At 44.3% G+C, this 72,089-nt stretch overlaps 1 protein-coding gene across 1 annotated transcript; it reads left to right on the top strand.

Moving 5' to 3' along the window:
• Window positions 1-22,226: 22,226 nt before the first annotated feature.
• Window positions 22,227-26,055, top strand: SRY (sex determining region Y). Its single transcript, XM_054697643.1, has 3 exons — window positions 22,227-22,385; window positions 23,626-23,658; window positions 24,280-26,055. Exons 1-3 carry the CDS (start codon window positions 22,371-22,373, stop codon window positions 24,727-24,729), a joined length of 498 nt encoding a protein of 165 aa, XP_054553618.1. The 5' UTR covers window positions 22,227-22,370; the 3' UTR covers window positions 24,730-26,055.
• The last annotated feature ends 46,034 nt before the right edge of the window (window positions 26,056-72,089 follow it).

The following is a 72,089-nucleotide window of genomic DNA, read 5'->3' as shown; positions in this document are numbered from 1 at the left end:
GGCCAGGGAGCAGCCAGGGATCGAACTGGCGTCGCATAGGCCGCGGGCAGCTTTGCAACCCAGCGCTCAACCACTGCGCCACCTCGGAGGCCCTGGGTTAATCTTTTTGACTGTACTCTCAAGGAGGTCTCCAGACAGAGTGGAGTTGGTTTTCAGCTTTTCACCACTGAGAATAATATTGGCTGCAGGCTTGTCATATATGGCCTTTATGATGTTGAGGTATGTTCTTTGTATCCCGAGAATTTCAAGGGCCTTTATCATAAATGGGTGTTGGACTTTGTCAAATGCTTTCTCAGCATCTATTGATATTATCATATTTTTTTGTTTGTTTCATTTTGCTTATGTGTTGGATTACATTGATTGCTTTTTGGATGTTGAACCATCCTTGTGTCCCTGGAATAAATCCTACTTGGTCATGGTGAATTATCTTTTGGACGCATTGTTGGATTCTGTTGGCATTGTTGGATTCTGTTGGATTTTTGCATCAGTGTTCATTAAGGAGATTGGTCTATAATTATCTTTCTCTGTGCTGTCTTTGTTTGGTTTTGGTATTAGTGCAATGTTAGCTTCGTAGAACATATTTGGTAGTATTCCTTCTTTTTCAATTTCTTGAAAGAGTTTGTGTAGGATGGGCACTAATTCACTGCTGAACGTTTGGTAGAATTCATTTGTGAAGCTGTCTGGGCCTGGGCTTTTGTTTTTGGGAAGTGCTTTGATTACTGCTTCAATTTTGCTGCTTGTAATTGGTCTGATTAGGTGTTCTGTTTCTTCTTTGTCCAGCTTTGGATGATTATATCATTCCAGGAATTTGTCCATCTCTTCTAGGCTGTTAAATTTATTTGCATATAAGTGTTCATAGCAATCCCTGATTATTCCTTTGATTTCTACTGAGTCTGCTGTGAGTTCTTCTCTTTCATTTGTAGTCCTATTTATACGTGTTTTCTCCTGTTTTTTTTTTCTTTGTGAGCCTTGCTAGAGGTTTGTTTATTTTGTTTATTTTTTCAAAGATCCAACCTTTGGTTTCATTGATCTTTTGGATTGTTTTTTAAATTTCCAATTCATTTATTTCTGCTTTGATTTTTATTATTTCCTTTCTTCTACTGCCTTTAGGTTTTTTTGTTGTTCTTTTTCTTGTTCTTTGAGAAGTGAGATTAGGAGTTTCTTTGAATTCTTTCTTGTTTGTTGATGTGAGCCTTTATTGCTATATATTTTCCACTTATTACTGCTTTTGCTGCATCCCATGCATTCTGGAAAGTGGTGTCTTCCTTGTTGTTCAACTCAAAGTATTTTTTAATTTCTTCTTTGATCTCCTCTTTAGTTCAGTGGTCTTCCAGTAGTGTGGATTTCAGTCTGCATGAAGTGGGAGGGTTCTTTGTTTTCATGATTTATTTCTAGTTTGATGCCTTTATGATTGGAGAAGAGAGTTGGAATGATTTTGATTTTCATGTATCCGTTGATGTTTGTCCTGTGGCCCAGTATATGATCGAGTCTTGTAATCAGGGAAATGCAAATCAAAACTACAAAGAGATAGCATCTCACACCAATAAGAATGGCACATATTAAAGAAACTAGCAACAACAAATGTTGGCGAGGGTGTGAAGAAAGAGGAACTCTCCTGCACTGCTGGTGGGAGTGCAGAGTGGTCCAACCGCTATGGAGAGCTGTGCAGAGATTCCTTGAACTACTAAACCTAGAGCTTCCATATGATCCAGCAATTCCACTCCTAGGTATTTAACCAAAGAACACAGAAACATTAATTCCAAAGGGCACCTGCACCCCTATGTTTATAACAGCTCTATTTACAATAGCTAAGCTTTGGAAAAAACCCAGATGTCCAAAAAATAGATGACTGGATCAAGAAGATGTGGGATATGTACACAATGGAATATTACTCAGCAATCAAGAAAGATAAACACATGCAATTTGCAGCAACATGGATGGCGCTGGAAGGGATCATGCTCAGCGAAATAAGCCAGAAAGAAAAAGAAAAATACCGGATGGTCTCACTCCTAGCAGGAATCTAGAAAACCTAAATTAGGGACCAGGAAAAAGAATAACTATAAGGAAGAAAATATCAAAATAAACAAACAACTATAAACCAGAGATACACTATGGGGGGCGGGCGGGGAAAGGAGGGATTGGGTCAAAATAAGGGGGGTGCAACTGTACGGGGAATATAAAAATTAAAAAAGACACACAACAGAGTGGAGGTGGCATTGGATTCCTAATGCCCAGGAGATCCTCAGAGTTATTGATGTAATGGAGGGTCCACTGTTACTCTGAAGACGTGCACAGATTCCAGATACATTTACCGCCTCACTAACCTTTGTCCAACAAGGGAAGGCTGCTTCTTGGTGGGTTGAGGTATCTACCCAAATAAAAGGAATAGTTTCCCTGGGGTTTTGATACGTGTTGAAATCTAATTGCCAGTCTTTCCCCAGTTGTCACCCCATCCTTTGGGATGGAATGCTAGTCTCCTATTTATGGGTGTAGTTCTCTGACATTCCTCACAGGAATGAATAATATGTTCAGTAGTCTCAGCTAAGTGTGGACCTCTGAAACGTATTTTAGTCATATGCAAAGTGTTGTCCTGTGCCAAGTGGAAGGTCTGGTGTAAGGTCTTTAAGATTTTCCACTGAGGACCTCCCAGGTGGCCAATGGGTTAAGACACAGCCTATGACGCTGTCCGCAGCCACTGCAGCACGAGTTCTATCCCTGCCCAGGGAACTCTCACGTGGCACAGCACATCGCTCCCACTGCTTCCCGCAGCAGTGTGTTTCAGTCAGTCTGCCTGTTATGGTCCCCACTGTCTCTGGTGAATTCTCTCACCCACTGCACCTCTGGCCTGTGCCCCAGTTCTTGTATACATAAATAAATAAATGTTGGGGGAAAAAAAAGGATTTCCAGTGAGCCTAGAAAGGCATAAAGATCTATTCAGTGGGGGGCCTGAAGCTACCCTGAGTCATGGTGGATGAAACCCTGGGCCTGAGCCGCTTGGGTTTCTTCTAGACTGCAGGGTGGCTTAAAGGGAGTCATAAATTAATAGGCAGCCCGTATTTTGGGAGCGTCCTGCCTTTCAGGGGCCTGCCTTTCAAGCTGCTGCCTTGGCCAGCAAGTCAGCCAATCTACTGCCTGTGCAATGTTATCTGACCCAGACTGATGTCATTGGCACTACACCACTGCCACCTCCTGAGGTTGGAGTACAGCCCGTGGTATTTAATGGGAGAGTTTTTTGCTGTGGAGAGTGTCTTCTTTCCAAATCTGGGCATGTGCATGGTGGGCCCAGTATGCATTTCTGGAGTGCATATATTCCATGACTATATTTAAGGTCAGGCCACCAACTCTGCCAGCTGAGCACTGGTTGCAGGCTAGAGAGCCTCAACTTCCTACCATTGGATTTTCACAGCTTAACCCACCTTTTGGACTCAGTTTTCAAGGAGTGAACTGCCATCTGTAAAAGAACCCAATCTGCATTTTGTAAAGGAGTTTCCTGGAGATCCTCCTATGAGGAATAGGTTTGGAGGATAACCTGCTCACATTATGGCGTTCGGGCTCTTCCAGGAGAATGACAACTTTAAGAAATATGGAGGAGCACTCAAGGAGTAAAGACTGGTATTTAAACAAGCAATATTCAGAGTGCCAAAAATCCTCCCTTCGAGTTTCAAAGGGCTGCCAGGTCATATGAAGTGTGTACTATTGAGATTGCAACCCCGGTTGGGTCGGTGGCTTCTGGCATGAGTATAGCTTCTGCTGTATGCGTGGGCAGACAGACCATCCTTGTGCCACCACATCTAGCTCTTGGCTAAGCTCTCCGATAGCTCATCGTGCTAGTCCCTTTTCTTGTGTCAGGACTCCCAAGGCCATTCCTTCCTCTCTGTTACATAGAAGTTGTATTGCTTTCCCATAGGAAGGCTAAGGGCCAGGGCTCCTAACAGGGCACTTTTTAAAGCTTTGAAGGCTTTTACTGCCTCTGGTTTCCAAATGAGGGTAGTGGCTCTTGCCTTCTGTGTCTCCAATAAGGTTATATAGGGGCTGGCTAATTTCCCTAAAGACTGGGATCCACACTCAGCAGCATCTGCAATTCTTAAAAGTTCCCTAAGTTGCTGCACAGTGTGCACAAGGGGATATGCTGCAAATGGCCCTATCCTAAAGTCCTGGTTCCATTGGAAATTACTAGACCCAGACACTTTCCCGCTCCAGAAGGCAGAGTGGGCCTTGGACTTGGATACCAGGTATGCTTTCTGGACCAGGAAGTTAAGTAGGACATTTGTGGCTAGCCGCTGCTTCTCTGGAGGGAGACCACAGGATCAAGGTACCTACGTACTGTAGAATTTCCCTCATGTAGGGTCTGATGGCCAGATGCTTGGCCAGAAGCAGACCTAAGAGATGAAGGGAGTCCCTGAATCGCTGTGGGAGCACTGCTCCAATGAGCTGGCCCACCGAGGAAGGGCTTCCTTTAGGTGAAGGACAGAAAACAAAGCCGAGGCCTCAGGGATCGGGCCAGCAGGGTATAGGGACTGGGGACTGTGGTGGGGGCATAGGAGAACTATGGCCTAGTTGACCATGCAAAAGTCCTGGACTAGCTTCCAGGACCCATCCGGCATCTGGATCCTTGATGATTAGAGTATTGCAGGAGCTGTTTCAAGGAATTAGAAGCCCGTTCCTTAAGGCTTTGTATGACTGGCTGTAAGTCTGATTTGGCCTCAGAGTGCAGCAGATATTGGCGCTGATGTGGATAAGAAGAGTGATCTCCGAGGTGAATGTGTATGGGTGCTGGTGAGTGGTCATGGACTTGGATTTACTATATGGTATGCATGGCCCTGTCAGCCTTCTAGACCACATCTGTGGGTCTACTGGCAGGAAGGGTAGACAGGGAATCAGGTGGCATGGAGAGGTAAGGATGGCAGTTTGGTAGCAACAGAGTAAGTCACAGCCTAATAAGGGGTGTGTGCTCTTGGGGATTATTAAAAGGAATGGGGAAAACGGTGTGTGTCCCATCGTTAGGAGAGGAGACTGGACAAAAGTCATGACACAGCCTGCTTGATACACCCACTACCACAAGGTCAAAGGTGACAGGTGTGCCCCTGTTTCTAGGAGAACTGAAAAGGCCACCCTTGTCCTAAGAGAAAGGAGATAGTCTTGCCCTCGACCTCTGTAACTACCCGGGGTTATTTTTTTTATTTTTTTAAAGATTTATTTTATTTATACGAGAATCTGAGTACAGGCCAGATGCGCGGGAGGGTGAGAGGGTTCACTGGAGACAGAGTGGGGAGCAGAACAAGCAGATCTACTGAAATACACTGCTGAGGGCAGCAACGGGCGAGACAGGAGAGGTCTGATATGCCATGTGGTTTTCTCTCTGGCTGGCCAGGGATTGAACTCGTGCTGCAGAGGGTGTGGACTGCCTCATAGTGTGATGCTCAACCCCTTGCGCCACCAGGAAGGCTCTACCCAGGGTTCTTTTGGGGCCAGGTGGATGCTAGCCATGGCAGTCAAGGGACTCCCCTGGCCCCCCTCATTCCTGTTGCAGTATTTGGGGCTTGCGTGGCAGAGCCCTTACAGGAGGGAGCCTGTGGGGGCTTCTAAAGGCCCTCATGGCAGAGTAGGCATGGCCTTGGGGGTGGACATTTTCTACCTGGGCAGTAACATCGATAATGGGCAAACTGACTGCATCCATAACACCTTAGGCCAGATTCCTTACTGTTCTCTGGAACAGCATGTTGCAAAGCTGCCACAAAGGTGACTGCTCTAGCCTGAACTCTCTTCTCTCTTTTCCTGTTGTTCCACCTGTCTGATTATATTGTGAAAGACCAGGGTAGCATCCTGCAACAGGTTGTCTGGCGAGCTGTCCAGTGAATGCTGACTTTCATGGGAGATGTCTGGGGCAGATTGGGTGATGAACTTCCCTTTTAGCGTTCATTGGCCCTTTACAGAGTCCAAATTGAGGTTAGTGTGTTGAACTAGAGTTTTCCAGAGCCTCTCATGAAAGGCAGTGGGATTTTCAGCGAGTCCCTGTTGGATTGTACAGTTTGGCATAGTTAAAAGAATTTTGGAGCAAGAACACCTAAGGCCCTCAAGGAGGCCTAGTGAAAAGGAGCCTAGTGTTGGTCTAACTGCACAGGATCCCATGTTGGGTCTGTCCACTGACAGGGCTTGTCCTCCGGGAGAGTGGTCACTGCCTGCTAAGTGGAGTTCCTTACCAAAACCATGGGCTCAGTCCAAGACTGCATCCCTGACAGATCCAGCAGGGTCTGATCTAAAAGGAGCATAAGGTCTTTGCAATTTAGATGAAAACCCCACCCACAGAATCAATACATTGATCAGGGTTGGCAACAAAGCTATTGAGGTCTGTTTTAAATCCTTAAAATAGAAGGGATTCAGAGACTGTGGACCCCTCCGTCTTGGGTGGCTGCTTCCAGAAAGGGGAGAAATGCCTGGGGAGCTTCCTGAGCGGGCCTGCAAAGTGCAGGAGGCTCAGGAGGGGATTTCATGGTAGGAGGGCTGGAGGGCTGTCAGCTTTAGGAGGCAGATTGCGCATGGAAGGCAGTCTGATTAAAGCTGCCACAGTGGTAGTATCGAGAGAACACAGTTGGACCAAGTTAGGTGACTCGCAGAGAGCAAAGGAAAGTTGGATATATGCCAGTTCAGTCCATTCTCTCTGTGCTTCCTGCAAAGGAGATCCAGCAGGAGTATTGTCTCATTGTTGACACTGCTGTGTGTGGCCACCATTCACTATTTTCAAGGTTATATTGGGGCTACATATTTTTGCAGAAGATGATGAGTCTCTTTTTTTAACATTTTTGGGAACAGGGCCTCCCTGGGGGCACGAGGGGTTAAGTCTCAGCACTATGAAGCTATCCACAGTCACTGCAGCAGGAGTTGGATCCCCAGCCAGGGAGCTACCCACATGGCACAGCGGACCTCTCCTGTCTCACCCGCTGCTCCCCTCAGCAGGGTACTTCGTCGGTCTGCCTGTTCTGTTCCCCGGTCTGGCTCTGGTGAAATCTCTCACCCTCCCGCGCTTCTGACTGTACCCAGTGTTTGTGTAAATAAATAAATAAATCTTTAAAAAAAAAAGAAAGGTAAACCTGTCAAGAAACAGGGGAAAGGCAAATTTGTTAATGCCTATCTGAAAGACAGGTCATTTGTAAGTGCACCAGATACTTACGTTTCTCTTTGTTGCACAAGGTCATTAGAAAGAGAAAAAAGAACTATAACTTGCATCAAATTCTGACCAAAGTGCGCTTAGAATGCAGATAATATTTTTCTATGAATCACTCATTACTCGGTGATCACAATTCTTTTTTTTTTTTAAAGGTTTATTTATTTATGCATACAAGAACCAGTGCACAGGCCAGATACAGGAGGGTGAGAGAACTCACCAGAGCCAGAGGGGAGAGCAGAGCAGGCAGAATGACAAAATACACTGCTGAGGGGGCCATCAGGCGCAGCAGGAGAGGTCTGCCGCGCCCTGTGGGACCCTCGCCAGCGGCCGAGGATCGAACCGGCGCTGCAGAGGCTGTGGACACAATTCTGTGATCACAATTCTTTCAATTAAACCTGGGCTGACTTCTTATTGTATAAAGCAATTTTTTGAGTATTACAGAAGTGTTGGAACTCTGAAAAGAGTCATTCTTTGAATTACTAAAGAAAAAAATGAACCTACAAGGACATCAAAATGTTAATTACAGCTTCACTGATAGCCTAAGTGTCAGTAGGCACTTAAATTTTACTTCCTGAAGTAGGAAATTGTGAGTTAGTTAACGAGCTTCCTGAAGATAAACCTTCAATTTCCTTTGGTTGAAATTAAATATTCTTCTGTGTCTCCCAGCATTGTTCAGCTGAGCAAAGTGCCGAGATCAGATTTTAACTCTATAAAATGACACGCTGCCAGTGACCTTATAGTAAAGGTAAGTGAAATAACACTGGGAGGTGTGTGTGTGTGTGTATGTGTGTGTGTGTGTGAGAGAGAGAGAGAGAGAGAGACAGACGACAGAGAGAGAGAGAGACAGAGACAGAAAGACAGAAGGAGACAGAGACAGAGAGGTGGAAGGGGGGATCCCTGACTTTTTTCTTCAAACATATCTGATGTCAGTTTGGAGAGGTGCTGATTTTCCGAGTGGGGTCCTCACGTTTCCTCTGAAAAAGTTTCACCAGAGCTCCCTTCCAGTAATGGAGTAAAACCACTAAGCAAGTGGATGTAATAAAAAGTCCCATCAGATAAGCATTCCAATGCAGGTGCAATTAGTAAGTTTGCTTACTGCAAATCTTGCCTTTGAAGGATTCATGGCCAGGTCTCTATAGCCCTTTCTGAACAAAACTGCATTCCAAAGGAAGGGAGTCAGTTAAGGAGACTGGCGGATTTCTTTTGAGTAATCTCCAGATAGTTGTATCCCCTTCCTTATTTCCTAAACTCCCATTGTGCTGCACTAAAGGGGTTCCTTATTGTGAAACAATGGGTCAATCTGCAGAGGTAACACTTGAATATAAAAAGGAATCCCTGTGTGGCCCAGATCTTCCTACAGGAGTGCTTTCCTGTGTCTGGGTCTGCATGGGAATTAAGTTTCCCTGACCTCACGGTCTCTGGAGGTCTTATCTCTGCTGGTGAGAGTCCGTAACACCAGCAGCACATGGTGAGTATCCCAGGCAGTTTGCCCCATGAGGCAGAGAGGTTTAGTTATATCCAAAAGGGCAGGCTATTATAAAAAGGGAAGGGATGGGAGGGAGAGAGGGTAGGGTCACTACACAGACATCAGTGGAAAGAAAGAGCTGTCCTGAAAGGGATACATTTGTCAGAAGAGATGCCCACACAGACACAGGGGACATCCTAGGAGGACAGCTGCCTCTGCTGCTTTGTAGGAGACAGTTGGTGAAGAGAGACACCGGCACAGGAGAACTGCTACAGAAATTGCGCTGACAGAGCCTTCTCTTTGGGAGGGTTCATTCCTCTGTGGACTTCTTAACTGTTGTTAAATTAATTGTTTCTAGGGTTGGAGTTAAGGATTTTTTTTCTGTATTTGGTTTGACTAGGCCAATTTGGAAGGACCAATGATTCTTTACAAGGTCTTTAATCTCCATATCCCCGGCTGGTCCGCAGCCCAGTGAGTGTCTGTGGATAATTTGCTTTTCTGTCAAGCTTGTTTAATGACTACATTGATCATTTCTACCCCTACCCCCGATTTGGCCTTGTGTGAGCCGGCTTCTGGCTCCTTCTCAAATGTTCTACTCTTAAAGGCCTCCATCATAATCCTTAAAAGTTGACGGTAAAAGTGTCTTTGAAAAACGTTGCCTTGTGGACATAAAAACGTTAATTCAAAAGGACACCCTCACTCCTATGTTTATTGCAGCGCTATTTACAATAGGTAAGCTTTAGAAACAATCCAAATGCCCAAAAATAGGTGACTGGATCAAGAAGATGTGGCCCATATACACCAAGGAATTTACTCAGCAGTCAACAAGGATATAAACTAGGCCTCCCTGGTGGTGCAGGCAGTTGAGCACAGTATTGTGAAGCTGTCCGCAGCCTCTGCAATGTGGGTTTCATCCTGGCCGGCAGGCAAGAATCCCAGGTGCTGCAGCGGACCTCTCCTGACTCCCCGGCTGCTCCCCTCAGCAGTGTATTTTAGTTGGTCTGCCTGTTCTGTTCCCCACTCTCTCTCTGGTGAATCCTCTCACCTTCCTGCGCCTCTGGCCTGTTCTTGTATAAATAAATAAATCTCAAAAAAAAAAAAAAAAAGATAAACTCATGCCATTTGCAGCAACATGGTTGGAGCTGGAAGGGATCGTGCTCAGTGAAATGAGCCAGAGAGCAAAAGGAAAACACCAGATGGTCCCTCTTATGGGAGGAATGTAGAGGAACCAAATAAGCGATCAGGACACAGCAAAAAAAAAAAAAGTGAGTACAATAAAGTAGAAAGCAAAATCAATAGGCAACTATAGATCAGAGACATTCTGAGGAGGAGGGAGAAGGGTAAGGATGGGGTGGGAAGAGCACAAGGGACTACGGTGATGGTGCATGAATGAATGGTGGTGGGAATGCCGTGGGGAAATCATGCATTATACAAACATGAAGAAAATGATGTAATAAAAGAAGCATTTAAAGAAAAACATTGTTTTAGGAGATTTCAGAGTTTATGAGTTATTTTTCAGGTGTCCAGATATTGTCTGACCAGTAAGGAAAGATGTCAAAAGCCAATGCACTTACTTAAAGTATTAAGGAAGAAAATTCTAAGTTCCCTTACATTTGGTGGGAGGGAAGTTTCATATTTATTTATTTATTTAAAAGTTTTTAAAAGATTGATTTATCTATTTATACAAGAACCGGGGTAGAAGCCAGATGCCTGGTGAGAGGATTCACCAGAGCCAGAGTGGGGAACAGAACAGGAAGACTGATGAAATACACTGCTGAGGGGAGCAGCGGGCGCGGCAGGAGAGGTCCGCCATGCCTTGCGGGGCCCTCGCAGGCCGGCCGGGATCGAACCGGCGCTGTAGAGGCTGCAGGCAGCTTCACCGTGTGGTGCTCAGCCACCTGCACCCCCAGGGGAGGCCCTAAGTTTTATATTTATGATATGCATTTCATGTGAATGACCACTTTTTGGTTCTACCAAGAACGAATTTAAGGGCTCCTTTTTCAGTGTTTTGATGCGTAGAACTAATGGGGCTGGAAAGGGGGGTCGGATAGTTTTATGCTAGTATGTAAAAAGATTGAAAAGTGTCCTGCATCTTTAGAATGTTTCAATCATTTACAAGAACATAGGTACTACTATGACCTATGTACTATGCATGCCAAAAAAAGAATTCATATATTTTAACTATTTGTAAATGTTCATTTTAATGAAGAGGAGCTTTAATGTACTATAAAGTAACAGAGACATCTCCATAAAAGGGAGCTATGGTTTCCCCTGCCCCACCTAACAATGGGTGGGGCTGAGCGGCCCCAGGTGAAGTTATATGACATGGAGGCAGGTGGGCTCAAGAGAGACACACCCAAGACAGACACATGGGGAAGAAGGCCACACTTTCTCCTCGGCTTTGGACTTGCACCAGGTACCTGGAGGGCATTGGGCGAGAGATGTGAGAAGTAACCTCCCCTGTCCAGACGCCAAGAATGGACTCAGAGACTTGAGTACAACAGGAAGTGCACATCTTGTTGGGCAGGCACCGGCCCATGGGCCAGCGTGACAAGGACACTTTCATTAAGCTCATATACCCTAATGTGCAGGTCCCTTTCCCCTTTTCTCCTTAATAGTAACGGAGTGCTGAGAAGTTAGTCTCACCCACCTAAATTTCTTCCCACAATTGGTAATGCACACTAAATCCTTTCTGTTTGTTTCTTTGGGGGCCATTTGGCATGCTTTATGTTATCTCAGTGAAGCCCGTCTGGGTTTTAACGGGGTGTTTTCCTGGGTGATTTCCGGTTCTACTGTGGGATCCTGCATTCCAGGGGCTGCCACCTTTTGCAGCTCTCTGCAAAGGGGGCAAGGACAGCACTCCTCCCTTTCACCTGGAGACAGAAAACCGACTGAGCAGTATGTCTTTCCAAGAAAGAGGCAGACAATGGCAGCCATTATCTGGACTTGATTTTGCTTTTCTCCTCCTAGGCTTGCCAGGGCCCTTCTTGTGGCCTCGGTGACTCTTTGCTTTTCCCTGTTTGTTAACTAAACCCCACTATTGCTGTTCCCCGAACCTGAGTACTCATTCAGGTATGCACACGGGTGAGGAACTCAGGCAGTGACTACTAAACTACTTGGGCAGTGTCTGTGGCCAGTTTTAGTGCCTCTCGCTGCCCTGTATCACAGTGATTCTATTAAAGCTCTTTCACACTATGCATGCTTTGTTTCTGTGCATGCATGTGGCTGGACCCATTAGAGTGTGTAAGTCTGGGAGACCTGGGATACCCCTCAGCCTACCTGCTAATAACAGCAAGGGGAAAAGAATACCCTTACAAAGCTGAAAATAATTTTGGTTGATACTAAGAAAATTTAAGTTAGGCGCAACACCTTTGTATGCAACAGTCTTATCCTTAACCTTCAACAAGGAAAAAACCCCAAACTCTTGCAGTGGTATTGCATGCCCAGTCATGGCTCTTGAAGTGAATCATCATTGAACATTTGAAAACACTTAGCCATGACAGCAGTTAGTTAAACAGAGATTAGTGAATTGCCTTTATCTAAAATTTGCTCTTGATGACTAACAGGTGGTTACAGCTTAAAGCTAGGTATGAAGGCTAAACTCCCACCTACAAAGAGGACTTCAAATCATTATCCTGACTGATGTTTTACATTTCAAAGAGAAGAACTCAAGGTCATTAAAAAAGACCTTTCTGGACTGCTCTGCTGCCAAGGGCTTATGCAGCCCTTAAAAAAGAAAAGGTTTGCACGTATCTCAGAGGGACTGATGTCTTAGTTCTTGTCTTGTTTTTTGGAGTTGGTGGGTTTGGAGTGCGGGGTCCTGGGCTTCACTCTGGGAAAGGTTTCCCCAGAGCTCCCGTTTCAGCGGCAGGCGGCAAGTTTCCTGGCAAGTTTCTCCAGGAGACAGAGACATTAGTGCTATTTAAAAGGACAGGTTCATTAGGGAAAGGGACAGCAGAGTAAAAGACACTTGCATAGACACCAGTGGGCAGGAAGAGCTGCCCCGAGAGGGACAGGTTTGCTGAGAGGCCTGCCGGGTTGCAGGTGGGCGGCCTTGAGGAGAACGGCCTCCGCTGAGGGAGGTCAGTGAGGAGAAGCCCTGGCAGGTACAGGTCATGGGCAGGCTGCCCTGCAGAGGAACAGAGTTGGTGACAGGAGCACCTGCATAGTCACAGGTGGGCACTGGGAGTGCTGCTCAGGGCCTGTGCAGAGACTGCACTGATAAAGTCCTTTTCTTTTTGGGAGGGGTCACTCCTCTGTGAAGTGACCTTTTTGTTGCCAGTTTCGAATAACTAGACAAAATTACAAAATTAAAAGGGACCAGAGAGTCCAGGATGGGCCCAATCTCCATATCTTTACCCTCAGGCCTGTGCTCCACTCCCTGTAGCAGTCCTTACTGCTACCCGTACCTGCTTAGGTGTTACGCCTCTGATAAGGCACTGGCGCCTAAGGGTCCCAACCTCTACAGCTGGGTTTATGGTCAGGTTATTTCCCTCAACCCCCATCTCCTGTGAGTCAAGTTCTGGTGTTGGGACACCTCCTTTCCAGTCTTTCCATTCGTGTCCTCCATCAGGAGCAGGGAAAGAATTTACAAGTCTTCTAAAATAAATGCTCCAGAGGAGCATCTGAGAGTGCCTTTCTTATTTGGCAACAAGGGAGAGACAGCTTTATGTTTTCTTTAGTCTCACAAAACTTCCTGGACAAACAGGAACATCTTTACCAAAAAGTAGTTTAGAACGATTGCTTTTGTTTTCACGAAACTTCACTGTCACCCTCATTTAATCTAACAATTTTGTGTGGCCTCAATCAAAATAACTATCAGAATTCTTTTGTCATTTGAGTTATAATACAAGTTTCAAAACCAAAGTCCAAAGTGTGTGTAACCGAGAAACTGAGGAAGACCAATGGGGAAATACACGGCTCTTTCAGGAAATAAAACGTAGACTTATAATTTTTAATTATCACTACATACCTTAATTCTAATGTTAAGATTTCTAGAGAGTACCAGCAATCCCAACTTGGTGAGCATGGATGGAAATCTCATAGAGCATGGGTGGAAATATGAAATGGTACCAAGTCGGAAATATTTGTACACAGGTCCTTTACAGACCTGTGACCCAGAGATTTTAACCTGTTGTTGGCCCAAGTGAATAGAAAACATGTGCACACAGATGTTAGCTTGATTATTCCCAGCAATTTTATTAATGAAATCCTGAAACTGAAAACAACGTACATAAACGTTCAATTGGGCTTAGAGCAGAAAATGTGGGGTGGAGGCTTCACATGGTCACTGAAGGTGGGGGTAGAATTGATCCACATGGTCATTAAACCTGCTATAGAAATGAAAAATACCTAGGCAGGGAGTGCTTTTGGAAATGTCTGTAGGCACTGACCAGAGGTGGGGCCACTACAGAGAATCATGGGGTCCTGGTCCTTACAAATTAACCCAGTCACAGCCTGGATGTGGTTCAGTGCATTATAGATAGCAATTCCACAGAGGAATGAACGTTTCTCTGAAGGAAGAACTCTCTATCAGAGAGAGTTCTGGCAAAAGGCAGCTCTTTCTGCCCACTTGTGTCCGTAGAAGCTTGCTCTGCCTTGCAGTCTTTTACTAAACCTAACCTCTTTGGATATAACTGAATACTTTTGTGTCTTTGGCAAACCCACCACGGGCCACTGAAAGGGAAGTTCTTGGTGTGCTTTTCTCAGAGGGCTTCTGAGGACCTTGCTCACTGGACCCCAAAATCTGATCACATGACATCATCTGGCACCAACTGTGGGGACTTAAGGTTGCCAATAATATGCGGGGAGGTACATACAGTTGTCTTTACTGTCTCTCTCGAAAGGCATTGTTTGTTCAGTGAGTGTCTCACGGCCCTCAGAGAACTGGCAGTCCCTGGGCAAGCACAGTCTTTGGTGGGTCCCAAAGTGTGGGGGAACTGCCTTCTGGTTGTCCTCAGCCCCACTGGGCTTACAATTGGCTCCTCTGTTTCCCTATTTAGTCTCTTCTCTCTTAGTAAAAGCCAATACTTCTTCTTTCCCTTGAGAAGAGAGGTGCCTCTTCACCTGTTTTCAAAGCAGGTCTCTTGTCAGGAGGAGGGCATGGGAAAACCATTAGGGTGGCTGCCACTTTGTAGAAGACTCCTGTGAGAGATTAAGTTGGTGTGTACCCTGGATTAGTTCTATCCCCTGAGCCAAAAGACAAAGGCTGTGACATCTCAGGAACTAACCCTAAGCATTCCATACACGCCTCACCCCAGGGGTTTCTGCTTCTACAGTTTTAGTCTAAGACTTGGCTTTTGCAAATCTTTCCTCTGTGTGGTGGATTGTCCTCCTTCTCTGGCTTTTCCGTAGTCTGTACCTTTATCCTTTGCCACTGAACAAACACCCAGCCTAAGAAGGGTTTTCTCATGTCTGACCAGACCCTCACCCACACGTTCCACAGCCAAGGCCATGACCCCTCCCTGATATATCCTACTTTTAAGTGTCCCTCGTACCACCAGTATTTTCAGAGGCTTCTACCCTTGCTACTGGGATGACATTTTCTCTCCTGGGTTGATAAGTGGGCTCATCTTTAATTCAAGATTCAAATCCTCTTCAATATTTAACCCACTTAATCCACTACAATCACCTCCCTCTCCCCAGAGAAGACAACTAAAAGCAGGAGTTAGTGAATAGGGCTGGGGATGCTCAGGCCAAGAGGAGTCCCGTCCTGAAGTGGATATGCCCACTATATAGGACTATACCCCACAGGCTGTGCCCATACTTCTGTGACAGACTCAACCAGAAGACACCCATTTATAATAGTGGCTGCTCACTCGTTGCAATACAGGGCAGCAAGGGGCGCTGAAACTGGCAAGGACACTGCCCAAGTAGCTTAGTGTTCACTGTCTGAGTTCCTCATCGGTGTGCACGACTGCAAGGCTACTCAGGTTCAGAAAACGGCAATGATGGGATTTACTTGACAAGCCAGGGCAAAACGAAGAGTTACTGAGGCTCAGATGGCTGTTTACCTCACCCAAAGCAGTGTCCAGTGTTTCTACGTTCTAAACAAAAGCATCTAACGGGGTGTCTCCCCGCCACTGCTCTGGCAGCCAGACTCTAGGCCAGGATCCAACTCACAAAGACAGCAAGAGATACAACAGAAGATGCTCCGGAGCTGTGGAGACGCCCCAGCGCTGCACCAGACAAGCAACACTCAAAACAGCAGCTGCAGCGGCCCAGTGACCTGACAAACTGCCACGCTCACAGCTCAGCGAGGCTCCCTGCTCCGGGTCTCTGCCTTTCCTGCCAGGCTGTGGCCACAGCAAAACCGGGAAGAGTTTCAGTCGCTCTGCTGCATGCAAAGCTTCTGATCTCTTCTCTGAGATTGGCTGCTGGAGGCCTCCACCTTCAGAAGCCCACCAAGGCCTTCTGGAAGATCAACGGGCTGGGGGCAGAAATCGCTGACCCTGAAACGCAGGAGATCCGAAACTGCTGCGAATCCTGGGGCCTGCAGCAAGCCCTTATATTTCTTATCAGACCCTCCACCCCAGCAGTACTGTTTGTGTTTTCCCTGGGGCTCCCCATCCTCACTAGCATCCCCCTCCAGGGGGCACCACCGGTTAACAGTCTTTGACTTCAGTCACAGGTTATACCTGGACAGCTCGCAGTTTACCAGTGGTTACCCTCTCTGCAAGTACTCATCAATGTGGGGGGTGAGGAGGGGAAGGAAGCTTGCTCACTCCATCCCTATGACTGTCCTTGGGTTGCCTCTTGAAAATTTGGAAGGAGTGCCAGCTTGAGAGGAAAGACCTTGATTCATTATGTTAATTCAGCCTGCCTCTTTACAAATTAGACAACCAAGAGGCATGGCCAGCCTCACCTATACCATTCTCCAACCAGAGCTGAGGCAAAAGGCAGAAAAAAAATGCAGGGGAGTAAAGTGACAAACACCACCATAGCTGACTTACGTTGGGGCTGACTTTGTTCACAGCAAGCAGCTGCCTGGACCTTTGCTGTGAAGGATGATTACTGGTTGTTTGGAAAAACTTCTAACTTGCTTATTGGGTCTGTGTAAACTTTAGTTTCTGATTAAAATAAGTTAATTTGGTGAAGGAGAGAGGTGGAGAGAAAAACGGAGCTTTTTGTGGGCTAACTTCCAAACCTCAGCTGCCTGATTAGGGTCAATGAAGTGCTAAATAAGAACTTTTAATCTATCACCTCTATTGTCCTTCTCATATTCAATGAATAAGGGGTTCTTTTGTCTTAGAAATGGTTCTGGTCCCAGTAAGGTACAGCAGAAACAAGGACTTTTGGAGGAAATCTGAATTTCCTCCACTTATCTTTTAAATAGTTCTTAATCTTGGGCCTCAGAGGTCTTTGTTAATGGTTAAAATTGGAGACTTTTTCTATCAGGTAAGGATTTTAGCTTCTCTCTCATTGGAAACCCCCTTGATGGAAAAACTATATCAGAGGAGAGAGCTTAGCCACATGGCTAAGCAATAAACTAAGCAATAAACTAAAAGGCCAAAGCTTAAGATATTTCAGCAAATAGGTTGGTTGAGGTGCCGTCTAAGCCTCTTCCAGAAATTTCGGGAGGGGGGGAAATCTGGCCTTAGGAAACTAAGCTAGATTCTCTGTGCACAACTTGTTTAAAGTCACAGAGTCATTCTTAAAAATTCAAATTTAAGGTACGTTTTACCTAAAGGAGTTTAGTGAAGAAGCAGTTAAAACTTACATCAATTAAAGTTCTCAGTGTCTTCACCAATATACTGGTGAAATAAATAGTTCTTAAAATTAGCACACTTGGCCAAAATGTTAAAAGAAAATTAAGAGATCTATGCCTGTTACCTCTGGATGGCGAGGGCCATGCTACTCTTGCTGTCTGAGAAAAGTTCCGGGCGTGGGGCAGATTCCTGAAAAGTCAGGAATCTCGAAAGCTGACTCCTGCTACATTCTTCTTGTTTGTTTATGGCCAATTTTTCTGTATGCGGCAATTGTTAGGCATTTGAAAGAAAAACTGCAAATGCTGTGTGACCAAATACTAAATAACTAATTTGACAACAGTGGCCCTGTGTGATACAAACAGTACATTTTTTGGCGTTCAGTGATCTTCTGCCAGAAAGCAGTGATTCAACCTTTTGTCTTACGGAAACAAGTGATGTGTCACACCTGAAAAACTTCTGGGAAGTAAAAGCTGTAAAAATTCCCGGCCAAGTCTCTGATAAAGATTCGTGGTCTTTTAAGGCAAAGGGCATATGGAGAAGGACAACGTTTTTTGATTTGAAGTTAGAGATAGTAGTTAGTTGACAAAATAACTAGAAGAGTGACAAGTAAAAATATTGTTTTAAGTAATTAATAGAGTGTCGCTTGATCTTTGTAGTTTGGGGTTAGAGAAATGTCAGTGCAGCTTATGTGGCGCAGGGATTCTTTGGGTTTTTGATTTTTGATGATTTACTATTTTCTATTAAAATAGAATTATGTGATAGATTAGGTATAGGAGTAAGAAGTTTTTGGTTTTAGTGGTAGTTATGTTTTAGGAAAAGTTTCATGTTTAGGAAATTTTATGAAGCTTGATCAATTAGTAACTTAGAATTTAAAAGGAAGTCAGCTTTTAGTCATGTAAGTTTTGCTGCTTGCTGGTTTTAATATTAACAGAACAATTACTGGGTGGTGGAAAATAAATGATTGTTAGGGGGACATTCTGTGCGGTAACTGCATTTATACAACAATGTAAGAATGATTGTTATTGCCACGACAAGGAGTCCAAGGATGCCAGGCTGGTTTCAATAGCTATTGTCACCTTTGCAAGAGATCATGAGACCCCAGTTTGACTTTGAAAAAATACCACAATTGTTAGTTTTTCACGTGAAAGCACGTGCTTTTGTACTCCCGCAGCTTCCTTGAAATGTATAAATAAAGTACTGCTGAGACCCTGGACAGGACATACTTGCACCTCACCAAGTGTCTGTGTCTCCTCATGCCCTTTCCCCTCACTCCCTCAGATTCGTCCATACCATCTTGTCCTTAGAGGCACCCCTGACACGACAGTTTGCCGGAGCTGGCTTCTGGCGTCTGGAGGATTGTTATACTAGAATTAATTATAATTGTCACCTATATCAATTTTTTTTTAACGATTTACTCATTTATTCATTTATGCATACAAATCAGAGGTGTGGGGAAGTGGGGCGAGAGGATTCCCCAGAGACAGAGTGGGGAGCAGAACAGGCAGATCTACTGAAATACACCACTGAGGGGAGCAGTGGGCCGGGCAGGAGAGGTCTGCTGCACCACATGCTGCAGTGGCTGGCTATAGCTTGATAGCGCTGCCTTTAAGCCCTGTGCCACCAAGGTGGCCCCTAAATTTTAATATCAAATCAAAACAAAATTTGAGGTCACAATCTACAATTTTCAACTGGTTAAAAAGAACAAGTTGAAAATCTAATGGTCTAATTTATAAGCGTACCTGCTTTTTCATGGTATCATGTTTGGTGATGGAGGCTAAGAGTAGAAAATTTTGGGGTGGAGTCTTCAATTCCAGAAACTGGAGGTGGGGGTAGAAATGTTAATCCTTAACATTGGATTAATATCATCATAGAACTAGTTATAGAAATGAGATATCCTTAGGTGTCAACTGCTGTAGTAAATATCAGATGACATAAAAAAGTACCCCAAGGCACAGACCAGAGGTGGTGTTATGGAGATGGAGGGCCATTTTAGAGAAGCACCCCTCCTTCAAATCTACCTGCTCATACCCTAGAAGTATAAATTATCCAACAACAGGTAACAATTCCACAAGGCAATGAACCCTTCCCAAAAAGGACACTGTACCGGTGCAGTCTCTGCCCTGGCAAGAGGGCGCCCTCCTGCCTGCCTGGGACAGTGCAGGTTTTTCTCTTCCCCAACCTTCACCCTTGCAAAGTAGCAGAGGCAGCTCTCCTCCCAAGACTGCCCACCTGGGACTGTGCAGGCCTCTCTTAGCAAACCTGCCTCCTGCCTGCTGAGGTCCGTGCAGGCGTCCTTTCCTAATCTTTCCTTTGTTTATAATAAACCTGCCCTTTTGGATAGAACTCAACATCTCTACCTCATGGGGAAACTTGCCACATGCTGCCGAAAGGGGACATTTTCGCTGAGGGAACCCAGCGACCTTGCTCTCAGATCCCAGCACCCGTACCAGCCAACATTATTCTATGTCTGAAAGTGTTTAAATAGAAACCAGCTCAGGGCATCCAGTGAAGAAAAATAACTGGCCTGGTCTACGTCAACTAAGACAAATTTGCTTTTTAATTGTCATACCTAAACTTCTGTCTCTAAAGGTCTTTTCCAGGAAGGCAAATATGCTTATTATTTCTTCTCAAAAAATAAATTTTCTTTTCTCCATAAATGCCTGAGTTCACTGTCCTCCCCCTGGTCCTAGCTCAAGAATTAAGATGACACTTAAAATCACAGGGACAAGCTACCCAATCATACTGGGCCCCCCTACACATAGAGGGGGTATATGAAGTATTAACAACTATGATTTTTCTTGTAATTATCAATCTGTTTGATGCTTTTATGATATTTGCCAGCCTGGAAAATCCCTGATGGATACAGAACAACCTCCTTTGCACCCTTGTGTTCAAATTGGGAATTCCAGCCATAGAGAAAACTTAACCTGCAATTGATAACACCACCTCGAATCTGTCCCTTTTGTCTTTATCTTGGTAGTCGCCCAAATCGCATATAAAAACTAAAGTCTTACAAAATTAACGATGAGAATTTGTTAAACATCTAGAATCACCACTTTACCTAAAATTTTTCCTGAGCTCTCAGGTCGTCCATCAATCGCCATCTTGTTGCTTCTCCTGGCTTGTAATTTGCATGCTTCTGAGGATTGTTTAGGTGGCTTTCACAGCTGCAGCAGGCACAGAAATTGTCCACACCTGAGTCATTTGGTGGTGGTTCCCTGAAAGTGGTATCAAGTTCACCGTCTCCATCTTATTTGACTTTTGAAAACGGACAATACTTATTTCTCAGTAACTCTCAGTCTGTGAGGGGAGGTTCTATGTTCCCATCTCCTGCTTGATTGATGATGGGCAGAGCTGAGTTGGTGGAGGGCAAGAATAGAAAAACTGGAAAGGGGGCATGCACAAGTCCAGATACCTGGCTCACAAAATGCCAAGAGCTGAAGGTGGGGGTAGGAGGGATTAACACACAGCCATTGACCCAGCTATGGAAACCAAGGTCCTCAGGTGCCAGTGCCCAGATTACAAAGCCAGTGCCCAGATTACACGCAGGGATCAGACTGCTGTGGGAGTGTCTAGAGCACAGCCCCAAGGGTCAAGATATGGAAATTGAGCCCGTTGTGGAATCTCCAGTCCCTTTCAGATTCTGCATACTTACCCCAAATCACCAACTGGTGATTTGAAGGCTCACCAGGAGTGACCCCTCTCATGGAGAAGAGGACTGTATCAGTGCAGTCTCTGCTCTGGCTCAGGGCAGCAGTCCCTCTGTCCACCTGTGACTGCGCAGGTGCTTCCTGTCACCAACTCTGTCCCTCTGCAGGGCAGGAGCCTCCTGCCTGCCCGCGACCTGCATCTGCCGGGCCTTCTCCTCACTGACCTCCCTCTGTGGAGGCAGCTCTCCTCCAGGTCGCCCGCCTGAGACCACGCAGGCCTATCTCAGCAAACCGGTGCCTTAAGAGAGCTTGTCTGAACAGCCGGAGCACTGTGGTACTGGAGTGGGTGCTGTTGGAGCCCAGCAAGCTTGCTCACAGGTTGCACCCTGAACTTCGGGGCCCAGGCTAATTGAGGGCTTACCTTCCCCTGGCTCACACGGGGGCAGAGCCAAGCAACTTCTGCTGCCCAAGAGCCATGGCGGTTCTGCTGACACCCTCACCTCAGTTACACTAAATAATCACAATCAATTGATTTGTCTACCAATTAAGTTCATTTTCGTAAATTTGGACGGCTACCTGGCATAAGTGCAGCAGGAATAGTGACTAGTCACATAGTTTTGAGAGGGGGCTAGGAAAGAAGGGAAGTTCCCAATGCCTAGTCTAGGAATCTGCAGGTACACACAGCACAGGGGTGTGCAAACACTATGTGATTAATAATCTGTGACCAGGCAGGCCTCTCTCAGCAAACCTGTCCCTCTGGGAGCAGCGCTTCCTGCCCTCTGGTGTCTATGCAAGTATCTTTTATTCTTCCGTCCCTTTCCCTAATGAACCTGCCCTTTAAATATCACTAAGGTCTCTGCCCCTGGAGAAACCTGCCGCCTGCTGCTGCAACGGGAGCTCTGGGGAACCCTTCCCAGAGTGAACCCAAGGATCCTGCGCTCCAAACCCACTGACTCCAAAACCACAACAAAAGCACTGGAGAAGTAATTCAAAAGCCTGATATATGCCAGCCACTATTCTCATGATCTAGACATTCAAAACAAAGGAAGCCTCTGTTTTTCTTTTACATTAGATTCCATTGATTGCTGCCTACGTGGCTCCTCCTGCCTTCATATGAAGTTGCAGATGTCCCTGGGGTAGTATTTGCCCTTTGCCCCCAGTATGACTAAATACGCCAAACATAGAATCCACCATTTTTCACCCTTTTAAAGTATACAATTCACTAGCTTTGAGGACAATTGCCAAAATATACAACAATCAGCTGCTTCTACTTCCGGAATATTTGGAATGATGGAATAAACATCACTGCAGAAGGAAATCCTGAGCAGTATTCCCTCCCCTGTTACCAGTCCCAGAGAATCACTAATCTGGATCCTGTGTCCATGAATCTGCCTCTTGTGAGTATTTCATACAAATGGAATCTTTTCAGTATGTACCCTCTCGTTGTGTATCTACTTTTCTTTCGCACAGGATAATGTTTTTCCATGTTGTAGTACATAACACTTTTATTTTTATTTTTTTTTTTTGCCTTTTTAATTCCGGTTTTGAAATAGTATATTCTTTTCTCATATTTCCCATGATGCCCAGTTTTACAAAGTCTGTTTTTCAGTAAGAGTATAGTTTAAACATTTGATTCTGTGTTATAATATTTTAAATTGTGTAAAATACCATACTCACACCTAATCTGTATCTTGAATACTAATTTTATTAGATGGCTAAGATACAAGTTGTGAGATTTACAGTAGTGTTTTGAGTTTGTGATTTCATGCATAATAACATCTATTGCAAAAATGACAGTTGATTACATGGATTGTTTGCATGTAATGCGAACGTTTTTTAAATGTTATTTGCCTAGAGATTTTACATCATTCTTTGTGTTTAACCTTGAAGTGAATTTATTTTGTACTTTTTAAAAAAAGATTTATTTATTTGCTCATTTATTTTATACAAGCACTGGGTACAGTCAGAAGCGCGGGAGGGTGAGAGAATCCACCAGAGCCAGAGCGGGGAGCAGAAGGGGCAGGAGAGGTCTGCGCGCCATGTGGGACGGTCGCCAGCGGCCAGGGTTTGAACCGGCGCAGCAGAGGCTGCGGGCAGCCTCGCAACCCAGCGCTCAACCGCTGTGCCACCAGGGGAGGCCCTATTTTTACTTGTAATGGACTGTCGTTGTCAGTCACAATTTTGCAAACGTGTCTGGGAGAGGGGTTCTCCTATTTTATTTCATCCAAGTATTTTGTGACAGTTTCCAAGTGTTTCCTCTTGCATGTATTTGGAGAAGGTATTCACCTACTTCACTAGGTAAAGCATGACCTTTGCATTTTGCCCTAAGTTTGAGCTAAAATATAAAAGCTGATAAGTTGTTCGCTCTAACTTAGAAATTTAATTTAGATCTGTACAGCTATTTTTTAAATATTTGTTATGTGAAAGCACACGGAGGAGAGGCGCTTAAAGGTAAGACCTGTCTCCAGCCTCCTAAAGAAAATTCAGTCCCTTTGAAGTGTTACCTCAGCTGTCTTCTAACATCTAATTTGAATTGTTCCAGAGGCATTGAAATAACTGTAAAGTGTACATTAATATTTTCAGCATCGTTAGCATAGATAATAATATTAGTAGTAACGTTTTCAATTATTTTTAAAGGAGGAGTGGAGAAACAGTAGAGTGAGGATCACGGTGAGTTCAACCGTGCCTGTCTGCGTGCGTATCTGTGTAGTCGCGCGTATGAAAGGCCGATAAAAGGTGTGTAAGATTTGTGTTTCAGGTAACATTCACGTGGATTCATGATGATAAGCAACCCGTTAGTATCTCTTTACTATACCTTCGCCTTTGATTTAAAGGGGTAATGATTTTATTAAAGTCCGTGTTCATAAAGAGAGGGTAGAGCCTTCAGTTATGCGGATTAGAGTCCAACACAAACACAGCTGGGTGTTTTTTCTAGGAAGTTCTGTTTTAAGAATGGGTAAGCAGGTGGGCTTTGGCAAAGAGCCAAAGAGGAGGTGGTAGGGGCGGAGAAAGCCTTTCATTTCCTTACAAAAGGCACGGTAGGGAAATCCGAGCTTAAGATGATTTTCTGAACTTTCACGTTTCTGCCTTTGGCTGCCTGGAGTTTCGGTTGGTTGGATGGTTGGTTGGTCGGTGGGTGGGTGGGTCTGTCAGTCGGTTAGAACGGTGCCATCATATGCTTCTGCAATGCTCAGCGATGATTTCTGTGCAGGGGTGCAGGAACAGAATATCCTGGCCTTCCGGAAAACGTCTTCCTTACTTTGGAGTGACAATCCTGTCTCCAATTTTCAGTGCGAAACTGGAGGAAAAGGTAGAGAGAGCAGTCAGGAGCGCGTCAAACGACCCATGAATGCATTCATGGTTTGGTCTCGAGATCAAAGGCGCAAGGTGGCTCTAGAGAACCCCCACATGCAAAATTCGGAGATCAGCAAGCGTCTGGGATACCAGTGGAAAATGCTTACGGAATCCGAAAAATGGCCATTCTTCGAGGAGGCACAGAGACTACAGGCAGCGCACCGAGAGAAATACCCGGGCTATAAATATCGACCTCGTCTGAAAGGCGGGAAAGCGCGGCAAAGGGACCGGTCGCAGCCCACAGACTCCACTGCCGTGCGGTGCAGCCAGGTGCAAGTGGAGGAGAAGTCGTACGCTTTGGCAAACAGTGATGGCTGTACTACTGTCACACACTCACGAATGGGGCACCAGTTAAAGCACTCGCAGTGCATGAACACAGCCAACTAACAGCTGCAACAGGAACCTTTTCACAGCCCCTGCACAAACTTGCCTGAGGATCGGCTGACACCGGCTATGCAGACCTACCTGTCTATTCCTCTTTAGCATAACTTACAACCCACTTTTTCTCATATTTTCGATGTTCACGTTCTTGAGCTAACAAAGACTTCATTCGTCTCGACTTTACTATGACTTCAGCTTTAAGTTAACTTCGGAAACAGAGTGTAAACGTCCTTGGGGTGTTTAGCAATAACGACATTCTGAAGTGTCTAACTGGTGTTGAGGTAGCATAAGGGAGAACTGACTTGATAAGAAAGTATGCACACTGTGCAGGTAGAAAAACAGTGGCACTGAGCTGAAAACTCTGCAGCCCCTAAGCAATCCCTAAGAAATCTTCCCTTTGATCTTTCAGCTGCCTTGCATGTCTCTGTAAACCTGGCAATTAACCAATGGGCATGTTAATTGCATCTTCTTTACTAGAGTTTACTGTTCCTACTCCCACCTGTGGAGAAACCGGTTTGGCAACCCAATTCCTCCACTCCACACGAAATTTCCCAGCTTTGACCTCTGTTTATGTCCAACCCAACGTAACTCCAAAGTGGTAAAGTGAACTTCTATTTTACTCCCGTTCATTTTCATTTCTGTAATGATGCCACGGTTTTGCCTTTTTGTAAAAAAAAAAGCACAACAGTGGTAATGTACTTATTTCCACTGCACTTACACTTAACTTTTATGGGGGAAACACAGAATGTTGACCGTCTGAACTACTCAGAGTATGGGGTTTCAGGAATGGGAGACAGGACACCCAATCTAGTTAACTCTGAAGAGACCTCAGTGAAAACTTAAAGGTAGAGCTTATAAAATTTGCATATAGGCTAAGGTAGAAAACTGGGGGCTGGCAAACAAGAGCATCTCCTGTTTATAACAAAAATAGCTCAATGGTCAAAACACATATCATGTGAAAATCAACTTTCTTGTACATGTATTTTAAAAAATAGGATATTTTTTTATTAACAATGACTGAAACAGTAAAGCTGAAAACATTAAACTAGTATATGCTAGAGCTAAATGCCATGCATTTGAAGGAAACTTCAAGGTGATAAAGGACTTTACTTTGCTGACTAATTTGTTCCAGAAACAATGTTGCTTGATCGAAATTTATGGCAAATAAAAAAGAAATGTAGGTTCCAATAGCCGTCTCAACAGTTGCATTAATTACTTCATATCCTGAGATGTCTTATATGCATTTGATAATTCCATATGTGTGGTTATATACCTATGTATATATGTTTAAAACCTCTTATCAAACACCTAGAAATAAAACTTCTACTCTGACTTCAACCCAAAATTTTCCTTTTCTTGAACTTCAAATACATGAAAGTACAAAATGTTTATGTCTGGTTTTGATGCTTAATATAATTTCAGTGACATCCGGTTTGTTTTAGAAATTGTGTGTGTTCCATTCTGGTGTTTTTTTTTTGGGAAAATTTAAAGTGATTTATTTAGACGTTCTATATAAATCCAATATTTAATATAGTCTTTAAACATTGTCTTTTATCATAATGTGTAAGAACAATTAATGGTGATTTTTTATTTAAATATTTTATTTTATATAATTCTTACATCTTTTTTCATCTTTGAACAACGTATGCATTTTCATTTTGGTAATATGGGGCATATATGGGGATATATGGGGAATATAACCAAAATGAAAATGCATACGTGCATTGTGCAAAGATGAAAAAAAGATGTAAGAATTATATAAAATAAAATATTTAAATAAAAAAATCACCATTAATTGTTCTTACACATTATGATAAAAGACAATGTTTAAAGAATATATTAAATATTGGATTTATATAGAACGTCTAAATAAATCACTTTAAATTCTCCAAAAAAACCCAAAACAGACTGGAACACACGCAGTTTCTAAAACAAACCGGTTTTGACAGGTGAATGGATATCTGTGGGTTTGCTGTTGGGTTTTCTACTTGCTAGTGTGCCTTTACATGCATTTCTATGTCATATATATCCAGGAAAGGCACTGTGTGCATGTGTCTCTTAGCAAGTATTGGTATCATCTGAATTTCTTTGCTAAAATTGCTAGCAAGTATTCTTGCATTTTTCTAATGGATAGTTGCTGTATTTTATAAAGTACCAACTTTCAAAAAGCATTTAGCGATGAGAAGGGACTAAACTAAGAACAGGTCCTCTGGAAGCAATCTGGGCTTTACGTCTCTGCCACTTACAAGACTTGGCCTTGAGTGATTTACTTCGCTGTCTGGGACTCACTTCCTTCCCCTTTCACTAATAATAATGAAGACGGACAATCTGCACACTTCACCATGAGTTCTTGGCTTCGAGCCAATGGCCCCATTGAAAGCACTGTTCGGGGGAACAGGCGAGCATGCACAGCAAAAGCTACATGAGGCTCAAGCAAAGCAAATCTTTATCTGAAGCAAAAGCAACAAAGCAAAGCTCTGCTTGCCAAGGAGGGGACGCCAGTGAGTTGCTGGCAGTGGGACACAGGAGGCTGCTTTTATCCACTGGGGATTTGTATTAGCCGTTGTCCTCTCTTTTGGGCTCAGGGTTTGTTAGGGGTTTCTTTCACATTTTTGTTTCTTCGTAGCTGCTGTTCACTGGCCTTGATCTGTCAGGAGGACACTTTAGATGTCCGCCCCACCATCTCCCTTGGCCCACCTTCCTTATCTCCCTGCAGCTGTCTCCTGACCTTGGTCATTCCTTTACTCAACAATAGTGATATTGAAATGATGGTCAAGACTGTATCACTGCGATGCTGCGAACACTAAGTAAGTTATATAGGACCAGACTGGATTCCGTGACTAAATGTATACAAAGTACTTAGATGTCAATATTAGAAAATAAGTGAAACCGAGTTGTTATTCACTGAGAAATTATTTTAGTGGAAGAATAATATTTTAGTAGTAACTACCCATCATTGGCTCATTAAGATAGATATTCACTCATTAACCTTCGAATTAGGTAATACTTTTCCCACTGGTGTAAGAAGTTGCTTTATCATATCCCCATTTCCCATATGTAAATAAATATTTCTAAGCCTCTGCTTAATTGAACATGTGATTCTAATATTTTAATTAACATGTTCAACCTCTAATTTCACTTTGGGATACTTTATAAAAATACAAAGTGTGACCTACATGAGATAGGAAACACAGATCTCAAATATATGCATATAACTTAGTGATTACCCTGCGTCCCTTTGCAGTCATCTTCCCCTCGAATGACATAACTTCTGCCCTCAGAGATTTGCCTCATGAGAGATTAGATTACTTATTAATTGAATCATTCAGCACATGTTCTGTGTTTCTTCTTTTACTCAGCTTAAAATTTGTATGACTCTACCACAGTTCATGTAAACTCTTATTTGAGGTGATTCTGATAAGATGTTGAGCTCAGCCCACGGGGCCCTTGGGTTTCCTGAGAAGTTTCCGCCGCACTCCCCCTTTGGCTTACCCAGGAGAGGAAGACATTTGCACAGACACAGGCAGGTGACAGTTACATTTTTAAAGGACAGATTTACGAGGGAAAGGGGAAAGGAAGGCAAAGAGGCTTGTGAAAATTCTAAAAAGAAATGCTTGCATAGACATAGGCCTGCAGGATCAGGAGCTGCCTTTTGCCAGTGTAGAAACTGCTCTGATAGAGAGTTCTTCCTTCAGGGAAACGTTCATTCCTCCGCGCCGTGACTGGGTTAGTTTGTCAGGATCAGGACCCCATGATTCTCTGTAGTGGCCCTCAGTCTCCATGGCCCCACCTCTGGTCAGTGCCTACAGACATTTCCCATAGTAGTCCCTGCCTAGGGATTTTTCATTTCTATAACCGGTTTAATGACCAGGTGCGTCACTTGAACCCCCACCTTCAGTGTCTGGCCTTGTGAAGCCTCCACCCCAAGTTTTCTACTCTTGATGAAGCCTCCATCAAATCCCCCCTGACCATATCCTGCCAAAATCTTTTGGGGAGAAGAGAGAGGAAGGTCCATCTCCCATATTGCTTCAGCTAGAAGCAGGACATATGCAGTCTCTAACTACAGGTCTTGGCATGCGGTTTCCCTAATACTAGCCACTGAACTAGTGCTGCTGTTTCTGGAAGACGGCACAAGGAGAGGGGTGTCTGGGCTAGCTGTTTCTCTTGAGGACGCTGGCCCCCTTGATGAGAGGAGACGAATTTGACAATGAGGTTGAGTGTGTACAGTGTGTACAGAGGACCCCCCTCTCCGCCGTTCAAGATTTACCCGCTTCTCAGGAGGCCAGAGAGTTTCCCTTAGGCATAACAAGTAGAGGGCTGTCAGGAGGAACTTCATGGTCAAAGTTTTCAAGGGATGGATTGGTAGAGGGGGGTAAACAGTACATAAATATTAAAGATAGGAGAATTGGCTTAGGGTCTGGATTGCCCCTCACTTATTTTCTGGATGTCTGCCAGTTGGGCCATGGTCCATAATACTCTTTTGAAGAGCTATTTTCATGTAGTAAGACCAAAGAGCTATGTACATAATAGAGGTTTTAGAAATAATGTGCTGAGTGAGCAGGATTCCTTCCGTACCTCTCCTCACTGATTGCTCAAACTTGACTTCTAACACTATACTTGTATGTAGCAGTGGTGAAAGTGAACATCTTAGCATTGTACGTGATCCCAGAGGGAAAGGTTTCACACCTCAACATTGAATTATAGTTTATCTGTGTGTTTGTCATGTGTAGTCTTTATTATATTGAGGTATGTTCCATCTATCCCAACTTTTGGAGAGAGAGAGAGAGAGAGAGAGAGAGAGAGAGAGTATGTGTGTGTGTGTTTAAGCTGAAATATGTGCCTGTCCAACCTGTTATTTCTTATCAGGAGGTTAGTTTTAAAATATTAGTTACTTTTTCAATCACTACTGAAAAATTACTTGGAAGAAATGTCAAGGAAAGGGGAACTTTATTATGATGTTTGTGGTTTAGTACAGAAGAGCTCAATAAGAAATCAGTTTGAAAAATTCACATGCTCAGGGGACCTATGTATGCAGCTTGGGAATGGGTGAGACGGTGTCCGTGCATGCCATTTCTCTTTTAATGTGACACTTGGCTTTAACTGATGTATTATTGTAGAAGATGCGATTACGTGCACACATTTGTGCTTCTCGGGAAGAAAGGTAGCCATCTACTTTTCACTCTAGTTGCGTTTTCTAACATCTGCTCTTGATGTGGCCCTGTTTATGGATTTCCCCAGTGTTATAAATATGTTTGAACTCAGGCCTTAGTTTCCAGAGAAAGTGGAGAGTTGTGTCTTCTCTGTTTGTCAATAGTGATGCATATAATTAAATGAGAATGGTATTTAGAGGTAACCAATGGTATTTAAAGATAACCCAAACTGAAGGGTGTGGTTACCACCCATTTTTTTTTTTTGTTCTATTTATCTGTGATTCAGAAAAGCATACACAATAGAATAAAAAACATTAACTCCTATTACAGCAGATAGACTGCTGACTTCCTAAAGGTACTTCTTTACATTTTATTCCTTCTACCAAACCACCCACACCCATATCCCACCTGCCCCCTCCCCCATCAACTTCATCTTTTTGTCTGTTCACCCTGACAACCGTTATCATCTTACCTCTGAGTGCAAAATTTTATGTCTCCTGTTCTTTGCGTGTAATTCTTTTTTACTACATATATTCTACAGATGAGTGGGGCCTCCCAAAAATCTGTCCTTCACTTCTTGACTGATTTGACTGAAGTCAAGCCACCTCCAGACCAGTCCAAGAGCCACTATTTCATCTTTCCTCACAGCTGTTTAATGCTATCGAATGCGTGCCCCACACTTTCTCTTTCCATCATCTGTGGAAGGGTACTTGCATTGCTTCGATGACTTGGCAGTTCTCAACAGTGGTGCTCTGTACATAGGTGTCTATGGAACTTTCTGTATTGGATTTTGCCTGTTGCTTGTATAAATTCTAATAACAGTTTTGCTGGGTCAAACGGAATTTCCTTTTACTTTCTGGAGAAATCTCCATACTGCTTTCCAGATGGGCTCTGCCAGCTTACATTCCCACTAACAGAGCACAAGTTCCTTTTTTCACCATAACCTGGCCAGCATTTGTTAATGCCATTCCTTTTCCTTCTTTTATGTGGGCCATTCTCACAGGGGTGAGGGGGTATCTCAGGGTGCTTTTTATCTCTTATAGTAAGTAAGCGATGTTGCACAATCTTTCAAAAAGTCTATAGATCATCTGAATGTCTACTTTCGGGAAGTGCTGTGGGGGTGGGAGGGGGAATAAAGTTACTCATGCTCTTCTTGGCAGAAGCTGTTACCTATGAGCATGATGGATGCGCCTCATGTGCAGTTAGTGCACTTCGATGTGACTGTAAACACACACCTGGCTGTGTTCTACCTTTGCCTATGAATCATATAAAGGCTGATAGGGCCTCGGGGGGGAGATGGGGGGAACCACCACTTGTGTGCCTAGCTTCCTGTTTCATGAATTATGTATCCTTGAAGAAGTCTCTGCCCACCGTCCGTCCCATGGTTCTTCTTCAGTCTGCCAGAGTCCAGAGCGAGCCCAGCTGCCCTGGAGCATGGCCTTGTCAGGTGTCTCTGAAATCCTTGGCTCAATTTTTATTTCGCTCATTTGCTTCTTTGTTCCTGGATTATGTAGTACTTTGTACATTTTGAGGATGAACTCCTTTTCAGATGTATGGTCTGCAAATATTTTTCCCATTCTGTAGGTTGCCTTTTTATTTTGGTGGTGGTTTCTTTTGAGCTACGAAAGCATTTAAATTCTTAAATTTAATGGTAGATCTGGTTAAAAGATTAGTGCCCATTTCTGAACACAAATTTTTAAAAACATAGTTAATTGGCGTTACTCTGCAAAAATCTTTATTTCCGCCCTCCAGTTAGCGTGTCCTTACCCTCGCCAAAATAATGTCATATTTCTGATAAAGGAAAATCGTATCATATACTTTGACTTGTCACTATGTGTGTAGCCTAATATTGTAACTAATAGTAAATTTTAAGTGCTAGGAAAAATATTAAATCGCATACAAAACACTTAACATATGGATGAGGTTCTTTTTACAAGCATTACTGAAGGAATAAATTTCCTTATATTTCAATGTGATGTGTTTAATAAAAGAATGGATTTGCTAGGTCAAAATCTAATGTATTTCGTTTTTAATGGATTCTGACAAGTTGTCTTTCAAAGGTGTTATTACATTGCTGACATGTAATAGTCTCTTCTCACTTTTACCAAATCTGGTTATTTTGCTTTGAAAAAAAATGATTGCAGATGTCAAGAGTATCTCAAATCATCCGCTTATTACTTCAATGTTTTACCCTTTTCAGTGCATACGTTAATGATTTTACTTGTTTATTTGGGAACTCTAAAAGCCTGAAGTCTAAAGCGAGTTGGACTATTATGTGTCAGTGATATGTGGTCCATCCTTTAGCAATTTAAAATGTTTTCATGAAGCTTGCATTAGTTTCTTGCAAATACATAAAAGTTTGACAACATCTGTGTTAAAATAGGTTTCTGACCTATTGCTTATAATCAAATCAATAACAACAATATTAGTCTTAACCATATTTTCTGAGAAGACATATAAGCAAGTGTGTAGATTATATGTATTTGTAATGCAATCTGCTGAAAAGTTTTCGAAAGACTTCAAGTTTTTGGATAAAAGATATTCTTTCATTATAGGAGTTTAATTGAGGCATACAAATCTGAAGTATTTACTCAGTAACACTAGGAGATTTAAAATCCACTCTGAGTCAGAGTGTTGCAGTTGATCGTGTCTTCTTTCTACTTTATTCAAAACTAAAAACAGAATATGAAATGTTTCCTCCACGTGGGCTAAAATTAATTTCCTTCCTGCCTTTGCCATTTCTACTTTCCTCCTTACTACCTACCTTCTTTATTCACTTTTCTTCCTCCTTCCTTTGTCCAATGGGTAGTCCATTAATTCCTAAAAGAATGAGACTACAATTTACAATGCAAATGTCACTGTAATTACAGGTTTACAGGTTTGTATCTTACAAAGTCAGAGAAGGAGCTTTGCCAATGCTCAGGCAAGCAAGCAGTAGGAAAGTTTATTTAGGGACAGATACAGAGTAGAATTCCCAACTGCCCGCCCTCTCCCTCCCGCCCCGCCCATTGACCACTAAGTAGACTTGTGTCTAGGGGTTATAGTGTGTCTCTCTAGTCATTCTAAGGCCCCAATGGTCCTTTCTCAGTGGTTTTGTTATAGAGCAACCCCGATATTAAACGGGTTCCTGGCTGTGGGTCCTCACCCGCGCGCTTTAAAGGGACTTATGAATACTCTGCTACAGACACACACAAAAAGGTTAATAAAAAGTTTATTTACAAGAGGAAAGGAAAGAAGGAAAATGTACAACTCAGGGAGAAAATAGGGAAATAAAGTCTTTAATGCGTCCTACCCGATCCGACGACCTGGAAACCCAAAGTCACTCTCAGAGCTGGCCGGACGCTGCGAGCTGGTGGAGAGCCAAAATGGGGTCCCCCAAAGCCCACGTGTCTGCCTTTTATATCCACCTGGCTGCTTAACCCCACCCTCAGGTCCCAGCCACCTTCCCTTTGGTGGTGAAGGGATTTGGAGTTCCCAGTGTCTTTGGCTTTGACCTGGGGTGGGGGTGGAGTCCACAAAGCCTATATGGAATTTGCTTTGGCACATCCTTTTCCCCCTAACAATTCCCCCCTTTCACTTTTTGCCACCATTTCCATGGTGATGAAGATCGAATATATGGAGGTTGGGATGCAGTCTCAGATGAACATTTTTTTCAGGTTCCAGTGTGAAAGAAAACCAGTCTCTCCAGGTATTTGTCCATTGTGGAAAGCAAAAGTCCTCTACTCCAGGAAAAATAGTTCATCAGTTCAAGCCAAAAAAAAAAAAAAAAAAAAACCATCTGGAGGCATTAGTCAAAACAAGACAGCAGATATGTAAAAATCACAGGAAAAAAATCTTAAAATGGTTCAACTGATGTAAAACACAAATTTTCTCAACCTTGATCCCAAACTTTTAACAGCATAGCAAAAGTTTGCAAACTAAATCTACTTTTAAACCATTTTTCCTATTTTTGCATAAAATCACAGGGCAGAAAATCACTAACAATTTTTAGCTGGCTTTGTTGAAATACTCCATACAGGATCAGAGCGAACCGGTGGCATCCGGTCGATGTAGGCTTCAGGTATAAAGTTGGTCTCATCAGACTCCACCTGGGCTTTCCTCTTCTCGAGGGTACCAGGGCTTTTTCGTTGGCCGGGTTGTCCAGTCCTGCCAATGGAGGCAGCTTCCTCACCTTCTTTGGAGGTCTCTGGAACCCTACAAACAAGGCAAACAGGTTCTCCTCTTCTTGGTTCAGCTCTTTTTCAACTTTTTGGAAGAACTCCACACAAAGCCACACAATCAAACTCACGTCCAATTTTTTTGTTAAAACAGACAAAATCCCTATGGAAGTTATGCAAAAACAGACTCTAAGATAAGTAGCAAAAATTACTACCACTATTTGTATGCTGTGTTGGTATCAAGGGGAGAGAAAATGTGACAAGTTAGCTTTGCTGGAAAAAAAATTGCAACCTTGCTGCAGATCCTGGTTACTCAAAACAAAACAAAACAAAACAAACAAAACAAAACAAAAACTTTGTGGATTCAGGACAGAATGCATAAAAAATTACCAGTATTATGTCAAAGAAAATTTAGTAAATGTCAGGTGTATTTCCGGGTCTATTCAGTCCTTTGTAGGAAAGTTTTTTACTCTCAACTGTTCCATCAATAGGAATCTGTTGAGACCTTTTCTCCCTATATTTCCAGAAACAATTTCTGTAGATGTGAAACAATTGAATTATACAATATTACAAGGTGACAATCACCATTGAAAATTTACATACATACCCGATACTGAGAGGTTTTTCTTTTTTTTATATACACATTTTAGAAAACTACTGTTAACATTTTGTACATACCAAAGTTTTACCATTTTCCCAAGTGACAGTGCTTCCCTTCCAGTTTTACTTCATTAGGTAAAAGCCAAATAGAACAAATTCATCTAATGCCTTCCCAGGAGGAAAGGGAGAAACTTTGTGGAGTGTCTCAGGAGCTCTACTGAGGTTCCACAAAATTTCCTTGCATCAGTCAAATGACAGGCTACCAAATTTGAACTTGAATTTAGATTTCTGGGAAGCTTTGCCATAAATATCAGAAAATTAACAGAAACAACAATATTCAATCTCTATGAAGGCACCGGCTTAGTTCAGGAGCACAATGTTGACAATCAAACCATAACCTTTTGTTTTTCTCATAACTGGAGACTCTTTTTTTCCTTTCCAACGTCTATGGGCACCATGTATACCAATTTGTCAATCACTTGTGGTCAAGACGGTTAGACACAAGGACATACAGACAGACAACATATAGACACAAAGAGCTCTTTAGTTACCATTCACCACGCGTGGGATATCCCATACAACTGCAGTTTGTCTGATAGGCCAAAGTAACAATAAAAAAAAACAAGCAGAAAAAAAAAAAAACTTCAAAGTAAAAAAAAACAAAAGTTGATAGGAAATAACAAAATCAGAATTAAAAACCTTTCTATGTAAAAAAAATACTGTCAGCATATGCATGATCCTAGATGTTATTTCACATCTCCTAAACTTTGAAAGGAAGAGATTGGTTAGAGCATGGTAGTTTTTTTTTCTCAGGGTTTCTTCAGGAAAAAAAAAAAAACAAAAAAAAAAACGAGTTCTTGGCCATCCTGCAACAATAGCTGGAAAAGAAGTCAGTAACATTCAAGTTTTTTTCTGTTTCTTAAACAAATATCTCAAGTCTTCAATGGGTTCACAAGACCAATGGGACTTCGTCTGGGGGTCAGTTCCTTCTGGCGCTTTCTTAACTCTGGAATGATGTACCCAGGGTTTTATGTCTGCAAGTTTCAGAGAAGTATGTGTGCTCAGCAAAACATCATATGGACCAGTCCATTTTTCTGACAGCTGGATTTGGGCATCCCCACTCTGCCAGGTCTTCAGTAAGACCTGATCTCCAGGTTTGAAGGGATGCAATGGTTGATCAGGAGGCAAGAGATCCTTGAGTTTGCAAAGTTATGAATTACTGCCAGAACCTCCTGGATGTGTTTCACATATTGTGTGATCCGGCAATCTTGAGCTATTTCCGGACTGGCTTTCAGAACTGAGGCCTGGAAGGGTCTTCCAAACACAATCTCAAAGGGGCTTAATTGTAGCCCACTTCTAGGTGCCACTCTTATGCGGAGGAGGGCAAGGGATAGTACCTGGTCCCAACGAAGCACCTGGGGTGGGGGTGGAGTCCACAAAGCCTATATGGAATTTGCTTTGGGACATCCTTTCCCCCCTAACAGTTTCTCTCCCCCTGAGTTAATAAGCTGTGTTCAGAATTACATCCTGGTTCTCAGCTCTTATCTTAGAGGTTTTTGATCTATCTTCTTATTGCCCTTGTCCAGGAGTACCTTATTATCCCTCTTGGAATTTGCTGCCCTTGTCTCTCTCTGTATTCTCCCTAATTTCCGAGGCTCCCCTGCCCTCCACCACTCTGACCTTGGTGGCTGTCCGCCTGTCCCATTGATACAGGGCAGCAGGGGCTACTGAAACTGGCAAGGGCACTGCCCAAGTAGCTTAGCAGTCACTGTCTGAGTTCCCCACTGGCGTCCACAACTTCCCAAGCAGTCTCCAGTGTTTCCGGGTCCTAAACAAAAGCATCTAACAGGGCGTCTCCCTGCCACTGCTCTGGCAGCCGGACTCTAGGCCAGGATCCAACTCACAAAGACAGCAAGAGACACAACAGGAGACATACCCACACCTGCCGAGGTGCCCCAGCGCTGCACTGGACAAGTGACACTCAAAACAGCAGCTGCAGCGGCCCAGCCGTTACAGAGCAACCCAGATATAAAATGGGTTGCTTGACCGTTTGGTCCTCACCCGTGCGCTTAAAGGGGAGTTGTTAATGTTAAACTGTGGACACACACAAAAGGATGATAAGAGGTTTATTTACAAGAGAAGGGGAAATCGGGAAATTAATAACGCACGGAGAAAAGGAGGGAGCTAAGTTTGTAAATGCATCCTACCCGTTCCGCTGACCTGGAATCCCAATGACCTGCTGAGCTGGTGAAAAACCGAGCATGCCGTGTGGCCAAGAGCGAGACCCCTGGCCAAATGGCCAGTTACATACTCAAACAGAGAACACAGTTGCTTAACTCCGCCCTCAGGTCCTCGCAACCCTCTCTATGGTGGTCATGGGATTTGCAGTTCCCAGTGTCTTGACGAGTGGGGATGGAGTCCACAAAGCCTGTATGGAGTTTGCTCAGGACATCCTTTCCCCTAACACAGTGACCCGACAAACTGCCACGCCCGCCAGCTGGGAGGCTCCTGGCTCTGGGTCTCTGCCTTCCCTGCCAGGCTGTGGCTGCAGCAAAACCGGAAGAGTTTCAGTTGCTCAGTGCCGTGCAAAGCTTCTGATCTCTTCTCCGAGGTTGGCTGCTGGAGGCCTCCACCGTCAGAGGCCCACCAAGGCCTTCTGGAAGATCAACGGGCTGGGGGCAGAAATCGCTGACCCTGAATCTCAGGAGATCCGAAAGCGCTCTATCACAAAGTCTGAATGAATCCAACCTCTTCTGCAGGCACTTTTATTTCTTGTCAGAGTCTCCACCCCAGAATGCAGTCCTTTTTGACATTTTCCCTGAGGCTATTCATCCTCACCAGCAACCCCCTCCAGGGGGCACCACCTCTAACAGTCTAAGGCTTCAGTCACTGGTTACATACACTGTGACTCACAAGCAAATATAAAACTCTGTCTCCTAAGAACATTACAGGCTTCTGTAAGTAGGCAGCCATAAATTGCCCTTGCATGACAGTATCAAAGATACAGTATCTATTTCTCTATCTTCCTACCTATCATCTACCTATCATCTCTCTCTCTCTCTGTCCTTTCTCCATTATCTCTCGCATTTTCTCTATCATCTATCTATCTGCCTGCATATCCTTTGTCTCTGTCCATTTCTCTATCATCTCTCTGTATTTCTGTCCATCTATCATCTACTGATCTCTCTATCATTTATCTCTCTATCAATTATCTATCATCCCTCATCTGTGTATCCCTATCTATCATCTATCTCTCTATTTCTCTGTCGTCTCTCTCCCATCTTCTACCTATCATTTATCTCTCTCTGTCTCTCTATCAATATCTATTATCTATCTATCTATCTATCTATCTATCTATCTATCTATCTATCTCTATCTATGTATCACCTACGTATCATCTATCTACATCTGTCATCAAAGTATTACAATTACACAAATAACTTTTTTTTAATAAACTTGTTCACCCATTTACGTAATTTGCTCCCCTTATTTCAGGGTGTATATATTAAAGTAATATATACACATTTCTAAGGATGTATCTTTAAAATTTTTAATTTTTTTAATTGTGAAAATATATATGCAACATAAAATTACCATTTCAACCATTTAAAATTGCATGGTTTAGTTGCATTAAATGCATTTACGTTGTTATGCAACAGTCACCAGTGTTATGCTGCAAAATTGTTTTCTTCATGGAACAGTGAAACTCTAAACCTATTAAGGAATAAGTTCTTATCCTCTGTACCACCTAGCCCTTGGTATTGATGTGGTTTGAGTTAGTGCGGGGTCCTTGGGTTCACTCTGGGAAAGGTTTCTCCCGAGCTTCCCTGTCAGCGGCACGCGGCGGCGAGTTTCTCCATGAGACAGAGGCGGTCATTATAGTTAAAGGGCAGGTTTTATTAGGAAAAGGGACAGCAAAATAAAGTGCACTTGCACAGACACAAGCAGGCGGGAAGAGCTGCCCCTCTGTGGCGGCAGCCTTAGGTTTTAACATCTTCTTTTGGTAGGGAGGGGCCCATCTTTGTGAGCCATCTGTTGGTTGCTAATTTTGGATAAATATGTAGAATTTGAAAGGGACCTGAGAAGATTCTACAAGGGCTCCATCTCCATATCTATAGTCTGCTCCTAAGGACACTAGTGTCCTCTGGTGCCTGAGGATACTAGTTCCCCCAACTGTGTGGATGGTTATGCAAATCACTTCTACCCCTACCTCTTTGTGTGAGCCAGGTTTCTGGTCGTGAGGCACCTCCTTTGTAGGTTTGTTTGTTTTGTTTTTTCCTATTCCTGGCTCCATCATTGTCATTGGTGCACTTTCTGTCCCTAGAATCGTTGAGTCTGTTGAGGGGAAAATCATGGTATTAGCCAGAGAGGCAGGGGCAAAAGAGTTCAGCGGAGACAAAATGAGGAACAGAAAAGGCAGATTTGTTGAAATACCCTGCAAGGGACCAGGGGCGAGAAGGGAGGGTCTGCATGGGAAGAAGTGGCTGGGGCTTTTTGTAACCTGTTTCCTGGGCATTTCATCACTGGAGGAGTTGGTCACTGCTGTTTGCCATCTGTTGGGACATCAGGTTTCTGGGGGGAAGGGACTTCAGCACAGGAGGTGTCCTGCCTTGTTCTGTTTGCCCTGTTTCTGCCTTTCCTCCTGTTTTTGTCGGGGGTTCTCCTAACTGTCAGGCAGGTTCCCATGACAACCCTCTGGGCTCTTCTATGTTGTGTCTGCCAGCATTGTTCACCTGAGCAAAGTGCAGAGACCAAGACTTAACACTGTTAGAATTACTTCTGATATGAAGGCTTGAACACTGAAAACCCTAAAGTGACAAACAAGGCCACTATTGCCCTTGCAATTGCTCTAACTGAACTATTTCTTTCTGTTTTCGAAGTCTTAGGTATGTGGGATCACAACTAGAACTGTGAAGACTTCTGCTGGCAACACTCCACATTATTAATTAATTAATTTGGAGCTTGATTTTTCATTCTGTGGGGGGTATGGGGTGGACCCAAAACCTTGATCTTGATTTTCTTGGCCTATGGAGTATAACTTTAGTTGTACAAGATAATGTACATGGGGTAAATAATAACTGAAAGGTACAGCATGGTAAAGAAAAGGAGAGCCAGGCTAAATTTCTCAAAGGAAGGGAAAATTTATTGTGTCCCGGGCAGACCTCAGGGACCCAAGGTGGGGGTCAGTGAAGCCGCACACGTTGTCAGGGGGAAGCAGGGATTTATAGGGTGAGGAGAGGTCAGGTGGGAGACTGGGTTGTAAGGCAGGAAAAGTTTGTTGTTGGGGGGGGGGGGGGGCGGAGGAGGAGAGTGTCTTTGTCTGAATCCTCCAGGGGGGCCTCTGCATTCCTGTTCCCAGGTGGGCCACCTGGTGGGTTTTTGCATTCCGGCCTCTTGCCTGGACCTTTCATACCAGCCTTTTGTTGATAGGAAAAGGGGCGACGGTTCTTTCTTTGGCTACTTCCTGCTGAAAGGGGGCAAAGACCAAGGGGGTGACTCAGGCCTGGTTATGAGGGTCTTCTGCAGGCATGCGAGAATGTGGGTGGAGAAGGAGTTGGTTAAAAGTGGTAGGAGACCTTTCCTGAATGCGAGCCTGTATGAATTTTAGGAGGCAAGGAGGAAAAAGAAAAAAAATAAGGTTATTATTAATATTGGCCCTAAGAGTGGGAGGAGCCATGACACTATAGGATTTTGAAACCATGTCAGCGGAGAGTTGGAGCCCCTGCTTTTACTAGTGATAACATTCTTCCCTGAGGAACAGGCAGGTACCCCCCTTATTAGACGTTAACAGGCCCAGAGCCCGCCGGGTTTTGGAGAGTGACCTGTGCCAGGAGGTGACCTGTCTTTTTAATGATGGTAAAGACAGAGGTTTTTTCTAAGGAGGTATTTATTCGTTAACCGAAATGTTAGAAGCACAGGAATGAAAGCTGGCAAGGACGTCAGTTTGCTAGCAGGGGTAGCTGTGATTGGAGTCCCATAGGGGGGACTGAGAGTTGGGGAGTCTGGCAAGCAGTGTCCGTTTTCTTGGTCGTAGTGGTATTGAGATTAATTGGAACTGCCGCCAGTAGAGGCCTCTGAAGGGAAGCACCAAGGAAACAAGAGGTGTTAGTCCCAAAAGAGTCATTTAGGAAGGTTATAGCGTTTTGGATTTTGAATCCAGGTTGAGGGTGTCTCGGTTTTTTCTGATGAGGTTAGCTAATTTTATAGGACTTGTTCCGAATGGAGGATGTCCTGGGAGACTGGGACTGTGGCATTTTGTGTCGGGACATATTCCCTTGAGATGGACAGTGTGGCCGCCGGATAGGAATGGCAGCCAGTGTACTCTGCGACTTGGACTCCCTGTACCCAGCGTTGGTCCCAAGGATCTGAAATAGCATAGCTAACTTGATTCATATTGAAGCCCGTATTATGACGGACCAGAGAGAACATTTGGCCTTTGTCTGGAAGGGGCAGTGTACATGACTGGTAAGGACACCCCCCATATTTTCTATAGGTATTTTTGTGATCTAAGGTTAGTTGTGATCTAAACCTTAGTGATCTAAGGTTTGATGGTAAAGAAGCAAAACAAGGTGTTCATAGGATTATTAATCGACGAGTTAGGGTGAGAGTGATAGGTGCTGTGCATCTGGCCCGTGGGCATCCGCAGTACCCACCTAGTGGGTGGTCTCCGTGGATCCTGAGACAAAGGTCTCCCTAACTTTGAATTTCCACATACAGGACACTGAGCGAGGGGAGATTTTGACAAGAAATGCACATCCTAGTAGGACCCAGGTTATGACATACATACTGTTTGTCTTCAGGGGCACATTTGACCTGTGATTGATGGTGCCAGGAGGGGTGTCCCACAAGTTTTACCGCTGTAGGCGTGGTGAGAGTGACCGTGTGCGGACCGGTCCATGGAGGCTGCAGTGGTTTTGGTTGAAGCGATTTGAGCAGGACTTAGTCTCCCGGGTGCAGTGGTGGGGAAGGTCGATTGGAGGTCGAGATCCGAGGGAGGACTGAGTAAGTACCGGTCTGTGTGTTCCCGGAGCAGTTGCGTGAGTAGGGAGAGATCAACCCTGTCCTGGTAAGTGTCCATACAGTTGGTGAACTGCAAAAGAAGAAGGTGGGCGAACTCCCCCTTGCCGTGATACGCGAGCACAGGTTTGACGACGGGAACATATTTGTCAGATTTTTGCACTCAAGGAGGGGTGGAAGAAGAGCAGACTCAGGAATTGGCATTCATTAGGCTCATAAGTCAGAGTGATGGAGGGGACAGATGGAGAGAGAATAGGGGCAGGGTCTGCAGCAGAGTCAGTTGTGAGAGCGAAAGCCCTTGCATCCGCCTTGTTATTACCTGTGGTAACATACGAATTGTCAGTTGGTGCCCTTTACAATGGATAATGGTGACTTCAGTTGGAAGCTACAAGGCTGCTAAAAGCTTAAGGATAAGTTTAGTGTTAATGATGGGGACCCCTTGGTGGAGAAGAATCCCTTTTCCTGCCAAATTGCCGCATGACTGTGAGCAATAAGGAAGGCATATTTTGAATCCGCACAGATGTTTGCTGAGGGTAAGGGCCCTGGTTAAGTGATATGAGTTTTGCCTTTTGGGATGTGGTTCTTCCGGGCAGTTGTCGATTACCTGATTGATGGTAACAGTGGCATAGGCAGCCCTCCCGCTGACTGCGCGCATCTTCGCAAGAGCTGCCCTCTACAAACAGAGTCCAGTAGGCATGTGACAAAGGGGAGTCAGTTAGACCCAGTCTGGAGGTTTTTATTTTTCTTTTTTCCCCAGGATTTCAGGACACAAATGAGCGGCAGGAGGGGGCTGGAGACAGGCAGAAGAGCGGCTGGGTTGAGGGAATTAGACTGAGTGAGACTCACCAGAGGGTTTTCGATAAAAATATATGGAAATCTTGTGAGCGGGCAGGAGTGAGAGTGGAGAGCGAGCGGCAAGACAGGAGGACCTGAAGGCGGCGCGGGGAATGTACCTGGACAGGTCTTCCCAGAGTAAGTTTGAGGGGTTCCCGGGTGAGTAGAGCTGCTGCCGCCAGGGCTCTAGGGCAGGGTTGCCAGCCCCTGACGGTGGGATCCATCTGCTTGGAGAGATAAGCGATAGGACACAGGGCTGGCCCGAGAGGCTGGGAAAGGACGCCTGCCGCCATACCCCGATGTTCGGCTGTGAACAGGAGCAAAGGCTTTTCTGGATCAGGAAGGGTAAGGGCAGGTGCCTTAAGAAGGATATGTGTGAGTAAAAGGTAGGCCCTGTGGACCTCCCCGAGGGATTGGAGACGTCCTTCAGGGAGGCTTTTGCTGCATCATATAGTGGCTTAGCTAGGAAAGCAAAATTAGGGATCCAGTGTCGGAACAATCCAGCCAAACCTAGGAAGGAAAGGATTTGTTCTGCCGATTCAGGGAAGGGAAGGTCCTGGATCGCCTGCTTGCGGTCCACCGTCAGCTCTTTGGAGGAAGGAGTTAGTCGAAGACCCAGATAGACGACTGTGGAAACTGAGAGTTGCACTTTCCATGGGGAGACACGGTATCCTTTGGAGCACAGGAAGGCGAGGAGTTGTGCCGTGTGTTGCTGAGATTGTGCCAGAGAAGGACGGCAGAGGAGGAGTCAGCAACACACTGGAGGAGAGTGCTGGGTGGAGTGTTACATGACGAGAGATCATTAGCTAGTGCTTGACCACACGAAAAAGGGCTGTCCTGGACACCCTGAGGCAGGACTGTCCAGGCCAGTTGCTGGGAGGCTTGTATGTCCGGATCTTCCCAAGTAAAAGCAAATAGAAAATAACATTGAGGATTGAGAGGGATGGTAAAAAAAAAAAATCTTTGAGGTGAAGTACAGAGAAGTGTGTGGTGGAAGCCAGTATATGTGGTGGAAGGGTGTAGGGGTTGGCACTACAGGATGGATAGGCACCACCACTTCGTTAATGACACGAAGGTCTTGAACTAGGCGATAAGAACCATCAGGCTTTTTTAACAGGGAGGATGGGAGTATTATCGGGCAGGTTGATAGGAGTAAGGAGTCCTATTCCCAGGAGTCATTGAACGATGGGTTTGAGACCCTGACAGTGAGTGAGGCGAGATTGGAAACTGGGGGTGAGAGGGAAAAGAAGAGGGAGGTCCTTAAGGCGAATGAGGACTGGGGTACGATGGGTGGCAACAATCAGGATAGAGATATTGCAGACCGGGGGTGGACAGTGGAAGGAGAAGGCAGGACAGCGGGTAGTCCTGAGGAGGATTAGGAGATGTTTGGAGCCGTGGGAGGATGAGAGCAGCGCTAGGTTCTTGGAACCATGAGTAGTCCCGAGTGTGGTCAGGAGGTCATGACCCAGGAGCGGTGTGGGGCAAGAAGGCATGACTAGGAAAGAGCGGACCGGTGGTCCCTGAGCTGAGAAGGAAGGCCATCAACACCCATAACCAAGGCCTGAGAAGGATAAACTTGACTAGAATAGGAGGGGAGGACAGAGAAGGTAGACCCCGTGTCAACCAGAAAGGAGATGGACTTACCTGCTACCTTTCCCGTCACCCTGGGCTCCTCGAAGGTCATCGGAGTTGATGAGTCTGGGCCTCTTCAGTCCTCAGCCGCCAAACCCAAGACCGCCGGTGGCAAGAGTTGCAGGGGCTGGAAGGACTGGCCCACCACAGCCAGGCGTGGAGGGACAGTCACTTTTCCAGTGACCCTGGACGTTTCAGATGGGGCACGGTCCTGGCGGAGGGCGGGGGTTGGGGCGTACTCTGGACCAGTGGCCTTCTCGGCCACACTTGAAGCAGTCTCCCAGCGGCGGTTGGTTGGGGCCCATGGGGCCCATTGTTATCCTCTGTCGGCGCCAGGCGCTGTGGTCGGTCGTTGGAGGGGCAGGGCCTGGCTGTCTCAAGGCAGCTACTGGGGCCTGAGCTTGAAGCTCAGCCTTCTGGTGACTACGAGTTCCCTTTCTGCCCTGTCCCGTTCCTCCCGGTTGTTAAATACTGTAAAGGCCATGTTCAGCAGATCCCAGACAGGGGTTTGAGGGCTGTCCTCACCCTTCTTAAGCTGTTTTTTTTTTTTTTTTTTTTTTAATGTCTGGGGCTGACTGAAATATAAAATGGCTACTGTGGTGCCTCCAGGCGAGTCAGGGTCAAGCCTGGTATGGTGCTGGAGCGCCTCCGTCAGGCGGCTAAGGAGGACAGGAGGGTTTTTTTGAGGAACACTGGGTAATCTCTCTGAGCTTATTAAAGTTTATAGGTTTAGGCGTCGCTGCGGTTGGAGACCAGCTAGGGGACAGGTCAGAGGTCAGGATGGAAGAGAAGATAACACGCAATTATGACATGTAAGGTCATAGGCTTGGGTAAGATAATGAAATTTTTAGGTGTAGGTAGCGGGATCGTTTGTGAAAGAGCCAAGACGCTTTTCAAGTTGGGAGAGATCAGACAGAGAGAAAGGAACATGGACTCTAAATCCTCCTTCAGTCCCCACCCACTTCCCTGCAGGGAGGGAGAAGAGGATAAGCAGGACAGAGGGTGTGGTGGCTAGGAGGTGAAAAGAAAGGGGGCAGGGGCTGGATTGGGGAGCTGGAGGAGGTGAAGGCTGAGAATCTAGAGGATCAGAGAATGCAGAAGAGGGGTCCGGAGAGGGCGAAGAGTGAGAGGAGTCTCGAGACTTAGAAAGTATGGCAGGTATTTTAGGAGGGAGGGAAGGGGCGGAGCGCAAGAGAAAGACAGCCTGGCCCTAAAGGATCTCTGACCATTTTCCATTGCGGGGACAGAATTGTTTAGGTGTGTAAGGACCGAGAAGTCAAAAGTGCCATGCTCGGGCCAGTGGGAGCCATTGTCCAATTGATACTGAGGCCGTGCAGTGTTGCAGTAAAAGACGAGACGCTGAGGGCGTTCTGTGGCCTAAGTCCCAAAGGATTGAGATTTGAGAGAAGGCATCCCAGTGGGGTGGCCGGGCTTCGCTTGGAATTTGCAGACCCCATGACTAAGTCGGCTCCTTTCCCAACTAACGGGGGTGGGGCACAGAGTTAGGACGCAGCATCCCACGAACCTGATCTGGCCGTCAGGGGCGCAGGCCCCGAATCGTGGCGTCCCCCGATTTGGTCCTGGCCTTTGGAACGGGGGCAAACAAGCTAGGGGGACGTCTCCACCGCTGGGTTGTTGCCTAGGATTCGGGCACCTAGTCTGGATGGGTGTCCCCAGACCCAGGGTCTAGGTGTAATGGGAGTTGGCTGATGTGGGCCCATGGTTTACCGGAACAGCCAGCCGAGGAGGTGGGGGTTAGGAGAGGAGCCGAATAGCCAGAGGCGAGGGCCTCCCAGGAAGGAGGGTCAGGCAGGTGACTTACCCCAAGGATTAAGGCCGGTGGTGGGTGTGAGGCGTCTGCAATGGAGAGGAGAGGTCCCAGGGACGAGAAGGCGGCCCCTGCGCCAGGGGACACAGCCTTCCTGGGTTTCGGCACCATGATGAAAGGTTTGGCGCGGTAAAGAAAAGGAGAGCCAGGCTAACTTTCTCAAAGGAAGGGAAAATTTACTGTGCCCCGGGCGGACCTCACGGACTCAAGATGGGGGTCAGTGAAGCCGTACACGTTGTCAGGGGGAAGCAGGGTTTTATAGGGTGAGGAGAAGTCAGGTGGGAGACTGGGTTGTACGGCAGGAAAAAGTTTGTTGGGCGGGGGCAGTTTCTTTGTCTGAATCCTCCAGGCGGGCCTCTGCTTTCCTGTTTCCAGGTAGGCCACCTGGTGGGTTTTTGCATTCCGGCCCCCTGCATGGACCTTTCCATAACTAAGAGAATAGTCTGTGTCTATGTGTTTTGCGTGTGTTTTTATTTCCCTTTATTTCTAATTGTCTTGGCCTCTAGACATTGTAACGTTGGCACAGAAGGTGGCTGTACTCATTTTGACCTAGGAGTTATAATGGATACTGATAGGAGCACTTCTAGCAAATATGATCGGATCCGGGATAATATTTGGTTAATGTGAGCTAACTTGGAATTTAATGGTTTTTTGGGAAATATGTAAATGTGATTTTTTTTCCATATTGTTTATGGCAAGGCTTTCCCGAAATGTAAATTGAAGGGAAATTTATTTGGTAGTCTTCCATTTGATTGATCCAAAGAAATTTTGTGGAACTCCAGTAGGGCTCCTGATACATTCCATGAAGATTTTCCATTTCCTTGTGGGAAAGACATTAGGTGAATCTGACCTATTTGGTATTTACCTGGAAAACTGAAACTTAATGGGACACATTGTCACTTGGGAGAAATGTATGACTATGGCTTAAACATAAATGTTAATGTTGGTATTCTAAATTTGTATGAAATCTTCAAGTATCTGACGTGTAAATTGTCGATTTTGATTGTTGTTGTCCAGCAGTATTGTTCCTATGTCTATAATTTGGCATCTGCAAAAATTGCTCTGGAGAAATTAATGGAAGTGAGACTGTAACAGGGGGGTCCCCAGGAAAGGGGGAGGTTCCAGGTTTCCTGCCCCACCCAAAGGGAGGGTGGAGCTGAGCAGGGAGAGAAGAAACTGCAGAGGAGACTGAGGGAGGAAGGAAGCAGGAAGGAGCCAGAAGGAGACCTGGAGGAGGCACGTGGAGCCGAGACACACGTGGAGAAACTGTGCTGCCTTTTGGTCGTGGACTGGCAGACACCGATGTGGGTGAGAGACCCGTGGGGAGGTGACAATGGCGGGTTTTGTCTTGATTTTGATTTTGCTCTTTTCAGACTTGTCCCAGATTTGTCTGGTTGTTTATGGTCTTTTTCTGTGGGTTCCCACCTGAAGATGCTTTAGACCTGTGGCAGGCTTTGGGGCCTTGCTCTGGGTCAGTCCTGCTTGGGTGGACTTTTACCCACGAGGGGACGGGTGACTTTGGGTGCTTGATTTAGGAACTATGTTCTTTGCCTTTCCTGTATTATTATTCGAATACTAATTGTATTTGAAAGGTTTGGCGCGGTAAAGGAAAGGAGAGCCAGGCTAAGTTTCTCAAAGGAAGGGAAAATTTATTGCGCCCCGGGCGGACCTCATGGACCCAAGGTGGGGGGTCCGTGAAGCCATGCCTGTTATGGGGAGAGATGTCCCTTTTATAGGGTGAGGGGAGGTGAGGCAGGAAAACCGGGTTGGTGGGAAGCGGGGTGGCGGGGGCAGGTTTAGGCTGAACAAAGTTGTTTTCCATGGAGCCGAGTTGTTTTTCTCCTGTGTATGGCTTCAGTTTCGGTTTGATGGTATCAGTGGTCCTGGTGTCAGGACCATCTTGTCTTTTTCTACGAGGGCTTCCTCATTCTTGGCCCCTGCATCAAGACCTTTCAGTTTTAAAGTTCCTTCTCAGTAAAGTCTCATTTGTTTTGTGTTCATGCAGCGGATGGCAGAAACTATTTAGAGCGGGCATGTTTGTGGGGTCTGGGGTGCCCCTCTCCCTGCACTGTAACAAGATCTCAATTCATTTGAATGGATGCAATGTGGAACTGAAAACTGCATACAAAGGACTGGGTGGACTTTTGAAAACGAACATGATTATTGGCAAGTTTTTGTTTGACATAATACAGTTGTTGTTTGTTCTGTTTTGACTGGTGATGATATGCAGCAACGTTACATTTTTGTGAACAGAAGTACCTTGTGTTTACCTCTGGCCTTGATACTGACATAGCATGGAGAAAAATGGCAATCATTTTTTTACTACTCGCGACAATGGGCCTTTTTTGGCCCAATTTCAACAGGAAATTTTGAGTCCTTAACCTAGAGAACTGGAAACATGTTTCATTGCATGGCTTTCATTGAATTTATTCCAGGAGTTGAATACAAGCTGAACCAAGAAGAGGAGCTACAAGCTCTTACAAGCTCTACTTTGCTTGTAAGGGTCCAGAGACCTCCAACTAAGGTGGGAAAGCTCGCCTCCACTGGCAAGATTGGACAACCCCCAGGAAAACACCTGGGAAACTCGAGAAGAAGAAACCCCAGGGGGAATCTGGCAAGCCTGTGGCCTTGATCCTGAGGCCTGCATGGACTGGATGTTGAGAGCTCAGTCAGATCCCATATGGAGCATTTCAGCAAGGTCAGCTAAATTGTTGCTTGGCTATTCTGCCCTGGGACTTTTTGCAAATAAAAACCAAACAAACATTTATAGTAAGTGGGCAGGTTTGGGGTCCTGGATTACCCCTCACCCCTGCCCTGTAACAGGAGAAGTGGAGATAGGCAGAGGAGGTGACCCTGTATCCAACAAGAAGGTGATCTCATTGTCTGCTACTTCTAGGGTCATCTGAGGCTTGTCTACAGAGATAGTAAGCAGAGGAGCCTGCCTCACCCCTGGGCTTCTTCAGAGGGGGTCTTGTCCTTCTGCACCAGTTCTTTATAGTCAGTGACCATAGCCAGAGGCAACTGATGGTTATTTTTCCTTCCCATCTGGCCCATGGTTTGGCCTAGCCCCCTCCCTCTCTCAAGATTGGGAGAGTCCCTTTTCCATTGCCCTGTGCACATCCCCTTAGGATACGCTCAGCTAAAGTAGCCCAGTTCCTGGTGGAGCAAACCGGCTAGGGGCCTTTAAGAGGTTGAGTTCCTGGATGCATTGGGTGTCTCTGAGGTGGCAGGGACTGTGAATGGCCACCACCATACATTGACTCTTACTTTCTTGTTCTTTTCCCCTCTAGCTGAGGGAGGCAAGCTTCCCCACCTTTGTTGGAAGTCTCTGGACCCTAAAGCAAAATGGACCATTCTCCTCCTTGGAATTTCAATCAAAGCCAGGCATTGAAACGTGTTTCCAGTTTTCTAGATGGTCTCTTCCAGCTTCACTGATCTCTTCCTGTAAGTGGAGACACCTTGAAGGTGTCCAGAAGTGTGGGGAAAGGGGCCTGAGGCCCTTGATCCAGCCTCTGGAGCTTGTACCTGATGTCAAAGCAAAACTGGATAATGAAATGAACTGCCGGCATGGCTTGGGTCCAGATTAGCGTGCTTTATCATGACTTTAGCAACACTAGCCTGAAATATGTAGACTTTTCACTGGGCTCCTGAGTAATCTTCCTCAGCTTGTCATAATTGACTGACTTGACAGTGGCCTTCTGCATGCACAGAAGGAGGCAGGTGGTTATACGGTCTTGAGAGGTTAGACCCTGATAAAAAGATAAGGACTAGGGCCCATGACAGGAGATATAACAGGAGGGGTGGGGACTTGGACCCTGGAAGACATGGGACCCTGAGAGCTGTAACAAGAGAGGAAAGTCATCAACAAGAAATGCCCTTGACACTATCACCAGTTAGGCTAGGGCACTGGCTATGGTTGAACAATCAAGAAACGGAACGATCACCACAGCTTATGCCCCTAGGCCCAAAGCTTGAGCATAACTATAAAAGCCCCGAAGCCGTCTTCACCAGTGGCAACTCATTCGGGACCCATCCCGTGTGGGCTTGTTTGGAAGCTGATTTTGCTGCTTATCTGTCCTTGATAAATCTCAAGCCTGCTTGCTGCTGGCAGGACTTAGCTTGTTTCTTTAACTCTTGCAGCTTTGCTCCCAGGAGCTGGCCTGTGTCTTTATTTTACTTTAATTAATTATTTTTTTTTGCTCAGTTTGCTTGCTTACTGCTGTTCGAATGTGGGGATTCAATTCTTTGTTACACCAGCGTCAGCTCCTGCTTGGGTCTGTTTCATAAACCCAGTGTCAGTTCCTGCTTGGGTTTATCCCGCTTGGTTTTATCCCTGCTTTCATGACCAGGTCTCAGCCTGACGTCCCTAATGATGGTCAGTGTTAGCAACTTAGTTTTTAAGGATCTTTTTATGTTTTAACTACACAGAAGTGAAAAGGTCAAGGGAGGCCGGCAAGGGCACCACACCTAGGACGGGAATAATCTGCACATGCACACTAGCACTCTGTGACCGATGATCTGTGTTCTTCAAACCACAATGCTTGCTTTGACCTGGGATTCCTGCCCTAATGATGCCCCAGTGAGCATGAGGCATTGACACCCTCTCCCAACCCCCGAGAAATTAACCAAGCAGGCTGCATGTACCAGGTTCAAGATAACCGCGTGGCTGATAAGAGATCTGGGGGCTGAACGTGAGCAATACCAAGGACGTCAACTGTGGCGGGCTGTTCTGGTGGGCTCTTTGTGTATGGCTGCTTCTGTTCCACTCACTGCTCAACAGCCAGCCAGAGGTGAGCTAGCAGGACGGTTTCTTCAGGGTGATGTCGCCACCGTTCTCAGATTGCTGGCCAGCTACCTAAGTGAACATGCTGCTTTAGATTTCTTCCTGTCTCTGCTCCCTGGCATCTGCAGTGACAGGCAGCAGGGCCCTGCATTTCCAGTAATAATCTAAGCTCTCTATGTATTAGGTATATGCCTAAGCTCCCCATTCTGTGGCATTGGTTATATGACTGCCTCTATCCCAATACCACATTGTTGATTACTTTACCTTTGTAGAGAAATTTAAAATCAGTTTAAAATTGAGTCTTTCAACTTTATTGCTTGTTTGGGTGCGTGGAGTCCCTTGAGAATTTACCTGATTTTTCTAAAGGGCTTGTTTTTTTCTGTAAAAATCAAGATTTTGATTGTGATAACACTGAATCAATGGATCGGTTTTGTGATCCATATTAGTCCATATACTTGTGTAATCGGTAACAATCGTAATCATTCATGATTAAAATCTGCATAGTACACACCTACACGCAGGGCAGCTAATAGTGAAGTGTAACGGCACTATTAGAAGACAATGATGTGTGTGCCCTGGGTGTACATTCCAAGGAACAGCTTATCTTTGTTTATGCTAAATGGCCCGGTTTATTTGTAGCTTTCTTTGGAGAGTTTGAGTGCTTTGTTGTTTGGGGGCTACCTAGACCACCATCTTGCTAATACCCCACAACAATGCTCATGTAGTGAATATTTCAATGTAGTTATTGTATTCTTAAGCTCGAATACATATGTTCTACTTCTTTATAATGCTCTTATTTGTTGCATCATTTTTATAAACTCCTGCAATATCTTTTGATGGTCGTCTTGAATTATTTGTTAGATAATTCACGTGACTGTTTTATCTAGCGTGGGTTTCTGAAGGGTTTTTGTCGTTGTTGGTGCCAGATTGGGTCATGTTTTCCTTTGATATTTCCCCCCATGTTTCTTGTGGCTTTGTGTTAGAGTACATGACTAAGACAAAAACAGCCCTTTATTCTGGTCTCCACAAATTGACTGTAGATAGGGAAAGACATTTACTTTTATGGCCTGGATGTACAAATCCCAATTATAGGGATTTGCTGGTCTTTTTTCCTAAGGAGCTTACAGTCTCTTTTTACCTTTGATGTCAACTTATACCAGTTGTCAAGTTATACCAGTTTCTCTGTAAACTTCCCAGCCTTCCCTTGTTTTCACCTGTTCCTAAGCTTCAAGAACACTCTGAGTCTTGTCATTGCTCTGAATTCTGTAGGACCAAAACTAGTCCTTTGGGTAGACATTCCAAAATTTGGAATTCTGGATGTCTACTTCCCTTCTTTCCTTCTGCAGGCACAAGCTGGCATTCAGTATTTTTATCCACTTACTTCGCACTGAATCTGGAAGGAGGAGTATGGCCAGACCGTTGTTGCTCTTGTCATTTTGATCAGGCCATACTATCTGATGAAGCTCTCCAGAAAGTCAGAATGTTGGGTTTCATTCTCTCTTTTCCACTCTGGAAAGAACTAATGGATCAAGGTTTTGGAGCAGCTCTGGAATCCAAGGATCCCAGGCAGGCTCTTTCTTGGTCCTGTGTTCGGTGAGGAAGGAATTCAATGAGGAGACCAAAGTCAGAGAAAAGCAAGCGACTTATTGCTAGACAGGAGGAAGGACAGGGACACTCTCCCAGTGGAGAGGGGTCCTGAGCGGGTCGCCACTGAGGGGGTGAAAAGTAGGTATTTACATGGGTGCACAGCACACCGTGAGGACCAGACCATTTTTTTTCTTTTTTTTTTTTCAGATTCATTTATTTATTCAAGCACTGGGTACAGTCGGAAGGGTGGGAGGGTGAGAGAATTCACCAGAGCCAGAGTGGGGAGCAGAACAGGCAGACAGACGGAGCACACGGCTGAGGGCTGAGGAGAGCAGCGGGCGCGGCAGGAGAGGTCTGCGCGCCATGTGGGACCCTCCTCCAGTGGCCGGGGATCGAACCGGCACTGCAGAGGCTGCGGGCAGCCTCGCAGCCCAGCGCTCAACCGCTGGGGAGGCCCCAGACCATTTTTCTGATGGTTGAGTCTGGGCATCCCCACTTTGTCAGGTGTTAAGTAAGACCTGATCACCTGATCTGAATGGATGCAACAGAGCTCTGCAACATTCTGTGCATTGCCAAAACCTCCTGAATGTGTTTCCATACTGCTTGACCCTGCACGCCTGTTCAGTTTCTGGTGTGGCATTCAAGACTGAGGCCTGGAAAGATCTCCCAAGAATAATTTCAAAGGGGCTTACTTGTAGCCCCCTCTAGGTGCCACTCTGATGTGCAGGAGGGCACAGTCTTCTTCAGCATGTGATTCCTTTTCTCTGTCTCACCGGAAGATTGTGATGTCCAGCAACACGTGGTTTCCAAGTTATTTGTAAGGCAACCCTTACAAAGGGTTGGAATTATTTCTGAAGAGAGTTGGAATTATTTCCCAACGAGGAATTATTTCCTTTAACAACTGTTAAATTTTGCCACCTCTGAAGCCTTTTCTCTCCTATTGGGAGGTTCTCCAACCCATCTCAGACGGTGTCTACAAATGCTAGTCGATACTTAATATTGCCAGTCATCCTGAACACCTGTGTAAACTCCACTTGCCAGTCCTCAAAAGGGCGCTTGTCCTGATATTGTGCCCCAGCGTCTTTTTGGTGCAGGTCAGTCTAGGATTATTCTTGGCATGGCTCTGGCAAGCTTGTGGGATCCGTCCAGCTACATGGTGCAAATCGGGGCCCTTTGAATAAGGGATTCCCTCAGTGTGTGGATTCCAGCAAGGCGTCTCTCCGTAGTGGGATCCCTCATGCAGAGGGATCCCCGTTCATGGGCCCTTTCCACCTCCTCTGTAGTGTATGTGGGGACAGACGGAGATAAGTCCATGCAGGGCTGAGTGGCCCCTGGAGAGCGGGATCAGCTGTTCTGTTGCCCTCTGTCAGTTAGATCCGTCTCTTTGGTGGCCAGTGCAAGGCATCACTGCTCCAGCGTTACTGCCTCACGTAATGCCAGGAACTCTCCTTACATATTGCCAGATGTAAGGAGTCCCCTCTCTTTCCGAATGGACCTGTGTGCTGAGGATAAGGAAAGTATAACAGCATAAACACTGGCTCTCTTACCTTCAGAGAGTTCCAGGGCTGCGGTCAAGGATATGTTGGTTCAGCTTCCTGTGCAACAGCCCGTAGGAAGGGCCTCCCCCACAGATAGTCTGAAGTGTCATCCCTGCATGTCCCTGGCCCATGTAGCTGCCCCCATCTGTACACAGCCTCTGGCTTCAGCCCTGGTTGCAGTCTGAGCATTGTTGAGCTGACGATGTTACTCAAAATAGAGTTGTTTTAAAGATTGTATTAATTAACTCTAGAAAGGGTTTGGTATACTTCCTGGAGAGTAAGCAGAATACTAATGTTTAATGCCATATTATTTCTAAAAACCCAGGAGGGAATGCTCCTTAATGTATGTAATGATGCCAACATTACCCTCATGCTAAAGCCGGACAAAGACAACACAAGGCAGGAAACCTATTTTCCAATAGCCATGAATAATACCGACATAAAATCTACAATGAAATACAAGCAAATTCAATTCAATAATCCATTTTAAGGATTATACACCATGATCAAGGGGTATTTATCCCAGGGAGGCAAAGGTGCGTACACATAAATCAACCAGCGAAATATGTTACTTCAACAAGAGAAAAAACTGTTCATAATATCAATAGGGACAGAGAAATTATTTGCTAAGATTTAGCACCCATTCACGATAAAAAATCTCAAAGCAATGTGGGGTAGAAGGACCATACTTTGAGAAAGTAAAATTCATAGATCACAGCCAATATAATACTCATCGTGAAAAACTGAAAAGCTCTCCTTTTATTTATTTATTTTTTTAGATTTATTCTGTTTATTTATGCATGCAAGAGCTGGGGTGTAGGCCAGAGGTGTGGGGCAAGGGAAAGTGAGAGGACACACCAGAGACATTTGGGGAGCAGAACAGACGGATCCACTGAAAGACACTGCTGAGGGGAGCAGCCGGGAGACAGGAGAGGTCTCTGTGCCGTGTGGGTCACCTCTCTGGCTGGGGAGCCAACTCATGCCTCAGCGGCTGGCATAGCTTGAAGGTGCTGAGACTTTACCCCCTGAGTCACCAGGGAGCCCCCTCCGAGGCTTTCCTTTTAATATCAGGAATGAGACAAGAATACCTACTGCCACCACTTCATTTTAATGTAGTATTAGTGGTTAAAACCTAGAGAAGTCAGACGACAACCAGAAACAAAAGGAATATAGATTAGAGAAGAAGTGACATTATCATTATTTGCAGACGATAGCATATATAGAAAACTGGACTCTTCCTAAAGCCTGTTAGAAATCATGAATGAACACAGCAAAGTGGCAGGTTACAAATATCTGCTACATTTTCATATGCAAGCAGTGTTTGTGATTAAAAAAAAAAAAAGAAATTCAGAAAGTAATTTTGCATTCACAGTTGCATCAAAGTGAATCAGATACTTAGGAGTTAACCTAACCAAAGAGGTGAAGGATTAACACAGTAAAAACTGAAAGGTTTGTCAAGGGATATGATCATCATATAGGGAGATGGAAAGATTTGCCATGCTCATGCATGGGGAGGATCAATGTAGTCAACATGACTATCCTACCAAAAGAGTTACATAAATTTAATGCAATGTGTATTCAATACTAACAATATTCTTCAAATAAATTAAACAATACATATTAAAATTTACATGAAACCATAACATAACTTCAATAGTGAGAGTAACCCTTAGGGAAAAAAAAGGAGAAAAGTGGATGCCTCATGTTACCTGTATTTAAACTATACAGCAGGATCATTAAAACAGTGTGATATGGACATAAAAATAGACACATCGATAACGGACCAGACCTAAAAGACCAAAAATAAATCCATGTATATTACAATACATAGTTGCCTATTTAATTATATAATTAATATATAATACAGCAATTACAAGCATACAATGGGGAAATGCAAGTCTCTTCCAACATCTGATCTAGGAAAACTGGATGGACACAATGTCAAACATGTGAAACAGTGAAGATGGCTCATTCTCAACTCTGTGCACAAAGACAAATCAAACTGGATTAAAGATTTAGATATAAGAACTGCAGTGAATAAAATATACAGGAAGATGGCAATAGTTTCCTGACATCAGTGTAAAGGACTCAGCTCATATGGAAAGAGAAATAAAAGCAGAAATAAACAACTGGGATAATCTGAAACTAAAAAGCTTTTACTTTTATTTTATTTTATATATTTTTTACATCATTTTTCATTTTTGCACAATGTACGCATTTTCATCTTGGTTATAGTCCCCATACAATTCCCACCCCCCAGCCTTGTTTTGATCCTACTCCCTCCTCCCCCCACCCCCTGTTGAATGTCTCTGGTTTGTAGTTGCTTGTTGATTCTGATGTTGATTTTGATTTTATTATAATTAGTCTTTTTCCTGGCCCCTTATTTAGGTTTTCTAAATTCCTGCTATGAGTGAGACTGTTAGGAGAAAAAGATGTCCTAAAGCTATTTCCATACAGGCTTTGTGGACTCCACACCTCGCTCCAAATCCCATCACCACCAAAGGGAAGGTGGCTGGGACCTGAGGGTGGGGTTAAGCAGCCAAGTTTGGTATAAAGCCAGACAGGTGGGCTTTGGAGGGGATCCCCAATTTTGGCTCTCCGCCAGCTCGCAGCGCCCGGCCAGCTCTGAGAGTGCTTTTGGGTTTCCAGGTCGGCGGATCGGGTAGGACGCATTAAAGACTTTATTTCCCTGTTTTCTCCCTGAGTTGTGCATTTCCTTATTTCCTTTTCCCTTGTAAATAAACCTTTTATTAACCTTTTGTGTATGCCTGTAGTAGAGTTTTAGTTAAGTCCCTTTTAAGCGCGCGGGTGAGGACCCACAGCCAGGCAACCCGTTCAATATTGGGACTGCCCTATAATAGTTTGGCACCCAACGTGGTTTCCAAGCTTCACCGGTGGTTGACTAGCCCAAAGTAATTTTTCTTGCGTTGGTCACCATAAAGCGCACTAGGTCTGCAGGACTCACAGTGAAAATCTTTGTTTCACGTCTTGAAAAGTCTGTTTTTTTTCCCCTCGCATACGGCTCTCGTGGGTGTGGTTTTGACCCAAACGCGGCCTCAACCATGAACTTAAGCGGTTTTATCCCTAACTTGAGTTCTTTCAGTTTTTTCCCGGCCTTGAATTTAAGTGGTCTTTTTCCGTTAAATAATACCACCAGGGCCTCCCCGGTGGCGCGGCGGTTGAGCGCTGGGTTACGAAGCTGCCTGCAGCCTCTATAGCGCCGGTTCGATCCCCGGCTGCTCCCCGGCCACCGGAGGAAGGTGCCACATGGCGCGCAGACCTCTCCTGCCGCCCGCTGCTCCCCTCAGCAGTGTACTTTGGTCCTTCTGCCTGCTCTGCTCCCCGCTCTGGCCCTGGTGAATTCTCTCACCCTCCCGCGCTTCTGACTGTACCCAGTGCATGTATAAACAAAACAAACAAACAAATAAATAAATAAATAAAAACATGCCTCCATTTAAAAAAAAAAAATACCACCAGTTTGATAAGTGTAAATAATTGGATTAAACCTAGTGTATGGCACATGATTTTACTTCTGTATACATATGTGGGTGGTTTACAAGCCATCCCTTTGCAGTCTGTGCTTCTGGGTGTTTTTTTTGGTAATGTGCATAGGCGCCATTTGCTACATTCTTGTTTTTATGAGAGGCAGAGGTTCTACTTCACATACTGAGAATGTGCTGCAACAAATTAATGCTCTTAACTTAGCTATGCAACAACAAAATCAGACTTTTGAGTCAGCTTTTAAAAGCATGCAGGATCAAGTGCAACAACAAAATCAGGCTTTTGATTTAACTATTAAGAGTATAAGGGATGAAAACCGTAACGTTTTTGAGTCAGCTTTTAAAAAAGCATGCAGTATCAAGTGCAACAACAAAATCAGGCTTTTGATTTAACTATTAACTATTAAAGTATTAGGGTATTAAGAGTATTAGGGATGAAAACCATAACGTTTTTGAGTCAGCTTTTAAAAGCATGCAGGACCAGATGCAGGCCGCCCTCCATAAACTGGATATGGCGGAGGCTCACCTAATGGTGCAGAGAAGAGATAAACCTCCTCCTTCCCATGAGGACTGCAGAAGTGCGGAGTTAGAAGAGGAGGAGTATCATTTGCTAAAAACCTTAAACACATCGGGACAAAGGCCTTCTCCACGTGAAGAGGCCCCTCCCGTGCAGACTCCTGAGGCTTCACAGCCTCCATTGCCCTCTGGGGAGGAAACTAAAATGGCATCTCCTCCCCACACTAGAAGCAGAACCCATTTTGGCAGGAAGGATCACCCTGAGGCAGGACAGTTTCCTCTTTGCCAGTTGCCGATGGGTGGCTTGAATAAACAGGGGCAACCTGCTGGGTACTTTTGGTCGCACCATCCCTTTAGCACTGGGGACCTCCTAAATTGGAGGAACTCTGTTCCCCCGTACCGGCAGGCTCCTAAGAGGATGGCGAACTTGTTTGCCTCCATCTTCATCTCCCACCGCCCTAACTGGGCAGATATACAGTCAATGTTACGTACTTTACTAGGTCTAGATGAGCGGAGGATGGTAGTGAGGAAAGCCAGGGAGGAGACTGACCATCTCTGCCAACAGGACAGCCAATCCCCAGAGCCAGAGATTGCTGTCCCAGAGGAAGATCCTGGATGGGACCCCAGCGATGGAGGAATGGCGAAGTTGGATCTATATAAAAAATGTTTATTGGTAGGACTGGAGCAGGGAATCCCCAAACAAAAAAATTTTAACAAAATATTAGAACTTGCACAAGGGGCTAATGAGGATCCATCAGAGTTCCTTGAGAGGATTATTCAGACGTATGCAAACCACACGGATATAAATCCAGATACCCCAGAAAATGCTCGTTTGATCACTATGGTGTTCATCACAAATAGTGCTCCAGACATAAGGAGAAAGTTAGCAAAGGTAGACGGCGTCACAGAGATGAGTCCGTCCCAGGTAGAGGACTTAGCATTCAAGGTTTATAATAATAGAAAGGACAGGAGAGAGGACAGGAGACCCAAGCCTGCGACCGTTTTCATACAAAGAGAGCACAGGACAGGGTTTCGGGGAAACAGTAATGGACAGAGACGTGAACCCCTAGGAAGAGATCAGTGTGCTTTCTGTAGGGAAGAGGGACATTGGAAGTACAGTTGTCCCAGGTTACAGGGAAGCGGCAGACACAGTAATTACAGAAGGCAGCATAGAAGACTGAGGACAGAACGATAGGAGGATTCCCGTAGGGGTTACAGGAGGGAATATAGGAGGAGTACACAGAACCAGGAACCAAGGAGAGAGGAAGGAAGACAAATGTTAGCACAGAGTAGAGGCTCAGATGATGACAGGGAATATGGACGGAGAAGGAATCGAGAGCCCCGCACAGAGGACAGGAGACCAGTGATAGCACAGAGTAGGGTCTCAGGTGAAGATAGGAGGGAATATAGACAGAGTAGAAGGACGCTGGAGCCAAGTGTGGAGGAAAGGAGACAAATGACAGTTCATGGAGAAGGTTCAGATGAAGAACAGGGGTGCCCGGGGCTCCACTAGATCTTTAGCCCATTAAAATAACCCCCTCGGAGCCCCGGGTAACCCTCGCTGTGGGGGATCGTCTGATTGATTTCTTGGTGGACACTGGAGCGACATACTCAGTTTTAAATTCGAAATTAACTAAAATGAGCAAAGAGACTGCAGCAGTCACTGGGATTACGGGGAGGCCACGACAGAAACTCTTCCTACAACCTTTGGAGTACCGGCTGGGCACCACACAGCTCCGGCACAGCTTCCTGTACATGGAAGAGTGTCCAATCCCTCTACGTGGTCGTGACCTTTTAAGTAAGCGCAACGCACGAATTATATTCTCACCCAAAAATCAGAGGCTTCACCTACAGTTTCCTCCAGAGCATGCTCTGCGGTTCCAGATGTTACTTACTCAAGATGCTCCACCAAAAGGTGATATTTTAACTCCAGAAATTGTTGAAAGAGTAGGTAAATGAGTATGGGCTGATGGTACCCCAGGACATGCGAAAAATGCAGAGCCTGTAAAGATAGAAGTGATAGAGGGGAGCAGAACCCCGAGAAGGAAACAACACCCCTTAAAGGAGGAGGCCTTGAGGGGAATTGAGCCAGTATTGAAAAGGTTCCTTCAACCTGGACTCATTCGGCCCTGCTGTTCACCTTACAAAACTCCGATTCTGCCAGTGAAGAAACCCCATACAGGTGAGTACTGTTTTGTCCAAGATTTAAGGGCTATTAATGATATTGTTCAGGATTTACATCCCACTGTGCCTAATCCGTACACCCTATTAACCACCATACCTGGTGACTTTGGGTGGTTTTTGGTATTAGACCTGAAGGATGCCTTTTTCTGTATCCCAACAGATGTCCAGGATCAACAGCTTTTTGCCTTTGAGTGGCAGGACCCTAAGTCCAAGAGCACTCTCCAGTATTGCTGGACTGTGCTTCCACAGGGGTTTAAGAATTCCCCAACTATTTTTGGGGAAATACTGGCCAGGGATCTCAGGAAGGTTCAACTAAACCAGGGTGTCTTATTGCAATATGTAGATGATTTATTGATTGCAAGTCCAGACTACGAATCTTGTCTGGAAAATACCATAGTGGTACTGAACCACCTGGCAGAATGTGGCTACAAGGTGTCACCTAACGAGGCACAGAAATGCAAACAAACTGTGACATAGTTGGGGTTTGAAATTAAGAAAGGCAGACAGAGCCTGATGACGGGAAGAAAAGAGGTAATTTCAGCCCTTTAGAGTCCCCAGCAACTGGGACAGTAGCATGGATTTTTGGGTATGGCTGGGTTTTGTAGGATTTGGATTCCTAATTTTGGACTAATAGCAAAACCCTTATATGATGCTCTCAAAGGCCTGGACTCTGAACCTTTGTCTTGGACTCCAGAATGTCAAAAGGCTTTCGATGAAATAAAAGTAAAGTTGATCTCAGCACCAGCATTAGGGCTTCCAGATCTTAGGAAGCCATTCACATGTAATGTACATGAGAGACAGGGGGTTGGCCTAGGAGTGCTGATCCAATTGTTGGGGCCAGAAATGCAGCCCATAGCATATCTGTCCAAACAACTGGACCACACCACAAAGGGATGGCCTCCATGTTTCCGTGCTGTGGCTGACACTTGTGACCTCCTATACAAGGCAGAGTGCGTGTGCCACATCAGGTCTTGACGTTGCTGGAACAGAAGGGTGGACTTTGGTTAACCACTGGGCAAATGGGAAAATATCAAGCAGCTCTGTTGGACAACCCTAATGTGAAACTGCAGGTTTCTAATTCCCTGAATCCTGCCACATGCTCCAAGCAATGCAGACAGATCTGAGGATGACACTTTAATCCATAACTGTTTAGAAACCACAGTCATAGTATATGCCAGCCGACCAGATCTAACTGACCAGCCTCTGCCAGATCCAGAGTGGGAGCTATTTACAGATGGCAGCAGCTTCATGGATCAAGGCTGTCGATGTGCGGGATATGCAGTGGTGACACTCCAGAATACCGTGGAAGCCAAGGCTCTTCCGGCAGGTACATCAGCACAGAAAGCTGAATTAATAGCCCTGACCCATGCCTTGGAACTCTCAAAAGGTAAAAGAGTCAATATATTTACTGACTCAAAATACTCTTTTATGATTCTCCACATGCATGGGGCCATTTGGAAGGAGCGGGGACTTCTTACTGCTAGTAACAAGGATGTCAAACACCCATTAGAAATCCTGGCCTTGCTAAAGACAGTAGCTTTACCATCACCTGTTGCCGTGATGCACTGCCCTGGCCACCAAAACGATGGATCTGACATGGCAAAGGGCAACAGGGCAGCTGATGGGGTGGCTAAGGCCGCTGCCCGCTCTGCCCTCCAGGGTGCACTCATCGCTCTGGTGGACCTGACTCAGTATGCTCCTGAATACACCCAGCAGGATGAGGAGAGAGCTCATGCATGGCGATTTACTGAGTTTGACCCCAGCTCTACTTGGAGAGTAAACTCCCATGGGATGATACTCCTCCCGGTGGCCCTGGTATATCCGGTGCTAAAACATCTTCACGAAGGATCTCACTATGGGAGAGATTCCTTATTAGAAACAGTGCGCCCATATTTGAAGGGACCATATTTGCATAGAATAGCACAACGGATCACCCGAGGTTGTCAACTATGTGCCAGGAATAACCCCAAGACTGACTCCCACCCTAAAGCCATTGGGGTTCAATATCGAGGCAAGTGCCCTTTTGAGGACTGGCAGGTGGACTTTACACAAATGCCTAGAACAACAGGCAACTTCAAATACCTATTGGTTTTTGTGGATACGTTCTCGGGATGGGTGGAAGCATTTCCCACAAAGACGGAAAGTCTTCCGAGGTTGCAAAACATCTGCTGAAGGAGATAATTCCTCGCTTTGGGTTGCCTGACTCTATCCAGAGTGATAATGGGCCAGCATTTGTCTCTGATGTTTCTCATGCAGTAAGCAGTGCGTTACAGATCAACTGGAAATTGCATGCTGCATGGAGACCGCAGTCTTCTGGACAAACGGAGAAAATGAACCACAGCTTAAAGAAAACCTTGACAAAACTGTGCCAAGAAACACAGCTTCATTGGGACCAGGTACTAACCCTTGCTCTCCTCTGCATAAGAGTGGCACCCAGAAGTGGGTTACAATTAAGCCCCTTTGAGATAGTGTTTGGAAGACCCTTCCAGGCCTCAGTTCTGAAAGCCAGTCCGGAAATAGCTCAAGATTGCCGGATTACACGATAAGTGAAACACATCCAGGAGGTTCTGGCGGTAATTCACAACTCTGCAACCTCGAGGATCTCTATGCCTCCTGATCAACCATTGCATCCCTTCAGTGCGGCAGCCTATGCCGCTGAACGCCAGTGACCTTACTGGAAAGAGGGAGGCTTTCACTCAAACACATAGTACATCTGAGTGAATAAGACCCCCTTCCGGTTTTGGCTCTTGGTGAAGAAGTTCAACTTATTAAGAGACAAATGTCAACTCGTTGCCATGTTCAATTTCATTTTATCTGTGTGACCCCTAAGGTCTACAATTCTTCTCTAAATTGGAATCTGACAAAGAATCATTTATTGGGCGTTTGGCAGGACAATGATATTTCTCATGATATTTCCTCTTTGCAATCTGAGATTTCTGTTATCAGTCATTCTCATCTCTCTGAACCTTCAATTTCTTCCTTTGCTCAATGCTTTGCTGAGTCCCTGCAGTCTCTCACTCCGTCACACTGGCTTCATTTTCTGGCTCCTTTTGGCGTTCTTGCTCTAATGGTTCTTGGTCTTTGTGCGTGTTTTCCCATTTTTTCTTGCCTTTTGGTGAAGATGATTTTTGGATTGAAACGTGACATGCACGCCATGCAGCTTAAACTTAAAAACAAAGGGGGAACTGCGGCAGCCTCTGCCGCTGAACGCCAGTGACCTTACTGGAAAGAGGGAGGCTTTCACTCAAACACATAGTACATCTGAGTGAATAAGACCCCCTTCCCCTGTGCGCTGGACTGGACAGTCAATGATGGGTAAGATCGGGGGCAGACTAAAGAAGGCACTGGCCAGCCGTATGTCTGTGACTCCTGACGACCTAAGACAGGCGCATTCCCGAGGGGCTTCATATTAATAATCTGTGGCGTTCAAATTACACAAATGGCTAAAGGCCTGTAAGCCTAATCCAGGCATTAAGCCCGCAGTAAAAAACCCCTTCTTTTGGCTGAGACCATGGCTGCTGCAGAGCGTCGCCTTCAAATAAGCTGATGGAGTCACCAACAAAACGGGTTTAACTATTAACCCGTTGGTCATTGTTCCTGCACAAGAAGTACCATAGCAACCAGTCTATAATCATACTATTTTCTTACCTACTTTACTTTTTCTATATATGTGTAAAATCAGTTTCAGGAAATGCATGATGAAGAAAATAGCGTGTGGTAAAAGTAGTCTCGGAATAATCATAATGCTTCTCACATGAGTCAAAACCACAAAAATTAAATGCTTACATAGAAAAAACATTGTTCGTGATCACTGAAAGTAAAATATAACAGTAGTTAAATATGAATACTTTCTGAATATTAGCGGCATTGGGAAAGAAACAAGAAAAACTAACTTAAGAAATGCTGTTCTGTATAATCAAAAATAATTGTGTAGATTTAGATTCCTGTAATCAGAACCTTGCGATTGTTTAGTGTATCATGCCGTGGAACATCAATCACATGTTTCTGAATGATGAAGTAGATGTCTTAGGTATTACTAAACATCTCATGCTGAGAAAAAATTAACTTGTATGAAATCATCCATTGTTAAAAAAAAGGTATAAAAGTGTATAATGATTTTGAGCACATTGCATTCAGATCTTCACTCTTGAAGTGTGTCTGCCTGTCATTTCTGCGCTGAATCCTTGACCGCCTAGCTCATCCCTGGGTCTCTCTCATCCCTGGGTCAGCCTTGCTAATCTGCCACTGTGCTGGTCGGCGGCACTTCAGATCTGGAGATCAGGTCTTACTGAAGACCTGTCAGAGTGGGGAATGCCCAAATCCAGCTGTCAGAAAAATGGACTGGTCCATATGATGTTTTGCTGAGCACACATATTTCTCTGAAACTTGCAGACATAAAACCCTGGGTACATCATTCCAGAGTTAAGAAAGCGCCAGGAGGAACTGACCGAGAGACGAAGTCCCACTGGTCTTGTGAACCCATTGAGGATTTGAGATATTTGTTTAAGAAACAGAAAAAAAACTTGAACGTTACTGACTTCTTTTCCAGTTATTGTTGCAGGATACCCAAGGACTCATTTTTTTTTCTGAAGAAACCCTGAGGGGGAAAACAAAACAAAACAAAACAAAACTAACATGCTCTAACCAATCCTCTTCCTTTCAAAGTTTAGGAGACGTGAAATAACATCTAGGATCATGCATATGCTGGCAGTATTTTTTTTTTTTTTACATAGAAATGTTTTCAATCTTGATTTTGTTATTTCCTTTTAACTTTGAGGTTTTTTTTCTCTGCTTGTTTTTTTTTGTTGTTTTTTTTTTTGTTTTGTTTTTTTGTTACTTTGGCCTATGCTGCAGTTGTATGAGATATCCCACGTGTGATAAATGGTAACTAAGAGTTCTTTGTGTCCATATGTTGTCTGTCTGAATGTCCTTGTGTCTAACAGTCTTGGCCTCCAGTGATTGACAAATTGGTATATATGGTGCCCATAGACGTTGGAAAAAAAAAAAAAGTCTCCAGTTATGAGAAAAACTAAAGGTTATGGTTTGATTGTCAACATTGTGCTCCTGAACTAAGCCGGTGGCTTCATAGAGATTGAATATTGTTGTTTCTGTTATTTTTCTGGTATTTACGGCAAAGCGTCCCAGAAATCTAAATTCAAGTTCAAATTTGGTAGCCTGTCATTTGGCTGATGCAAGGAAATTTTGTGGAACCTCAGTAGAGCTCCTGAGACACTCCACAGGGTTTCTCCCTTTCCTCTGGGAAAGGCATTAGATAAATTTGTTCTATTTGGCTTTTACCTAATTAAGTAAAAACTGGAAGGGAAGCACTGTCACTAGGAAAATGGTAAAACTTTGGCAGGTACAGAAATGTTAACACCGGTTTCCTAAAATGTGTATAAAACCCCTCAGTACCTGATATGTATGTAAATTATCAATGGTGATTGTCGCCTTGTAATATCGTATACTTCGATTGTTTATTGACAGAAATTGTTTCTGGAAAAAAACAGGAAAAAGACCTCAACAGATTCCTATTGATGGAACTGTTGAGAGTACAAATTTCTTACATAGGACTGAATATACCTGATATTTACTAAGTTTTCTTTGACATAATACTGGTAATTTTTTTTGCATTTTGTTCTGAATCTACAAAGTTTTCTTGTTTTGCTGACCAGCATCTGCAGCAAAGTTGCAATCTTTTCTTTTTCCAGCAAAGCTAACTTGTGTTTGCATTTTCTCTCCCCTTGATACCAACACACCATAAAAATAGTGGTAGTAATCTTTTACTACTTATCTCAACGTCTGTTTTTGCATAACTTCCATAGGGATTTTGTCTTCTGCTTAAACTAAAAATTGGACATGAGTTTCATTGGGCGGCTTTGAGAGGAGTTCTTCCAGAAAGTTGAAACAGAGCTAAACCAAGAAGAGGAGAGCCTGTTGCTTTGTTCGTAGGGTTCCAGAGACCTCTAAAGAAGGTGAGGAAGCTGCTTCCATTGGCAGGACTGGACAACCCGGCCAACGAAAAAGCCCTGGTACCCTCGAAAAGAGGAAAGCCCAGGTTGAGTCTGATGAGACCAACTTTGTTCCTGAAGCCTACATCGACCGGATGCCACCGGTTCATTCTGATCCTATATGGAGTATTCCAACAAAGCCAGCTAAAAAAATTGCTGTTTAGTTATTTCTGCCCTGTGATTTTATGCAAAAATAGGAAAAATGGTTTAAAAGTAGATTTAGTTTGCAAACTTTTGCTATGCTGTTAAAAGTTTGGGATCAAGGTTGAGAAAATTTGTGTTTTCATCAGTTGAACCATTTTAAGATTTTTTTCCCTGTGATTTTTGACATATCCGCTGTCTTGTTTTGGCTAATGCCTCCAGATTTTTTTTTTTTTTTTGGCTTGAACTGATGAACTGTTTTCCCAGGAATAGAGGACTTTTGCTTTCCACAATGGAAAACTACCTGGAGGGACTGGCTTTCTTTCACACTGGAACCTGGTAAAAAAAGGTTCATCTGAGACTGCATCCCAACATCCATATATTCGTTCTTCATCACCATGGAAATGGTGGCAAAAAGTGAAAGGGGGGAATAGTTAGGGGGAAAAGGATGTCCTAAAGCTAATTCCATACAGGCTTTCTGGACTCCACCCCCCCGCTCCAAATCCCATCACCACCAAAGGGAAGGTGGCTGGGACTTGAGGGTGGGGTTAAGCAGCCAAGTTTGGTATAAAGCCAGACAGGTGGGCTTTGGAGGGGATCCCCCATTTTGGCGCTCCGCCAGCTTGCAGCGCATCAGGCCAGCTCTGAGAGTGCCTTTGGGTTTCCAGATCGGCGGATCGGGTAGGACGCATTAAAGACTTTATTTCCCCGTTTTCTCCCTGAGTTGCACATTTCCTTATTTCCTTTTCCCTTGTAAATAAACCTTTTATTAACCTTTTGTGTATGCCTGTAGTGGAGTATTAGTAAGTTCCTTTCAAGCGCGCAGGTGAGGACCCACAGCCAGGCAACCCATTCAATATCGGGGCTGCCCTATAACAAGACCATCCGGTATTTTTCTTTTTTCTTTCTGGCTCATTTCACTAAGTATGATCCTGTCCAGCTCCATCCATGTTGCTGCAAATGGCATGAGTTTATCTTTTTTGAGTGCTGAGTAATAGAACGTTGTGTGTAAGTACCACATCTTCTTGATCCAGTCATCTATTTTTGGGCATTTGGGTTGTGCAACTAAAAAGTTTTTAGACAGCAAGAGGAAATATAAGTATACTTAAAAGCTCCTACTGAATGAGAAAAATAAATAACTGACAAGGGGTCAGTACTCAAGATATAATTAAAGAAAAAAACAAACTCATTGAGTTTAACAATTAGGGGAAAAAAAGATTAATAAAGGGCAGCAGGTCTGAACAGAAGACAATTCGCCATAGAGGTTATCCAGAAGGCCAATAGGTACATGACAAAACCTCATCATCACCATGATAAGGGAGATACACACAATGCCTTATCATCTCACACCTCTGAGAATAGCATCTATTAAAAAGGCCGCCCACAAGAAGAATTAGAGAGGACGGGGAGAAAGAGAAACCCTACTGTGTTATTCTTTGGAGATGTAAATTGGCATTGGAGAGTGATTTGGATTTAGCTTTTTAAAATAAAATCACCCATTATATATGACCCAGCAATCCCACCCTTAGGTATCTCTCCAAAGAACATAAAACCATGTACTCACAAAAGTGTAATTCTCTACAGTTTTCATTGCCACAATGTTTATAATAAGTAGGGCATGGAGGCAGTCTCCTTGCCCCACTGATGGAGGATTGGATCAAGAAGAGGTTTACACAACCTGGAACATTGGAATCCACACAATGAAACATCATTCAGCTATAAGCATAGATAAAAGGAATGAAGAAGATTATGTATACTCTAGCCAGTCAGGAAGACCAAAAGCAGATACTGGATGTTTACACAGTGGACACTTCAATGAAGCAAAATGCTTATTAAAAACTAGAGAAAGTTAACAAAGAAAGAAATTGAGGTTCCCCACTTCCTTATTACAAAAGTAAGGGGGAGGGAGAAAGGATTAAAGGGGTAAAACATATAAAAATGGGAGTTAGAAAGCCGTCTCTGGATTTTTCCAAAAAAAAACAAATAGGTGAATGTGTCTATGGCGTTTCTGTGGACTGAAGATAATACAGGACACAGGAACATAATCAGCTAGACAAATTTTCAGCATCTTCAAGAGCTGCACAGTCTTCAGCCATGTAAGGATGCACAATTGTGCCCTGCCCACAGATTCACCCTTCTGATATTGTATTTCCCTACTCCTGGTCCAGAAGATCCTGGGGTTCTTTTTCTCCCTCCCCCTACATGGTGGATTCCAACAGCCTTTTTCCTGCCACAGCCGTGATGACCATGGAAGCGCAGGGCATACTGCTGATTGACTATCTCTTCCTTTCTTCTTCCTTTTCTCTCCGCTGATCCTTCGCCTCTTGTCACCCCCAGGGAACATTGTGTGTCCAAAGCTGTTGACTTTCCTGCTGCATCTGTATCTACATGAGCCCTGGAGTTTAACCTTCATCAAATTTAGTCACTTGCAGGATGCTACATGATGGTTCAAGTGTTTTATCAGGCTTGAACTCCTTCCCCCCGTCCCCAAAAAGATACAGCTTTGTCTTGTACTCATCCCTATTGCCTGATTCTTACGGACACATTATCTGTTCTACAGACTCGTTTTCCATCCCCCCCGGCCTTCTTCTTCTATGTGGATCCTCATTATCTCTTCCTACCCTGTTGGATGTTGGCCTGCATCTTTTTGCTGCTGCTACCTTGTTATCCTTACACTAGCTATCGAAAGAAAGAGGCTTACTGTGCTGGTCAGAATAGGGAGGGCCTCGATCAAGCTGCAGTTTGTCAAGGTTTTAAATGACCAGGACTCTATTACTTCCATTATCCTCTTAATCTGTCAGTTCTCATCTCCTGCTCTACTCCCTACATTTCACTCTTTTACTCTAGCATGTTCTTATTGATTTTTTTTTTTTTTTTTAACTCTCCTCGGCATTCCAGGGACACTTAGCCTTAAAATCTGGGAAATTGTTTTTCCCAAGTTGTAACACACTTCTCTAGTTTTATGTATCTGTCTCATCTATCATCTGTTTACTATCTATCTTCCTATCTATGTATGTATGATCTATCTACCTATCCATCTCTTTGTCTATCCATCCACCCATCTCTTTAATGTGTCTGTCTATCTGTCTATCATTTATCTGTCATCTATATCATCTGTTCCTGACCTTTGCTAAGAATATCCTCTTAAGTAATGTTGACCTGATAACAATTCATATTCTTTATTGCCTATCCTCGGTTTGATGTCATCTCCAGCATAAATTTCTTGTTAGCAAGCTACTATCCTAACATGCTTATAGTCACACTAAAAGAATACTGAAAGAATAAGATAAATAAAAACACTGTTTTGTGTGTTCTCCTTAAAATTCCTTTTAAGAGGGCTAGTCTCGCTACCATATTAGTAAAAGAACTCCAAAAACTCACGGAGAAAAGAGGCAATCCAGTAGAAAAATGGACTAAAAGCATGATGTGTATTCACAAAGAGAAACTATTAAAGGCCTTTAAATGTAGAAACATGCCCAATTTTCACTCCTCCTAAGAAAAGCACAAAATGACAGTTTGGTAACATTCTAATTCTTTTTTTTTTTTTTTCAGCATGTAATCCCCTTTTCAGTGGTCTAAGGTGTCACCTTCTTGGAGGACAAAAGGACAAGGGGGGTGTGTATGAAAAACCTTTGGAGATATGGAGTCAGTAGCTTTGCCTTTTTTTTTTTATAATAAATTTTATTTTTATATTCCCCATACAATTGCAACCCCCCCATTCACCTCAATCCCTCCCCTCCCGCCCCCCCCCCCCCCAAAATTGTCTCTGGTTCATAGTTTTTTGTTGATTTTGATTTTCACTTTCTTACAGTTATTCATTTTCCTGGTCCCTTATTTAAGTTTTCTAGATTCCTGCTATGAGTGAGACCATCCGGTATTTTTCTTTTTCTTTTTGGCTTATTTCACTGAGCATGATCCCTTCCAGCGCCATCCATGTTGCTGCAAATTGCATGTGTTTATCTTTTTTGAATGCTGAGTAATATTCCATGGTGTATATGGACCACATCTTCTTGATCCAGTCATCTATTTTTGGGCATTTGGCCTGTTTCCAAAGCTTAGCCATTGTAAACAGTGCTGCTATAAACATAGGTGTGCAGGTGCTCTTTGGAATTGATGTTTCTGTGTCCTTTGGGTAAATACCTAGGAGTGGAATTGCTGGATCCTATGGAAGCTCTATGTTTAGTAGGTCAAGAAATCTCCACACAGCTCTCCATAGTGGTTGGACCAGTTTGCACTCCCACCAACAGTGCAGGAGAGTTCCTTTTTCTGCACAATCTCGCCAACATTTGTTGTTGCTAGTTTTTTTTTTAATATGTGCCATTCTCACTGGTGTAAGATGGTATCTCATGGTAGTTTAGATTTGCATTTCCCTGATGACAAGTGATGTTGAACATTTTTTCATATGCCTGTTAGCCATTTGCATTTCCTCTTCAGAGAAGTTTTTTTTTAGCTCTTCTGCCCATTTTTTGACTGGGTTATTTTCTTTGTTGTTGTTGAGTCTCATCAGCTCTTTGCAGATTTTTGTGATCAGTCCTTTATCATTAGTGTTGGGTGCAAAAATGTTCTCCCAGTCAGTGGGGTTTCTCTTTGTTTTTGTTATTGTCTCTTTTGCTGTGCAGAAGCTCTTTAATTTGATGTAGTCCCAGCTGTTTATCTTTGCCTTCACTATCACTGCTTTGGGTGATGTATCTGTAAAGATATCTTTGATGTGCAAATCACGTAGTGTTTCGCCTATATTTCCTTCTAAATATTTTATGGTTTCAGGTCTTATGTCTAGTTCTTTAATCCATTTTGAGTTGATTTTTGTGTATGATGTGAGGTTGTGGTCAAGCTTCATTCTTTTGCATGTAGCAGCCCAGTTTTCCCAGCACCATTTATTGAACAAACTTTCTTTGCTCCAATGCATAGTCTTTGCTCCCTTGTCAAAGATTAGTTGACCATAAATCTGTGGGTTTATTTCTGGATTTTCTATTCGATTCCATTGGTCTGTATGTCAGTTCTTGTTCCAATACCATGCAGTTTTGATGATTATGGCTTTGTAGTATAGTTTGAAGTCTGGGCGTGTGATGCCTCCATTCCCTTCTTTCTTTTTCAGGAGAACTTTGGCAATTCGGGGTTTTTTGTGATTCCATATGAATTTCATCAATAATTGTTCTATTTCTTTGAAGAATGACATTGAAATTTTGATTGGAATAGCATTGAATCTGTAGATTGCTTTTGGTAGGATGGCCATTTTAATAACGTTTATTCTTCCAATCCATGAGCAGGGGATGTCTTTCCATTTCTTTGTGTCTTCTTCTATTTCTTTTAACAGTGTTTTATAGTTTTCTTTGTATAGGTCCTTTACCTCTTTTGTTAGATTTATTCCCAAACATTTGATTTTTTTTGTTTCAATAATAAAAGGGATGGTTATTTATGGACTCAAAAAGCTTGGCTGCTGATAACGCCATCCTAAGATGTACTTCATGTGTGTTGGTGCTGAGATGTGTGGTAACAGTCTCTACAGAGGAAGCTTTGGACATACATACATGCATACATACATAGATAGACAGACAGACAGATAGATAGATAGATAGATAGATAGATAGATAGATAGATAGATAGCAATATTACATATAGAACTTATGTGAGAGAAAGATTAACTTCAAATGACTTCTAATTGTAAGTTCCACTTTTTTTTCCTTACTAATTTTGCTTGCCTATCAATAGGCATTTGCAGCATCTCTTCCTGCCACTGAAATGTCTTCCACTGAAACACCTCTCTATCTGACTGCAACATGCCTCTTCAGGTCAATCATACCTGATTCTGTCTTCTCCCTAGCATTTACACATATTTATCTATGATAAGAGATGTCCATACGGACAGACAGACACTCTTACACACATTTTAA

The sequence above is a fragment of the Talpa occidentalis genome, unplaced genomic scaffold (genome assembly GCF_014898055.3).
Source record: "Talpa occidentalis isolate TD23 unplaced genomic scaffold, MPIMG_talOcc4v2.1 talOcc4.18, whole genome shotgun sequence".
NCBI classification, from domain to species: domain Eukaryota; kingdom Metazoa; phylum Chordata; class Mammalia; order Eulipotyphla; family Talpidae; genus Talpa; species Talpa occidentalis.
Note: the sequence above shows the minus strand (reverse complement) of the source record. Positions and strands in the feature narration are given on the sequence as shown.

Coding starts and splice junctions, on each gene's coding strand:
- SRY (XM_054697643.1), top strand. Junction 23,659..24,279: donor ACAGTAGAGTGAGGATCACG/GTGAGTTCAACC, acceptor TCCAATTTTCAG/TGCGAAACTGGAGGAAAAGG.